The 71,575-nt window shown below is 39.7% G+C and overlaps 3 protein-coding genes across 3 annotated transcripts; all 3 read right to left on the reverse strand.

Moving 5' to 3' along the window:
• Positions 1–5,801: 5,801 nt before the first annotated feature.
• Positions 5,802–11,117, reverse strand: LOC129411373 (titin-like). The gene is made up of 3 exons (XM_055162164.1): positions 11,102–11,117; positions 10,957–11,036; positions 5,802–10,848 (listed from the first exon to the last, which is right to left on the reverse strand). Exons 2-3 carry the CDS (start codon positions 11,012–11,014, stop codon positions 6,014–6,016), a joined length of 4,893 nt encoding a protein of 1,630 aa, XP_055018139.1. The 5' UTR covers positions 11,015–11,036; positions 11,102–11,117; the 3' UTR covers positions 5,802–6,013.
• A 40-nt stretch (positions 11,118–11,157) lies between these two features.
• Positions 11,158–38,624, reverse strand: LOC129409443 (nesprin-2-like). The gene is made up of 22 exons (XM_055155523.1): positions 38,476–38,624; positions 38,170–38,282; positions 37,801–38,003; positions 37,334–37,441; positions 36,914–37,193; positions 35,449–35,796; positions 33,690–33,944; positions 31,976–32,296; positions 30,118–30,345; positions 27,575–27,691; positions 26,807–27,130; positions 25,081–25,425; positions 24,197–24,375; positions 23,330–23,546; positions 22,847–22,945; positions 22,512–22,676; positions 21,744–22,091; positions 20,229–20,365; positions 16,978–17,107; positions 15,701–15,874; positions 11,534–15,286; positions 11,158–11,208 (listed from the first exon to the last, which is right to left on the reverse strand). Exons 1-22 carry the CDS (start codon positions 38,528–38,530, stop codon positions 11,158–11,160), a joined length of 7,950 nt encoding a protein of 2,649 aa, XP_055011498.1. The 5' UTR covers positions 38,531–38,624.
• An 8-nt stretch (positions 38,625–38,632) lies between these two features.
• On the reverse strand, positions 38,633–43,503 carry LOC129409444 (nesprin-2-like). The gene is made up of 8 exons (XM_055155531.1): positions 43,451–43,503; positions 42,857–43,007; positions 41,646–41,804; positions 40,718–40,885; positions 39,504–39,605; positions 39,218–39,418; positions 38,818–38,825; positions 38,633–38,684 (listed from the first exon to the last, which is right to left on the reverse strand). Exons 1-8 carry the CDS (start codon positions 43,501–43,503, stop codon positions 38,633–38,635), a joined length of 894 nt encoding a protein of 297 aa, XP_055011506.1.
• Between the last annotated feature and the right edge of the window lie 28,072 nt (positions 43,504–71,575).

Raw genomic sequence — 71,575 nt, forward strand, 5'->3', positions numbered from 1 at the left:
GGGGCTCAATCTGAACACTGTCTTTGGGCATTTCTAGTGGAATTTCTTTGTCTTTTTTCAATTTCTTGGACCTGCTCTGTTGGGCACTGATACTGTTTTCTGGCTGAGGTGGAGTTATGAGGTCTTGTTCTTCCAGAGGGAACTAATTTTTCCTCTGTTTCTTTGATCACGCCTGTGGTTCAGTAGAATCAGGTTTTACTTCTTGGAAGTCAGAAGGCGCTTCCTCCTCCCCACGACCCTTGTCTTTGCTTGTCTTTTTGGGTTTCTTTGTCTTTTTCTTTTCTTTGGTTTTGGAGACTCCAGTCTCACTCAGTGTTTCAGTGGTCTTCATAAGACCCTCCTCTGAAGATAACTCACGCTCAGCTGTTGGCTACGTGGTTCATCAGACTCAGTAACATCCAAGACAGGGGTTTCTTCTGCTAGGGTAATGTCTAAACTTTCTTTTTTGATGGTAAATCACTATCAATTTCTGCATGAGGTTCTGTTGGCTGAATCTCAGAAACCACACCAGCAGTTGGCTCTTGGGGCTGAATCTGAACACTGTCTTTGGGCATTTCTAGTGGAATTTCTTTGTCTTTTTCAATTTCTTGGACCTGCTCTGTTGGCACTGATACTGTTTCTGGCTGAGGTGGAGTTATGAGGTCTTGTTCTTCAGAGGGAACTAATTTTTCCTCTGTTTCTTTGATCACGCCCTGTGGTTCAGTAGAATCAGGTTTTACTTCTTGGAAGTCAGAAGGCGCTTCCTCCTCCCCACGACCCTTGTCTTTGCTTGTCTTTTTGGGTTTCTTTGTCTTTTTCTTTTCTTTGGTTTTGGAGACTCCAGTCTCACTCAGTGTTTCAGTGGTCTTCATAAGACCCTCCTCTGAAGGTAACTCACGCTCAGCTGTTGGGCTACGTGGTTCATCAGACTCAGTAACGTCCAAGACAGGGGTTTCTTCTGCTAGGGTAATGTCTAAACTTTCTTTTGGTGATGGTAAATCGCTATCAATTTCTGCATGAGGTTCTGCTGGCTGAATCTCAGAAACCACACCAGCAGTTGGCTCTTGCAGCTCAATCTGATCACTGTCTTTGGGCATTTCTAGTGGAATTTCTTTGTCTTTTTCAATTTCTAGGACCTGCTCTGTTGGCACTGATACTGCTTCTGGCTGAGGTTGAGTTATGAGGTCTTGTTCTTCAGAGGGAACTAATTTTTCCTCTGTTTCTTTGATCACGCCCTGTGGTTCAGTAGAATCAGGTTTTACTTCTTGGAAGTCAGAAGGCGCTTCCTCCTCCCCACGACCCTTGTCTTTGCTTGTCTTTTTGGGTTTCTTTGTCTTTTTCTTTTCTTTGGTTTTGGAGACTCCAGTCTCACTCAGTGTTTCAGTGGTCTTCATTTGACCCTCCTCTGAAGATAACTCACGCTCAGCTGTTGGGCTACGTGGTTCATCAGACTCAGTAACATCCAAGACAGGGGTTTCTTCTGCTAGGGTAATGTCTAAACTTTCTTTTGGTGATGGTAAATCACTATCAATTTCTGCATGAGGTTCTGTTGGCTGAATCTCAGAAACCACACCAGCAGTTGGCTCTTGGGGCTGAATCTGAACACTGTCTTTGGGCATTTCTAGTGGAATTTCTTTGTCTTTTTCAATTTCTTGGACCTGCTCTGTTGGCACTGATACTGTTTCTGGCTGAGGTGGAGTTATGAGGTCTTGTTCTTCAGAGGGAACTAATTTTTCCTCTGTTTCTTTGATCACGCCCTGTGGTTCAGTAGAATCAGGTTTTACTTCTTGGAAGTCAGAAGGCGCTTCCTCCTCCCCACGACCCTTGTCTTTGCTTGTCTTTTTGGGTTTCTTTGTCTTTTTCTTTTCTTTGGTTTTGGAGACTCCAGTCTCACTCAGTGTTTCAGTGGTCTTCATTTGACCCTCCTCTGAAGATAACTCACGCTCAGCTGTTGGGCTACGTGGTTCATCAGACTCAGTAACATCCAAGACAGGGGTTTCTTTAACTGGAGTAATTTCTGAATCTTCTGGCAAGAGGTAAGAGTTTCTTTATTTTCGCATACCATAAATTTCTGTTCTTTCTGGTTTAATTTTAAGACTTGTTTCAATGTCTTTTGATGATGGTACATCACTATCATTGTTATTTCTGCTTGAGGTTTTTGTTGGTTGAATCTCACAAACCTCCAAAGTTGGCTGTTGTGGCTTCAATTTCATCAGAATCTTTCTTTGATTCCAGTGGGGTTTCTTTTTCCTCCTCAGCTGGTTGAACCACCTGCGGTGGTACTGTTACTGATTCCATCTCGGGCTGAATTTGAATTACATTTTGCGTTGATTCGTTTGTTAATTCTGTTTCTTTTGGTAGAGATTTTGACTGATCCGCGGAAACGGCTGTCTCTTCCTCATCCACCTTTTCAGTTTTGGAATAATCAGTGGTAAATATTGTTTCCACACCTTTTGTAATTTCCTGCGCTGCTACTTTCACAAGATCAACGAAAGATGACTGTGACTCAACATCTGTGGCCTTTAACTCAGCACTTGGATCCTTTTTGGAGACCTCAGGCTCACTCTCTTTCAACTCCTGTGGCTCAGCTTGAGCAGTTGTATCGATGTCTCTTGGTGATGGTAAATCACTATCAATTTCTGCATGAGGTTCTGTTGGCTGAATCTCAGAAACACACCAGCAGTTGGCTCTTGGGGCTGAAATCTGAACACTGTCTTTGGGCATTTCTAGTGGAATTTCTTTGTCTTTTTTCAATTTCTTGGACCTGCTCTGTTGGCACTGATACTGTTTCTGCTGAGGTGGAGTTTATGAGGTCTTGTTCTTCAGAGGGAACTAATTTTTCCTCTGTTTCTTTGATCACGCCCCGTGGTTCAGTAGAATCAGGTTTTACTTCTTGGAAGTCAGAAGGCGCTTCCTCCTCCCGCGACCTTGTCTTTGCTTGTCTTTTTGGGTTTCTTTGTCTTTTTCTTTTCTTTGGTTTTGGAGACTCCAGTCTCACTCAGTGTTTCAGTGGTCTTTATTTGACCCTCCTCTGAAAGGTAACTCACGCTCAGTTAGCTGTTGGGCTACGTGGTTCATCAGACTCAGTAACATCCAAGACAGGGGTTTCTTCTGCTAGGGTAATGTCTAAACTTTCTTTTGGTGATGGTAAATCACTATCAATTTCTGCATGAGGTTCTGCTGGCTGAATCTCAGAAACCACACCAGCAGTTGGCTCTTGGGGCTCAATCTGATCACTGTCTTTGGGCATTTCTAGTGGAATTTCATTGTCTTTTTCAATTTCTTGGACCTGCTCTGTTGGCACTGATACTGTTTCTGGCTGAGGTTGAGTTATGAGGTCTTGTTCTTCAGAGGGAACTAATTTTTCCTCTGTTTCTTTGATCACGCCCTGTGGTTCAGTAGAATCAGGTTTTACTTCTTGGAAGTCAGAAGGCGCTTCCTCCTCCCCACGACCCTTGTCTTTGCTTGTCTTTTTGGGTTTCTTTGTCTTTTTCTTTTCTTTGGTTTTGGAGACTCCAGTCTCACTCAGTGTTTCAGTGGTCTTCATTTGACCCTCCTCTGAAGGTAACTCACGCTCAGCTGTTGGGCTACGTGGTTCATCAGACTCAGTAACATCCAAGACAGGGGTTTCTTCTGCTAGGGTAATGTCTAAACTTTCTTTTGGTGATGGTAAATCACTATCAATTTCTGCATGAGGTTCTGTTGGCTGAATCTCAGAAACCACACCAGCAGTTGGCTCTTGGGGCTGAATCTGAACACTGTCTTTGGGCATTTCTAGTGGAATTTCTTTGTCTTTTTCAATTTCTTGGACCTGCTCTGTTGGCACTGATACTGTTTCTGGCTGAGGTGGAGTTATGAGGTCTTGTTCTTCAGAGGGAACTAATTTTTCCTCTGTTTCTTTGATCACGCCCTGTGGTTCAGTAGAATCAGGTTTTACTTCTTGGAAGTCAGAAGGCGCTTCCTCCTCCCCGCGATCCCTTGTCTTTGCTTGTCTTTTTGGGTTTCTTTGTCTTTTTCTTTTCTTTGGTTTTGGAGACTCCAGTCTCACTCAGTGTTTCAGTGGTCTTCATTTGACCCTCCTCTGAAGATAACTCACGCTCAGCTGTTGGGCTACGTGGTTCATCAGACTCAGTAACATCCAAGACAGGGGTTTCTTCTTTAACTGGGTAATTTCTGAATCTTCTGGCAGAGGTAGAGTTTCTTTATTTTCGCATACCAATCAATTTCTGTTCTTCTGGTTAATTTTAAGACTGTTTCAATGTCTTTTGATGATGGTACATCACTATCAATTGTTATTTCTGCTTGAGGTTTTTTGGTTGAATCTCACAAACCTCCAAAGTTGCTGTTGTGGCTCAATTTCATCAGAATCTTTTTTGATTCCATGGGGTTTCTTTTTCCTCCTCAGCTGGTTGAACCACCTGCGGTGTAGTTACTGATTCATCTGGGCTGAATTTGAATTACTTTTGCGTTGATTCGTTTGTTAATTCTGTTTCTTTTGGTAGAGATTTTGACTGATCCGCGGAAACGGCTTCTCTTCCTCATCACCTTTTCAGTTTTGGAATAATCAGTGGTAAATATTTGTTTCCACACCTTTGTAATTTCTGCGCTGCTACTTTCACAAGATCAACGAAAGATGACTGTGACTCAACATCTGTGGCCTTTAACTCAGCACTTGATCTTTTTGGAGACCTCAGGCTCATTCTTTCAACTCCTGTGGCTCAGCTTGAGCAGTTTGTATCGATGTCTCTTGTGATGGTAAATCACTATCAATTTCTGCATGAGGTTCTGCTGGCTGAATCTCAGAAACCACACCAGCAGTTGGCTCTTGGGGCTCAATCTGATCACTGTCTTTGGGCATTTCTAGTGGAATTTCATTGTCTTTTTCAATTTCTTGGACCTGCTCTGTTGGCACTGATACTGTTTCTGGCTGAGGTGGAGTTATGAGGTCTTGTTCTTCAGAGGGAACTAATTTTTCCTCTGTTTCTTTGATCACGCCCTGTGGTTCAGTAGAATCAGGTTTTACTTCTTGGAAGTCAGAAGGCGCTTCCTCCTCCCACGACCTTGTCTTTGCTTGTCTTTTTGGGTTTCTTTGTCTTTTTTTTCTTTCTTTGGTTTTGGAGACTCCAGTCTCACTCAGTGTTTCAGTGGTCTTCATTTGACCCTCCTCTGAAGATAACTCACGCTCAGCTGTTGGGCTACGTGGTTCATCAGACTCAGTAACATCCAAGACAGGGGTTTCTTCTGCTAGGGTAATGTCTAAACTTTCTTTTGGTGATGGTAAATCACTATCAATTTCTGCATGAGGTTCTGTTGGCTGAATCTCAGAAACCACACCAGCAGTTGGCTCTTGGGGCTGAATCTGAACACTGTCTTTGGGCATTTCTAGTGGAATTTCTTTGTCTTTTTCAATTTCTTGGACCTGCTCTGTTGGCACTGATACTGTTTCTGGCTGAGGTTGAGTTATGAGGTCTTGTTCTTCAGAGGGAACAAATTTTTCCTCTGTTTCTTTGATCACGCCCTGTGGTTCAGTAGAATCAGGTTTTACTTCTTGGAAGTCAGAAGGCGCTTCCTCCTCCCCACGACCCTTGTCTTTGCTTGTCTTTTTGGGTTTCTTTGTCTTTTTCTTTTCTTTGGTTTTGGAGACTCCAGTCTCACTCAGTGTTTCAGTGGTCTTCATAAGACCCTCCTCTGAAGGTAACTCACGCTCAGCTGTTGGGCTACGTGGTTCATCAGACTCAGTAACATCCAAGACAGGGGTTTCTTCTGCTAGGGTAATGTCTAAACTTTCTTTTGGTGATGGTAAATCACTATCAATTTCTGCATGAGGATCTGTTGGCTGAATCTCAGAAACCACACCAGCAGTTGGCTCTTGGGGCTTAATCTGAACACTGTCTTTGGGCATTTCTAGTGGAATTTCTTTGTCTTTTTCAATTTCTTGGACCTGCTCTGTTGGCACTGATACTGTTTCTGGCTGAGGTGGAGTTATGAGGTCTTGTTCTTCAGAGGGAACAAATTTTTCCTCTGTTTCTTTTGATCACACGCCCTGTGGTTCAGTAGAATCAGGTTTTACTTCTTGGAAGTCAGAAGGCGCTTCCTCCTCCCCACGACCCTTGTCTTTGCTTGTCTTTTTGGGTTTCTTTGTCTTTTTCTTTTCTTTGGTTTTGGAGACTCCAGTCTCACTCAGTGTTTCAGTGGTCTTCATTTGACCCTCCTCTGAAGGTAACTCACGCTCAGCTGTTGGACTTCGTGGTTCATCAGACTCAGTAACATCCACGACAGGGGTTTCTTCTGCTAGGGTAATTTCTAAACTTTCTTTTGGCGATGGCAAATTGCTATACATTTCTGCATGAGGTACTGCTGATTGAATCTCACAAACAACCAAAGTCGGCTCTTGGGGCTCAATTAGAACACTGTCTTTGGGTGTTTCCAGTGGTGTTTCTTTCTCTTTTTCGATTTGTTGAATCAATTTTGTCATTTCTTGGAAGTGAGAAGGCACCTCCTCCTCCTCATGACCCTTGTCTTTGCTTGTCCTTTTGGGTTTTCTTGTCTTTTTCTTTTGTTTGGTTTTAGAGGTTTCACTCTCATCCCATGGTTCAGTGGTCTTTATTATACCCTCATGCTCGACTGGTCGACTACGTGGTTCATCAGACTCAGCAACGTTATCGACAGGGATGTCTTCCACCTGGGTGAATTCACTGTCTTTGGAATTTTTTCGTGGAGTCTTCTCTCCCTGAGGTGGTTGGACCACTTGTGGTGCCATAGTCGTCATTTCACCTCCCTGCTGAGATTGAGATTTTTCGATTTTTTCCTCCAGAAACTTGATGTCATCAGCTTCCCATGTTTTTGCCTTTGGATTTTGTTGAATATCTATTGTAGGCTCTGGTTTAGGTAACACTGTTGTGTTGTCCTTTTCCTCTGACGTCACTAATTGTGCTACTGTTGATGCAACTGTCTTTAATATTAAGTTAACCTTGTGAGTCTCATCATTGGTCTCATTTTCAGGAAGTTCGGGTGAAACATTCAGACGAGTTTTGGACTTGGGCGAGAGTTTGTCTTTTCTGAATAATCTCTCAATTTTTGGCTCTCCTACTTCAGAAATAATATCTAATTCTTCTGACACATTCACTTTTCCTTCAGACTTTGGTCTTCTTTTGCTTTCGGTAATACGATCTTCTTTTTTCAACACCTCAAGCTCAAATTCAACTTGTGTTTTAACATCTATTGTTAACATTTCATTGAGATCTGGTGGATTAGGCTGGATGTTCACAGGCTCATTTTCTACACCAGAATCTTCCTTTTTACACTTTTTGCTTCTCTTCTTCTTTTTTGTTCTGGTGACTTTGCTGTCACTTAGACTATCCATCAATTCCTCCACATCTTCATCTGAAGACATCAATTCGTGATCTGGTTTATTGATGACATCATTAGTATTAATTTCTTCTTCTCGTTGGATTCCCCCCTCCACTCTCAATTTTAGCTCTACTGAATCATCTATAATAGGTTCTTTGTCACCTTTCTGTGACTCTGAAACCATTTTTGTAGTTATAACTGGTGGTTGCTCAAACTCCTCTAGATTTGGATTGGTTTGTGAAATTTCCAAAATTTCAATTTCTTCATCAATTTCTTCAACTTGTGGGGCATCGTTTTGATTGTCACTTTGCAGTTTTGCATCTGTTTCTTCAATGATCTCAGCCACAGTATCAGGCATTTCCAGTTTTGCAGTTTTGGAGAGATCTATGGAATCCTTACTACTTATATTTGTATCCATTTTGGTTTCTTCAGGCTTTCCACTATCAATTGTGGATATGCTTGTCTTCTGTTGTATATCTTTCACATCAATGCTGCCTGTTCGGGAAATACATGTGTCTTTTGGTTTGGGCATGTCTACACTCTTTGCTTTTTTCATGCTGGGTTTTGCCTTTCCTTCTTTGGCAGCAGCAGCTTTACTTCCGACCACAGACTTTTGAATCTCTTTTGGTTGTTCAACATTTGTTTCAGGTATTGAAGTTTCCTCAATGCCAACTTTTGGCTTTATTTCTAGAGTGATATCAGTAGGTGAAAGCTTGTATTTTTCTTCAGGGAGCTTAGATGATAGAGCAAAATCAGCAGAATCTGAGTCAGGTTTTTGAATTTGAGTTTTTTCTAATTCAGCTGAATTTTTTTTGTAATTTGTTGGTGAAAGTTCTGGAAGATCAGGATCAAATGCAGTTTCAGTATCAGAAATCAAGACAGTATCCTCTGAGGAATCTTTAATCTTGGAAGTTGATAATTTGGGAGTTTTTTCTTTGGTCTTTAGTGGTTTACCTGTTTCAACTTTGTCCTTTCTTCTTTTAATATCTTGCAAATCAATACTGGCTGCTCGGACAGGAAACATCTCTTTGGGTTTGTCAGTGTCAATGCTTTTTGCTTTTCTTAGAGATGGGGTGTGTTTTTCTTCAGGAATTTCCAGCTTAGATGTTTCTATGGCCACTGCATTTTTTGTTGAAGAAGGTGCAACTAATAATTGCTTCATATCAACTGCCTCACCCTTTTCTTCTTCCTGTTCCTCTTTCGGAAGTTCCAGAGAAATATCAGTACCAGATATCGAGGTAAAGTCCTGACTTTCTAGTTTTTCCAATTCAGTTACAGCATTGGGAGATTTTAGTTCACTTTCTTTGCCAAAATCAGCTAATTGTATTGTAGACTCTGAAGTTTTTTTTGCAATCTCCTTTGACTTTAATGAGGTTAATTTGGGAGCTTTTGGTTTGATTTTAGGTTGTGACACTTCTACTTTGGAATTAGGCCTTCTTAGTTGCATTTCTTTCACATCCAAGCTGCCTGATCTAGCAATACGTACTTCCTTAGGTTCAGAAATAGTAACGCTTTGTGCCTTCTTTAGTATTGGTTTGGCTTTTTCTTTCCCTGAAGCTTTTATAGTTTGTTTTGCATCTTCAGTAGTTGCAGGCGACTCCACAGATGACTCAATATGGTCTAATTCAGTTTTCAGTTCCTCGTCATCAAGTGTTGGAGAGACATCATCAGGCAAAACCTTTGGTTCAGTTACTGCTGATGAAGCTCTGATCATATCTCCATCAGGTGTTTTAGATGGTGGTGCAGTAGCCTCAGAAATCATGGCTACATTTTTGGTTGTCTCTTCAGATTTTGGAGATTTTAGACTTTTTGTTTTTGTTGTTGACTCTGGCACTTTATCACTTTCAACTCTGGGAAATGCCTTCCTCGGTTGTATTTCTTGCACATCAATGCTGCTTGCTCTAGCCATTTGTGTCTCCTTAGGTTTGGAAATATCAAAACTTTTTGTTTTTCTTAATGATGGCTGGGGTTTTACTTTTTCAGAAAGTTTAATCGCTTTGTTTTCTACAGACTTTTCTTCCTTCTCTTTTGTGTCTGAATCTTTGGTGACTGGTTCTGTACTACATGTCTCTTCTTTGGCAAGCTCATCTACTAAAATGTCTTGAGTTATACAATTTTCCTCCATAGACAAAGGCTCTTGACTTTCTGATATAAGCAATTTTGATTCATTTTCAACTGCTATTTTGTCACTTGTGTCATCAGGAGTCAGTTTTTCAGTCTTTGGTGCCGGAATCTCAATTTTAGATTTTGAAGATGGTAATTTGAGTCCTTTAGGCTTTGTTTTGGCCTGTGTTACTTTATCAATTTCAGCTTTTGATACAGTCTTTCTAGGTTCTTTCACATCCAGACTTCCAGCTCGAGTAAGAGAAATCTCCTTCTCTTTTGATCGGGAAATCTCCACACTTTTTATTCTCTTCAAAGTTGGTTTATCTTTTGTCTTTTCAGAAACACCAGTCTTTTCAGTATTTTGTGGTTCTGAACATGGCTCTTTACCCATGTTTTCTATTAAACTTGTTTCAGCATAAGTCTTGGAACCTACTTGACTCCAAGACGGTTTAGTCATTTTGTCATTTTCTGATTTTGTTACACTAGTTCTGTCTTCATCTCCGGGAAGCTCAGCTTTTTCTGGCATTTTGGTGTCAAGATCTTTGATAGGTGGCCTCATCTCAGTTTTGGTCTCTACTTGTTCTTCTTGGGGTGTTGAGGGTTCATTGGTGAAAACAGAAATGGCTGTTGCTACAACCTCAAAAGACAATGCAGGGTCCTCTGACTTGTCTAGTTCATCCACAAGTTCTTTATCTGGTAATGCTGTTTCTGCCTCTCTCTTATCTTTGCCATATTTAGTAGTTATTAAAACTTCCATCTCACTAGTAACTTGACCTGGCTCAGCTTCTACTGGTTTGACCACCTTTTGTTCTGATGGCTCTGATCTAGTCTCCTGTGGTTGATCCATCTCATCTTTGGGCATTTTTACAACTTCCGGTGTACTTGCTTCTTGACTTGTTTTTTCTATATCTTGCACTGTTGTTACGACCTCGAAGGATAATGTAGGCTCCTCTGACACCTTTGGGCCTTTTCTTGTTTCTTGTATAATTGTTGTGGTTTCAGGTTCATCTTGACTGGATTTACTTGTCTCCTGTTTCTGTGGTGTTGTGGTTATGTGAATATCATCTATTATGTCCTCTTTTTCCGGCATACTTACCAAATCTTTTTCTTTGAGTATTTCCACTGTTGCAACTGAACTTAGTGTGTCTTCTTTCTGATTGTCAGTTTGGTCAACTTCAGGAATCTCCAAATCAGATGTGTTATTACTTACCTGATCCTTTTCCTCTTTGCCTCCCTCTTGTGGTGTTTCCAAGCCTTCCATTTCAGATATTACTGTTTCTTCAACATGTATTGTATCTGTTGGTATGGTCTCACTTTTGGCATTCTCTTCAATGTATACTCCTTCTTCTTCCATTAAATTATTTTCAATTTTAGGTGTTGCTTCGCTAATCTTCCCCTCCGTGCCTTCCACAGCTGCAGAAATGGATTCCATATTTAGCTGTTTATTGTCACTAGGTAAGTCTGAATCTTTAGGCATCTTATCTGTTTGTACAGTGATATCTACTGTTGCCTTTTCCTTACCCAAGTCAGTTTGTCTTTCCTTTGGCTGTGTCTTTGTAATGTTTTCTACATCTATCATCTCTACATCTGCCTGAGAATCACTTTTAGCAGCATGCAAGTCAGAATCAATTTTTTGTGTGGAAGTTGGAATTTCAATAGTACTTACTGCGTCCCTGGGTTTATCTTGATCCGATGATACATTTTCATCATCTACATGCAAATCTACATGCATTTCTTCAACAACATGCGCGGCATCAGTGGACAATACCGTGTCTGAAATAGGCTGAGAAGATTCACTCATAGTATCTTTGTCAGCCTTTTCAGTGTCTGACGTGCAAACTTGCGTGATTTCACTTTCATGCACATCTAGCAATATGTATCTCTTTTCAGTATCAAGCGGTTCTTTGCAAATGTGATCTATGTAATCAGCCAAACTTGTGGACACTGCATTCTCGGCGGTCGATTTTGTACTTACATTTTGAGGCCGAACTTCGCTTGGATGAGCTATTTCTTCAATCTGGGGGCACAGCGTGGAAGCGGTCAACTCTATTTTAATTGTTTCTGGAACTTCTGTTTGTAAAATGCTACTACTACTTACTTCTGGAGTAATATCTGGCTTTTTAGCAGCCATTTTGTCTTCTTCACTATCTTCAACGATTGGCTTTCTGATTATGCTAATGTATTCTACTACAGTCTCCTCTGCCACAACTGATTCTTCTGAAGGTTGGCTTTCACTATCCTCCATATTAACAGTTTCAGATGTAATTTGGGGCTCAGCTAACAAATCTTGTTCTTTTTGCACCTTTGCTTTATCAGTGAAAACTACAGGTACTTTTTTTACATCTTGACCAGGTTTCATAGCAATGTCATCAACCTTCTGGGGCAATTTTGAATGATCACTATCTTTAACAATATCTTTGGTCTCATCAACTGAAGGCTGAATTTCTACTGTCTGCATAGGTTTCACTTCTTGGATAACCCCTTTGCCCTCCTTAATTTCACTAACTTCCTTAACATTTTGACCAGGTTGCGCAATAATTTCAGATGTTTCTAATGCAACTTCAATAGAATCAGCATCACCAAGCACAACTGTATCACTAACAGAACTAATGCCATTTTCTCTAGTATCTACTTCTTTGGGTAACACTACATCTTCGCTGGCCATCTGTGTAACTTGCTCTGGCTTTGAAACTTTTTCCATCACATCTATGGAGTCTTGCTGTTTGTCTGAAACAAGCCCTTTTTTATCTTCATTTCCAACTGAATCAGAAGCGTCATTTGTAGATTCGGGCTGCAAGTGGACTTCGTCAAAACTGTCAAACTTCTGCTGAATGGTTTCTGCATCTTCTACTTTGGTATCCTCAACAGCCGGGCCAGTCTCTTGGATGATAGTCTGAATTTCTGCTTCTTGAATGAGTGGTTCTTCTTGAGTTGCTGGTAGGTCGATTTCTTTAGACACTGGCATTGTAATGGTATATTTGTCTTGCATGGGCTCTACTTCACCAGTGGATTTCTTAGACAATGGAGTTATTTTAATGTCTTCTTTTTCTGTAACATCTGGTGTTGCAGAAATGTTCATCTTCTCTTCATTTCTTGGTGCTTGCTCTGGTTTTGTCTCCAGGTTTGTCTCTGTTTTTGGAACAGTTGAATCAGGCATTTCTAGAATTATTGTCGCCACTTTGCTCTCTTCAATCTTTGCCAAAGCATCAATTTGATCCTTGACTGCCTTACAAACTGAGATATCCTTTGCATCAGGTTTCATAGGTTGAATATCAATTTGCTTTGGTTCTTCTACAGCTAAATCTTCCATTGGCTTGCTTGTTTGTTCTTTAATAGGTTGATCTTCTGAATCTTTGTCAACAGATTTTGTTTCTGTTATGGGAAGTTCTTGAGGCATTTCCAAAACAAGTATGGCCACTTTCTTCTCTTCAGTTTCTGCAATAGGTAGGCTGACATCCATGCGTACTACTGGCTCACTAATTGTAACAATATTTGTCACAGTGTCATCTTCAGTACGCATTTTTGTTTCTTGCTGTTGCATTGGCACATCTTCAGGAACTTCTCGGAGATCTTTCGCTACCTCTGTTTCTACATTATCAGTTGTATCCATTGATTGAATAGTGTCTGGCTTGGTACTAACCTGAGGCTGGTCATCAGATTCTGGCATTTCCAAAACTATTGTAGCTACTTTCTTCTCTTCCATTTCCCCAGAGCTTACAAACTCAAGTGCAGCCTTTGTAGAAACTGGCCTCATGCTTTCAGTAGTAGTTTGAACTTCACCTTTTTGAGCTTTCTTGGCTTCCTTACTTGGAGTTTCAGATAATTCCACTACTCTTTCTGTAGGTGTATCTTGTTTTGGCTTGAAAATTGTTTCTTTGAAAATTGTTTGTGGAACAGTGCCGGGCATTTCCAAAACTATAGTAGCCAATTTCTTAAACTCATCCACTGGATCTGTTGGAACGTCTATTGGAGACTCTTCTGATGAATCTTGAGACTTAATTTTCTTCCCTTTAGACTTGCGCTTTGGTGGAGACACACTGGCAGTCGTTTCAACCACAGATGGAGCCTGAATTTTAGTTTCATCGACCTCCTTTTTGGACAGTTCTGAAGATATTTTAGATTTTTTGGACCTTCTTTTTGGTGGTGAGAGTCCACTGTCTTTAGAAAGTTCTAAAGCACTCATTTCTGTTGGAAATGTTTCAGTATTGGATTCTTCTTTGGTCTCTTCTTCTTCCTTTTTAGGAAGTTCTGGTGAAATTTTAGGTTTGCCCTTTGACTTTCTTTTGGTTGGTGACAAAGTGCCATTTTCATCCATAGATTTTTCAGTTGATATATCAGCAACTACAATTGGCATTTCAATAATAGCTTCAGTTGCAAATTGAGTTGTTTTTTGTGAATCTAAATCTTGAATGGAAGAAATGTTTTGACTGTCCAGCTCTGTGTCTTCTTTTGATAGACTACTTATTTCTAAAACAGTAGTTTCAGTTGGAGATCTTTCAGTCTTGGGTTCATCTTTGGTCTCGTCTACCTCCTTTTTAGGAAGTTCTGGTGAAAGTTTAGGTTTGCCCTTTGGCTTTCTTTTGGTTGGTGACAAAGTGCCTTTTTCTTCAATAGATTTTTCAGTTGATACCTCAGCAGCTGTAATAGGCTCAGTTGCAGGTTGAGTTGTTTTCCATGAATCTAAATCTTGATCTAAAGAAATGCTTTGACTGTCTAGCTCTGTGTCTTCTTTTGGCATGTCCTTCTTAACAATTGCAGGAGATGCTTTGGGACTTTTTGGCTTTCTTTTTGGTGGCGTTAATTTTCCATTTTCTGAAACCTCTGGAATATTTACAGACTCAGATGAAGCATAAATTTCTTGAGATGTTTTTTGTTGAAACTCTGCCATCTTGGTTTTTCTTCTTGGCACCACCAACTTGGGTTCCTCCACTGTTTCCTTATGCTCTTGATCTACTTTAGCTTCCTCCATTTCGAAAGGCTTGGTCTCCTCTATGGCTTCACTCATTTTCACTTCTTTAGGTGCAATTTCTGGTGAAGATTTTGACTTTTTAGACCGCTTTTTGGTTGGAGAAAGCTTAGCAGTTTCTTGGACACTTTCTTCTTTGGATCCCTCAATAAAAATTTCGGTTGGAGGTGTAGATTTTGATTTCTTTCTCACTGGTACCACCACAGCATCAGTTGTAACAGAACTTTTAGTTTCTTTTGGTTGAATTTTTGGACTTTTTGGTTTGCGTTTTGGTGGTACAGCATCTTCAAGAGTTGAAATGTCTTCTGGTCTGGTCTTAACTTGCTCTTCGGTAATTATGTCTTCCATTTTGCTTCCAGTTTCACTTGGAATTATGAATGACTGTGAATTGTCAAGAATAATTGTAGAAATCTTTTTAGTTTCCAAACTTTCTTGTTGAATTGGTTGCGGAATTTGAGTTTCAATTTTAATCTGTTTTGTCTCTGGTTCAGTAGTCACCATCTTGGATCTTCTTCTCAATGGCACAGGCGTTTCTTGACTTGCAGCTTGAGTAGTCGGCTCCTTAACCTCTTTAGTGTCTACAACCATTTTCTCAATTGGTAAAGAGGTTTCCATTTCAGTTCCTGAGTCTTCCTTTATTGTCTTAACTTTCTCCCAAATCATAGACTCTTCCATGCGTTGGGAAATGTCACATACAACAGACTCCACTTCCATTGGTTCGATTACATTAATCTGTTTCTCGTCCTCTTCTGCAGATTGGTTGATGGATTGCATGCTGGCTGCTGGGGTCATTTGAGAACGCTTCTTTCGCGGAGGTGCCACTAAAGACATTTCACTGGACATTTGAGCAACTGTAGGTTTAAATTTGGGTCTGGCATCAAGCTCCTAGAAAGAAATCAAAGAGAAAATGTATGAATGAAGTGTTCAAAATTACTAAATGATTTTTAGTTAGTACAGTTTTTATCACATGAAGAAATCATACTGCTGTGTACGCTTTCTAAACTTTGTATGAATTATCAAAGAGCTGGTAGCTGTTTCTAGCTTTTCTGTAACTTTCCACAGTATGGCATTAACCTTATCTGTCTCCATGGGGACAAAAAAGCACAGGCCAACTTACAGGTCAGATATGAGGATAGGCTTTCTGACTTATAGTAAGAATGCATGTTTCCAAGGCAATATGGAGCCATAAAAAGCCTAATTCTAGATATACACGTTTAATGCCATACTATGAAAGCTTGTTCACTAAAATAAGCTAAATTTAAGGAAAATAATGTGATAAAAAAAATAAAAATAAAATACCTCTTTCTTTTTGTTAAAATTGTTCTTCTGTATGTCAGCTTTGGCCAGAGTCTCTGAACTCTCCTGGTCCAATTTCCCAAAGACTAAAGGAGAGAGACAGTCAGAGAGGAACTGCCAGTGTGAGAGCGCCTCCTGTAGGTCCAATTTGTACTTTTCACCCTCCTCCAATGATTCCTAGGAGGAAAAACAGTCTCTTATAAATCGGTACAAAAACTTTGCGAAATTATAACACATTAAATAGAGGAATGTGTTTAAAATCACTGCTATTCTCATTGTAATAAACAGTAATTATAGAATGTGAAGCAGGAACTGTTGCACTGAACATCTAAACTGTAAAAACAAGACATGTATCTTCACTACACCATTTAAATATATTTTAAAATTGATTTATTGGTTAATATTGATGCCTGTAATTGTATTGTAATTTTAAATGTACTTTAAACAGGGCCTTTTGGGTTTGTAAAACACTTCAGAATTTCTTTGTTTACAAACTGACTTCTACAAATAAAATATCCTTGACTATCAAAAGGCGTGAAATAAAGAACACTACAGTAGCTATCTGACACAAAATACAGCTGCAACTTTAACATCTGGTTATCAGTGATAGTGTAGACCAGGGGTGTCAAACTCATTTTTGTCTGGGGGCCGTATCCAACCTACTTTAATCCCAAAGGGGCCGGATCAGAAAACTCATGTCATATAAACCCCAAAAATAACAATAAGTTCAAATATTTGTGCAGAGAAACACAAATCTATTACAGAAATCTTTTTTAATTGATGAACTCTTTCTTATTATAATATTATAATATTATGAACAACTTGAAACTTTAAGAAAAATGCAATTTCAACACAATGTTTTAACATGAACTTGTATGTAAATAAGAATAAGTCCATTTATCTTGGAAAACCCTGCACTCGGCTCCACTTTTCTCCTGTTGGACATTTTTCTGATGAGGGTGTCACGGTCAACAGTCAAAACGATCGTCCTTTAAGAGCGTTTGGAAAGAGACAAGTCTTCATTTGTGCTGCTCTGGTGGGAGGGGCCACGTACAGAGACGCTGGAGACGCTGCTATGCTAAGCACCGCAGAAAATTAACAATATTTTAATAGAAAATATAATTAAAATATTTTAGTAGAAAATCACCCAAGGGCCACATTAAAGGTCTTGGAGGGCCGGATCTGGCCCCTGGGCCTTATGTTTGACACCTGTGGTGTAGACAATAAATGGCAATTGCAAGTAGCAGTAACATGTACTCTGTTCTATGCTTTAAACTCACCTGTAGAGAATCACTGGACTCTGGGGTCTCTCTGCTGTTCCACTTTTGGAGGTTTTGGAGACAATCTTTGAAACAGCGATCTGCATTTGTGGAACAAGATGACTGATGGTCTGATAACCGTGATTTGAGACTGGAAAATAGAACAGAAACAGCAATAAACATTTTGTGAATATTGTCATGTGTTTACTATATATTTTTAATAGCTGGATTCTGTGTAAGGCGCTTTGAGCTGTTCTTGAAATATGTTACAAATAAAACTGAGTAAATAACATGAGAAAAGTAACATGACAAAAATATGATGAAGTTAACACATGAATATAGTAACTTGCAATACAGATAACAACACAAACATTCATTGTAAACAAGGTTAATTTTGTAGTTAAATTCACAAGGCACACAATGAACCTCAAGAGATAATTTAAGGTTATTCAGTTTTATTTCTTAACAGATTTCTATTTTTGATATTTGTATTAAATTGTGCAGATGGCGGATGGAACATATTGACCCACTGAGGCATGTCACTGGTATTTATTCATTACAACAAAAGTAAATTAAATGGGGAAAGATCCAGATGGGATTCAGAATGGAGTTGGTTATGTCAAAAAACGTGAACCAGCTGATAAAGTTACAGTACAAAATACAGAGGGAAGATTATTTTTAAGGGTTTTAAGATGTAATTCAAGCATAGCACAGTTTCTAAACTGGACACCAGATAAAATTGTATAGCCTTCAATAACAATAAAACTACCAATATTTATTACACTACACCAGTCAGGAACAATATACTAAAATAAGACCAATGGTGAGTCTGCCAAAAACAACCATTCATTCACACAACAGCAGATATGTGGATGTGAAGTTTTTAGACCTATGGAGTAATGCCGGGTGAACACTGTGCGATATTTTCGGCCGTGTCACTCTGCCCCAGCTTAAACTGTACTACCAAATCACAGGGTTTAAAAGTTCACAGCTCACGAATCATGTTCTCACACTTTACGAACCGATGCTCGAACGTGACCTGCCTGCGCACACTGTACGTTCACATAACGACCGGAGTTGTTGTTCCAGAAGTAGAAAACCACAGAATTAGAAAACCACAGTGCAGACACACAATGCTGATCCAGGCAAAAAACAGACGTGCTGCCTTGGTAATTTGTGTCATTCTCTGCGCAGACAAGCCCAAAAAGAAGAGGCGACGAATCTGGTCAAAGAAATGGCTGGGCAGACGTGGGCAGACGTGGGCAGACGTGGGCAGACGTGGGCAGACGTGGGCAGACGTGGGCAGACGTGGGCAGACGTGGGCAGTGCGGGTTGTCAGTTCTTCAGAAGGAACTGGAGGTAAGTAGCATCAAGTTTTTCACCAAGCTGGTGAAACTTCTGTTCTGTGTTGCTGGATTAGCTGCTCCTCCATGTCCTGTGTCCAAAACACTCGCCGGCGCCATCGTCCTCCACAACCTCATATCCTGCTTCTGCTTCTGTGTCCGCACATGCTCAGTCTGACAGATTCTGGCAAATCAGCTTGCGGAACTACTTCAACAGAGTGAAACCCTCACGAGAGGCGACTGGATTTCAAACAAGTTTGATTTTCTTGCAACCTACGAATGTCGATCGGAGCTGGTCGTGAGGTATTAATCGGTTCTTTACCCCATGTTTACTACATGAAGCACGACACACGATGAAGCCAAAACTCGGCATGATCCCCAAAATAGTCGCACGAGTGAAAAATCGGCTCAAAAAAGGTCATAAATCACACAGTGTACACCCGGCTTAATACTAGTTATTAACAATTAGTTAGTGTTAAGTGACATGGGGATGAACCATGATCTTTCCTTGAGTTACCTCTTAATGACATGTATAATGATTCTAACTGCATGAATTGTCATAAAGTCTGCATTGTGATCATTGTTGTAAAAATGTGATATGATTCCAGTATCGGTCTCATCAGATATTAAGGCAAATGCTTTGATATCGTTATTAGCTGATAACAATATTTGGCACCGATACATTAAACAGATATTTTTGTGTGCTGCCCCATTCTCTGTGTGCTCCTTTTTAATTATTCTAAATAAATAATTAAAACAGAGCATTATATTATATGGCTGTATGTTACACCAACATGTAACATAATAATTTTATACAATTGGTTATTATTTTTTATAAAAGTGAAGTTAATTTGTGACCGTTACTTTTACTTTACTTATACTTTTGAGTATTGCAAAATTGACTGTTGTGAGCTTTAAGCCATATTATAATGCTGTTACCTCCTCAAAAACAGACCTGGAGTTGTGTTTTGTTTCATTCACACATGTTTGAGTGAACACCTACAACATCCTCAAGGTTCAAAATGCTCTGTTCCACGTTGTGATATTATGAAGCAGTCATTTTCAGCTACCTTTTATTACTATTTTGTTCAGCAGAAATAGGCAATTCTAGAGCTGAAATCATCCAAATGATTCTAGTGAAGGTACCTTATTTTCCGCATTATTAGGTGCTCTGGATTATAAGGCACACTGTCATTAAATGGTCTATTTTCAAACTTTTTTCAAAAATAAACCGCACCGGGACTTTAAATGGAAACCCAACAGTGTGATGGGTGAGTGGTTTTGTTTGTTTGTTCGTTCACAGGTGACTCTGGGCTTTGTTCAGTTGTGGCGTGTAGGGAGGGTGTGTCTGGGACCAACGGATTGTCGGCGTGTTCGCAGTGACTCAGTTGTTCAGTCGTGTCTAGAAGTGGCACATTGCACTCGCTTTTTCGGTTCGTTCCTCCGTTCCGTTCCTCGTCGGTGTGGAGTGATGAGTGTGTCTGTGGGTGTGTTTGGCTGTGCGGTCGCTGTCTGCTCCGTGTGTGTTTGTGTGTTCTGCGGGTGGTGTGTGTTTGTAGTTTACTGAAGTCGTGCTGGGACACCTGAGTGGATTCATGTACAGGTCACTCTGGATTGCGGCGCACAGTCGTTTTTTGATGGGGTTAGAGGCTTAAGAGCGCGACTAATAGCCCGGAAAATACGGTACATAGAGTTTAAAAACACAGTGGAGCACTTCCTGTATTACCACATGACATTACAAGGTGGAAGAGTGTTTTTTCTGTTTGAGAGGAGAACTGATCCTAAATATGCAGGGTTTGTGTGAATGAAACAAGACACAACTTCAGGTCTGTTTGTGATGAGGAAACAACATTATAACATAGATCAGAAAATATCGTAATATGGACCCATAATGCATCAGTAAGGTTTGAGATTCATCACATGATTTACCTGTCGTGTTGCTGGGATAGAGACTTGACCAGTGTAGTCACGTCTGTGGGGAGCTCCTCTGTCTGTGGAGCTGAGGCCACCTCCTTGAGCAGCTCATCCAGCTTCACTCTCAAACCCTCCAGGGACTTCTCACAGTTCTGAAGGAAAACAAACTATTAGTCATCACAAACCTGTTAAAAGCGAGTGATTAAAGGGGAGTGTTTGGGTTTGTGTAATTCAATATTTTGGGGACTTTCTGTACTGTGTTGATTATGCTGGCTGCAACCATAGCCAGGTTTCTCTTGTAAAAGGTCCTTTATCTGATTTTCTTCCCCATGTATTTGAGCAAAATGTGTCTTGCCTCTGTACAAACATGTTGTATGAGCAGCTATTGAGCTCTTGGTGTCTGCATCCAATTAGAAAGCTTTTTATTGTTGTTGGCTTTACTGTTATGGCAAAACTCCACTGTGATCTGTTGTGAAAAGTGCTCATAAACTCATTCCAGTGTATAATTATGATGCTCTGAATGCATACGGTAAGTGAGGAAGAACTTGGGACACTTCCAAACTCTTTCAAATGAACAACAGTAGTTCTGTTTTTCAAGTTTTAACACAGTAAAAATCGAGTACAGCAAGTGAAAAAGTAAACGTATAGTATAAAAATGTAAGTACAATGCTGCCCAAAAAAAACCTTTAAGACTAGAATAAAAGCTTATTTGCATGTAAAGGTTAAGTTAAGTTTTGAAGGCATGGCTAGGGGGTAGTATTTCCAAATAATATATTTTTTAAAAATCTCAATGTATTTAGTAAACCACCAATCAAGTTTGGACTCACCCTCCCATTCAATGTTTTTTTTTTTCTGTTTACAACTTTCTACATTTGATATACATAAAGCAGAAATCAAATATATGAAGTAAGAAACAAATCCTCAGAATTAGTACTGTATGTGGTCATAACGGCTTGTCAAAGCCTGATCCCGTCAAATCTCAGAAGCTCAGCAGGGCCGGGTCTGGTTAGTACTTGGATGGGAGACACTGGGAAAAATCAGGTGCCACAGGGAGGTGCCAGTCGTAAAAAAAAACTGTTGTTGTGTCCTTAGGCAAGGCACTTCACCCTCATTGCCTAGTATGAAAGTGGTGTGTGTGTGAGTGATGGTGGTGGTCGGAGGGCCCGATGGCACCGATTGGCAGCCTCGCTTCTGTCAGTCTGTCCCAGGGCAGCTGTGGCTACAGTCGTAGTTTACCACCACCGGGTCTGGAGTGAATGAATAATGCTCTGTAAAGCGTCTTTGAGTGTCCAAAAAAGTGCAATATAAAACTGATGCATCATCATCAAATTAGCCAAGCTTTGCTTTGTAATTTAGTAGAGCTTTTTTCTTTACAAAATGATTCCATATATCTGGCTTCATAAATCTGATATCTTCCATATGTATATATAAAAATATGTATATGTATATATAAAATGTTGAAAGTGGTAAGAAAAAAGAAAAAAAAACATTGATTGAGATTATATGTCCATAAGTGAAGTAAGTTGTAACCTTGAGGCTGTTCCAGTGCTGCTGGAGCTGGCTGATGTTGTTTTGTGGTTGGCTGTAGCTCAGAGCCTGGTCCAGAGACCGGAGCTCCCACTGCAGAGCGGAGGTCCTCTCCTTCAGCCCTTCCGCCCTCTGCTCCACCTGCCGCTCCAGCTCCTCCACACGCGCCTCGCAGGAAGTCAGGTGCTGCTTCACTTCCTGTTCGGAGGTCGCGCAGAGGTCGTGAAGATGGCTGACGTCCAGATTGAGAGCGTCTTGTCCTCCAGGAGTGCACAGGTTTAACAGTCTGTCTCTTGCCTGGTCCAACTCCAACATCTCCCTCTGCTCCCTGTGCACCGTTTGCAGCAGGGCCTGGAATAACAAACAAACAAACAAATAAATAAATAAAAAATAAATAGCTCATACTGTATATTCTTATAAATCAATGTGGCAATTGAAACATATGTATAGAAGTAAACAAATCTGTAACTTCCTTCTTTAAACTAGATTTGTTTAAGCTTTGGTTAATGATTTTAAAGCCAAAAATGTTCTTTAAAGGAGCACTGTGTAACTTTCTGGTGTAAGGTTGGCCACATGCTTGTCTCCATTCCAGGCAAAGCAACACCATCTCCACAAAGTTATTTAATAACTACTTAATTAAGGTCTTAAGGTCAGAAGCTGGGTATTAATTACAAAGCCTGAATCATTCCTAATAAACTATTTGTTCATATAAATGAAGTCTTTGCTCATGCTATGTGTAATTATGGAGTAGTATATACAGCGTTTCTTTACCTTGAGAGTGTTGATGGCGCTGTGAAGTCCTTGTTTATCTTGAGGGGCCGGTCCCAGAGCTTTGACCTGTTCTCGGAGCCAGTCCTGTGCTGCCTCGTGCTGCTCCATCAGCTGAGTGCACTGACGCTCTGCTAAGATGCCCTCCTCCAGAGAACTCAGGGACTCCTAACACACACAGAGGTTTATTCTATTAGTCCTGAGTCGTGGTTATGAGTCTAACAAAATAAAAACACTTCAACCAAGTTTACTAGGTAAGTATGTAACTCCATCATCTCTTTGTCTCCATAAAGATGTTCCTGTAGGAGTCATGTGTACTATGCCTTATTGGAACTCACCGTGAGCTTCTTGAGCAGGTCAGGGATGCACTGCTCCATCTCATCCCAGTTTGAGGAGGTCCAGCTCGGGTCCTGGGTCAACTCTGCCAGCTCTGCAGCCTGAAAAAACCAAGCAACTATGATGAATGAACTGTTACAGTGTTTGCAAACAAAAGCCTGCGTAAAGACCATGCATTCTCCAAAGCATTTGTAAAAACGGGTTTTGGCAACTTGACCACACAAGCGTAACATCAGAGCCTTGCGAGAAAACATGACATAAGTAGAAGTGTTACTGTAGTTTATTGAATTAGCAATTAGCACCAAAATGACCATAATTGCTGACAACTACAACAACATTACGCTGGACAAATCCCACCAAAAATGTTTTATTTCATCAAGCATTACAAATCCTACTTAAATAACTGAACTCTATAAATAAGACACAGATTTTTATTTATAGGTATTTGAACTGTCTTTAGCCCGACTGACCTGATCTGTGTTTACCTGTGTGCGTGTGTCTCTGAGCAGTGGAGCTAGTGCACTGATCTGGTCAATCATGTTCCTGGTTTGGTCGGCAGTCTGTCTCCTCTCTCCGAGTCCGGGCCAGGGGAAAACCCGAGGGAGGTCTGAGGTTTGAGTCTGCAGCTCCGAGAGACGAGACGAGAGCTGAGAACGCTGCTTCTGACAGGAGACCAGACGCTCCAGAACCCCCTGCAGAGAACTGGAGAGAGGAACATAAGAGAGAGAATAAAAAAATTAAAAAATAAATAAATGGGTAATATAGTTACGTTTCATCTTCTTCACTGAACAGAATGAAATATTAGACAGTTAGAATACATATTATGCAAATTCTATTTATGCCACAAATTCTATTTATGAATATAGAAAAATTTAAATGTGGCTGTTTGCTGAAGGTGTTCCAATCAGTGAGAACAGGTAGAGGGCGCTCTTGGAAATCAAAACTTTAAACAAAACAAAAGCCAAAGAGCAAAAGTCGCACAAAGAAAAGTATAATAAAAAGGCTTTTATTTAAATGGCCAAAGCCAACATGTTTCGACAATGACTGGTTTTCATTAGAATTATTATTAAGCCCTGATGAAGACCAGTAGCAATTTAAATAAAGGTTTTCAAACTATAGTTTTCCTCATGTAACTTTGACTTTTCCGGAGTGCCTGGATTTCATTTCTTTTATTTATCAATGCTTATATCCCAAACTAAACTGTAGTTATATTTCATTCACTCTCACACACTTGCTGAGCTGACAATCTCACTAGTTCACACAACTAGTTACTATATCAGACAACAAATTCATTTAAAGGATACAGGCAGGTATCCTTTATCAGACACAGGTAAACCTGATTGTGTTTATACCTTTGGTTTTGCTCTGCTGTCTGTAGCACCTGCCTCCACGTCTCCTCTGTGTCTCTCACTCTCCTCTGGATCTCATCTCTCTGCTCCTGGTCCAGATCTGGGTTTTCGCTCAGACTCTGAACTCGTGTCTTCAGCTCCACCATCTGACTGTCCCCGTTCAGTCTGCAGCCCAACACCATCTGAGGAGAAACAAGTTGATCAAGGTATTACTTACATCACTCAACATTTAGATGAACCAAAATAAAATATTAGTTATAGTTTTATTAGAACCAGATGAAACTAGAAAAGCACTCAGAGAGCGCAGACCTCCGCCAAGGACTACCCCCATTTTTTATCTAAATTGCGATAAAATCAGTCTTCTGGATCAGATCCGGATCAGCCTTTGGAATATGAAAGAGGATCCCATTGTCCATCCCTGAGTCAAATTTCATGGGGTTTGGTCAATAATTAACCGAGATATTGAGAAACAAAATTTTTGGCCCCATTTACCACAATGTTAGCTAAAATTTCAAAGTGATCCAGAATCCAGGGTTTCTTCCGGATCACCCCCAAAATGAAATCAGTTCTTCCTTTTCACATTTCCAACAAATCCTGAAAATTTCATCAAAATCGGTCCATAACTTTTTGAGTTATGTTGCTAACAGACAAACAAACAAACAAACAAACAAACAGACAAACAAACAAACAAACAAACAAACAAACAAACAGACAAACAAACAAACAAACAGACAAACGCCGGCAAAATTTAATTAATTTAATTATGTAAAAATGGTACCCGCTGTAGTTTAGGTCTTTATATTCATCTTTTATAAATACATAGTGAACTTAATCTTGTTTTTCTTAATTAATTGAAAGTGAATTAAAATAACAGATATTCTACACACCTGTGCAGTGTTGAGTCTCTGTTCTATCTCCGCCTGTGTGCCTGTAGCTCCAGTTCCCTTCTCCTCCTGTTGCCGTCGTAGATCTTGTACCCAGGATTCGGTGCTTGTGGCCTGGGCTCTGAAGGCGTCCATCTCCCTGTGGACGGTGTACTGGTCTTGGGCTCTCTTCAGCATCTCCTCCGCCTTCTGTAAGACGTCCCTCCACTGGTACTCTGCCTCTGTCAGCACCCGGTCCGCCTGGTGTCTCGTGTCCTCGTCCACATCGTCACGGTCCAACAGGCTCTGGGTTTGTCTCCTCAGATCTGAGAGTTTAGAGTCACCTTCAGGTTTGGAGCTCAGGATCATCTAAAAACAAAAATACAACTTTAATATTTGAGTAATCGATCTCTCCCTTATGGTTGGCAGAACAAGACTCAACCCACAACTAGTGCTGTCAAGAGACAAAAAAAATTGAGAGATTAATTATTTATGATCTGTAATTAATTAATCTAATTAATCTCTTTTTTAATCTCACCTAAAAATTGCTGAGAAAAGTTTCAACTTGAGGTATTTTCATTTAAATTCATTATTACATTATTGTGGCAGATCAAAAGACTGATATAGAACAAAAAAAGTGACTTTATAAAGTCATTTATTGTTTAACAAACTTTAAACTTTTATCATCATTATTATTACTATTACTAATCTGCATTAATAAACTCAACTTTACAACATATAAACCATAATCACTCTAGAGCCACATCAGCCCGTTTCACATTAGAATGTGTTTAATGCAGATTTGCACAAGTCTCACAGAAACCAAACTTAAAACCACATGACTCATTTGCATAAACTAAGCAGAGAAAAAAAAAAAAAACGCTCGTGTCAATGATGCAGTTCAGCTTCTGTCGGACTAAAGGACACGACTCAGTGGAATATGAGTGTTGTTTCTGTGACAGAGGGATGTTCTGATGAAGGTGAGTCTGTTCTGTTTGTGTCATGATGTTTTCAGAGATCAGACATGTGCAGGTTTATCACAGATGCGGCGAGAACGGGAATGAAAATTACAATTCTTTGCGGGAGTGATGTGTCCCAACAACACATAAAAACTGATTTTATAATAAGGCAACTCGCACACAAAAACAGAAAAAGTTAGAGATTAAAAATGTATTAATTAATTAATTTATTTATTTATTTGAGACAGGGACAGCGCACAATTTTTGCATTTACCTTAACAGGAGAGATGCATTGTAAATCAGGTTGTAGCATCAGTGCTAATTTCCACCTGTCGTCCCTGGGCAGATTCATTGATTGATTGTGTTTAACTGACCTTGACTATCAAATTAGAGTAACGCGATTAAAAAACATAACGCGCTAAATATGACTGTAATTAATTAATCGCAATTAACACGATAATTTGACACCCCTAAACACAAGCCTACGTCACCAGCCATTTTTCAAAATATACAAGCACAGGATATGAAACAATACACTACAACTTCACAAACTTGATGTGAAGTGCAGTAGTTTCATTAGTGAAATGCAAGCTGATTGTTTTATGAAGGGGGGGTGACTTAGTGCAGGAGCAAGGGAAGGGGAACTGAAACCGTCAAAAGCACTGCAACTAAACACACTTTCAAAACAATAAATGTGATCTAAATATGTTATGTGCTAACGATTAAAAGCCCATAGAAGTGAGTGTGATGTATGTAAGAAAACAGGGCTCATTGTCGTCTGTGTTCCCCACCTGTGCAGTGTTGATGGTCTGCTCTGGCTCTGTGTTCACGCCCACACTCTTCACTCGATCCTCTTTCTCCTGGACCCAGGCAGTGGTCTTCTCTTTGGTTTGGTTGTACTCCTTCATCAGGTTCTCCAGAGCACACTGCCGCTCAGACTGACCCAGGATCTGCCTCACGTCCTGCAGCAGCTCTGTCCACTGCCCCTCCATCTCCTCCACCGTCCTGGACGCGTCTGATCTGGTTTGCTCGTCTAAGTCTGGGCGTAAACTCTGGCCTCTCCTCCTCAGCTCCTGGAGTTTGGAGTCTCCTTCTGCTTTGGAGCTTAGAATGGCCTGGAAAAGTCAAATGGTTCATATAAACTTGGGTTATATGTCTTCAACTACAGTATTATTCTGCAAACAGGTGACTTATTAACTATTGATCTGTTTTTCTATTAATAAAGAAGCATTTTATGGAGATAAATTAGTCCCTGATTGTGGGAAAGAAGGACTGGCATGGATAGAGTTGTGTTTTAATTTGAGTTTTTCCTTGAGTGATGCAGAAAAGAGGAAACTACTGTGTGTGTGAATCTTCATGTATGTTAGTATGCACTGTAAAATAGAAAGTAACAAATGAAATGCTTTATAAGGATAGTTTATTTTTCAATTTTTAATACAATAAAGTCAGAATCTTTCAATGACTACATGGCTCAACCAGTTCATGAACAATATACAATTTATATAATAGTTGTTCTTCAATTGTATGCAGCATCAAGAGTGTAAACATGATCTTTTTACCTGAGCCGTGTGCAGTCTGTCCTCTGCTGTGGGCTGCTCCTTCACAGACGACAGTTTCTGCTGAAGATCTCTGAGGAACAAACGGGTTTCCTCTTTCTGGGAGACAAACTCTTTCAGCTACAAAACCATAAATAATATGCAACATTAATAAACACCTTCTATTCAGCTCAGTAGCAATATTTGATTTTTACTGAACCAAGAAAACAAGACCTGCTTTTCTCACTCTTCACCCATTTCATCTTGTTCACCCCTCTCTACCTCCTCTCACTTACTTCCTCCTACTCTCCTCCTCTTCCTCCCTCTCTCTCCCTCCTCCTCTCACCTGTTTCCTCTTGCTCTCCTCCTCCTCTTGACATACTCCTTTGCTGTGCTTTCACTTCTCTTCTCCTCCTCTCCTTCTTCCTCTCTCTCTCCTCCTCATCTGTTTCCTCCTCCTCCTCTCCTCCTTCTTCTTACCTGTATTCTCCTCTCATCATTCTTACCTGTTTTTTCTTGTTCTCTCTCTTCTCTCCCCTCCCCCTTTTCTTCTTACCTGTCTCCTCCTCTCCTCCTCTCCTTCCTCACATGTTTCCTCTTGCTCTCCTCCTCCTCTTGAACCTACTCCTTTGCTTTGCTCTCTCTTCAATCCTCTTCTCCTCCTCGTCTCCTTCCTCCTTTCTCTCTCCTCCTCATCTGTTTCCTCCTCCTCCTTTCCTCCTTCTTTTCACCTGTATTCTCACGCTCTCCTTCTCCTCCTTCTCACCCATTTTCTCCTCCTCTCGTCCTTCTGTTTTTTGTTCTGTTTTGTCTTGTTCACTCTCTTCTCTCCCCTCCCCCTTTTCTTCACACCTGTCTCCTCCTCTCCTCTTCCTCTCCTTCCTCACCTGTTTCCTCTTGCTCTCCCCCTCCTCTCCTTCCTCCTCTCTATCTTCTCCTCATCTGTTTCCTCCTTCTCTCCTCCTACCTCTCACCTGTTTCCTCTTGCTCTCCCCCTCCTCCTTCTCCCCCTTTTCTCTTGCTCTCCTCCTCCTCTCCTTCCTCACCTGTTTCCTCTTGCTCTCCTCCTCCTCTCCTCCTCCTTTTCACCTGTTTCCTCTTGCTCTCCTCCTCTTCCTCCTCAACTGTTTCTCTTGCTCTCTCTCTCCTCCCTTCCTCACCTGTTTCCCTCTCTGCTCTCCTCCTCCTCTCTCCTCTCACCTGTTTCTCTTGCTCTCCCTCTCTCCCTCCTCACTGCCTCTTGCTCTCCTCCTTCTCTCTCTGCTCTCCTCCTCCTCTCCTTCCTCACTGTTTCCTCTTGCTCTCCTCCTCCTTTCCTCCTTCCTCACCTGTTCCTCTTGCTCTCCTCCTCCTCTCCCTCCTCTCACCTGTTTCCTCTTGCTCTCCTCCTTCTCTCCTCCTGTTCCTCACCTGTTTCCTCTTGCTCTCCTCCTCTCTCCTTCCTCACTTTTCTCTTGCCTCTCTCTCCTCTCTTCTCACCTGTTTCCTCTGCTCTCTTCCTCTCCTTCTCACCTCCTCTCTCTCTCCTCCTCCTCCTCTCCTCCTCCTCACCTTCTTCCTCCTCTCTCTCCTGTTCTCTCTCCTCACCTGTTTCCTCTTGCTCTCCTCTCTCTCCTCCTCACCTGTTTCCTCTTGCTCTCTCCTCTCCTCCTCACCTGTTTCCTCTTGCTCTCCTCTTCCTCCTTCTCCCTCCTCTCCCCCTCCTCCTTCTCTGCTCTCCTCCTCTCTCCTTCTCACCTGTTTCCTCTTGCTCTCCTCACCTCTCCTCCTCCTCTCACCTCTCCCTCCTCACTGTTTCCTCTTGCTCTCCTCCTCCTCTCCTTCTCACTGTTTCCTCTCTCTCCTCCTCCTCTCCTCCTCACCTGTTTCCTCTTGCTCTCCCTCCTCCCTTCCTCACTGCTGTTTCCTCTTGCTCTCCTCTCCTTCCTCACTGTTTCCTCTTGCTCTCTCCTCCTCTCCTCCTCACCTGTTTCCTCTTGCTCTCCTCTCCTCTTCTCCCTTCCTCACCTGTTTCCCTCTTGCTCTTCTCCCTCCTCTCTCTCCTCTGCCTCTCCTCCTCCTTTCACCTGTTTCCTCTTGCTCTCCTCTCCTGTTTCCTCTTGTCTCCTCCTTCTCTCCTTCCTCACTGTTTCCTCTTGCTCTCCTCCTCTCTCCTCCTTCCTCACCTGTTTCCTCTTGCTCTCCTCCTCCTCTCCTTCCTCACCTGTTCCTCTTGCTCTCTCTCCTCCTCCTCCTCACTGTTTCTCACCTGTTTCCTCTCTCTCCTCCTCTCACCTGTTTCCTCTTGCTCTCCCCTCTCCTCCTCACCTGTTCTCTTCTCCCTCCTCTCCTTCCTCACCTGTTTCCTCTTGCTCTCCTCCTCTCCTCCTCCTCACCTGTTTCCTCTTGCTCTCCTCCTCCTCTCCTTCCTCACCTGTTTCCTCTTGCTCTCCTCCTCCTCTCCTCCTCTCACCTGTTTCCTCTTGCTCTCCTCCTCCTCTCCTCCTCCTCACCTGTTTCCTCTTGCTCTCCTCCTCCTCTCCTCCTCTCACCTGTTTCCTCTTGCTCTCCTCCTCCTCTCCTCTCACCTGTTTCCTCTTGCTCTCCTCCTCCTCTCGGGCCTGCTCCTCTGCTGTGCTCTGGACTTGTTTAGCGTTCTGGAGCAGGTTCCTCCACTGCTCCTCTGTGTCTTTGACCGTCTGCTGGAGCTGCTGTCTGCGACTGTCACTCAGGTCTCTGTGGTCACTCAGATTCTGCCCTCTTCTCCTCAAGTTATTCACTTTACAGTCGCCATCGGGTTTGGTGTTCAGCACAGCCTAAAAATACACAAGATTATGATTAGAGATGTAACAAAATGTAAAAGAAGCAGCAATTTAAAAGATATCACATCAAAATACTAACTAAAATGATAAAAGATCAATATTTGTCTGTCCTTACTTTTGACCAGACAAAAGTTTGGACACACCTTCTCAGTCAATGTTTTCTTTATTTTTTACTACTTTCTACATTTTTGGTACAGACAAAAGACATAAATATAGGAAGCAAGATATAGGGGATGGAATTATGTAGTAAAGAACAATACAACTAAATATTTTTATATTTTATTTTCAGATCCTCAAAGTGTCCACCCTTTGCTTTGTCGACAGGGCTGCAAATTCTTGGCCTTCTCCTCAATGAGCTTCATGATTAAGACTACATCTACACTGAAATGAATCACCGTTTCACCATATCAGAATCATATCGTTTCTGTGTCCACAAGTCTTCTCTGTCCACACAGCTTTGAACATATTTGTGGTGGTGTGGTGAGTCTGTTCTGTGCTTCTGTCGCGTTGGAGATGGTTCATGTTAAACTTTTCAGAGATTATCCGTCTGCAGGTCGTACACACAGACACACGTTTATATGAATGGACAGATATTCTAGCCTCTTAGCGTTTTGGTGGTGAATTACTTCACGGTTCATAGACCTACATCAGAGTATCAGTGTGCGTTCACACAGTGCTGGATCAGATCTGTACTCAGATGAAGTCGTGGGAGCTGGAGGCACCAGATCATTCCGTCTCTGGAGCTGTTTTCAATCGGATTAGTGTGAACGAACACTGCATCCACAACCAAAATGACTCAAATACAAACTAGTGTGGACGGGGCCTAAGTCTCCTGATATGGTTTTGTCTTCACTTCACCGGTGCACCATGTCTCTGGGTCAAGGAAGGCCACTTGTCAAAAGCAGTGATCAAAACAAATGGTGACTAAAAAAACTACAGTTGAGTTATTTTTTCTGTTTTCTACATTCCATATATGTCAGTCATAGTGTTGACACCTTCATTGAGAATCTACAGTGTAAATAAAAAATATGAATGAAACAGTGTGTCCAAACCTGACTCGTAGTATATACTGTATTTTCCGGGCTATTAGTTGCGCTCTTAAGCCTCTAACCCCATCAAAAAATGACCATGCACCCCGCAATCAGAGCACCCTATACATGAATCCACTCAGGTGTCCCAGCACGACTTCAGTAAACTATAAAGATGGTCCACCCACAGAACACACAAACACACATGGAGCAGACAGCGACCGCACAGCGACAAACACCCACAGACACACTCATCACTCCACGCCGACGAGGAACGGAACGGAGGAACGAACCGAAAAAGTGAGTGCAATGTGCCACTTCTAGACACAACTGAACAACTGAGTCACTGCGAACACGCCGACAATCCGTTGGTCCCAGACACACCCTCCCTACACGCCACAACTGAACAAAGCCCAGAGTCACCGTGAACGAACAAACAAACAAAACCACTCACCCATCACACTGTTGGGTTTCGTTTATAGTTCGGTGCAGTTTATTTGTGAAAAAAGTTCAAAAATAGACCATTTAATGACAGTTCGTCTTATAATTCAGAGCGCCTAATAGCCCGGAAAATACAATACTGTATATTTTCAAACCTCTTTCTTCATACCTGTGCAGGTGTCTATCCTCTGGTGGGGCGGGGCCTGTGCTCCCACACTGTGCAGTAGCTGTTGTCTCTCTCTGATCCAGCTCTGGGTGCTCTGACTCTGGTTTTCGAAGTCGTCGGACAGACTCTTGAGTTCAGCCTGAGTGGCCGTCTGCAGCACTGTCCTCCACTGCTGCTCCGTGTCCAGGACCATCCTCTCCACCTCGGCCCTCAGAGGCAGGTCCAGGTCTGGGCTCTGGACCAGACTCTGGGCCTGTCTGCTCAGATCACGGAGCTTTGAGTCACCTTCAGGTCTGGAGTTCAGAACAGACTGGAGACATAGATAACGTACAGTTTCAGTACAGTACAGTATCAAATAAACAGTCTTAAATAACCTTAACTTGTATACAATGCTTGAACTTACTGTCAAGTCACTGGGGCTACATAGGGATTATTTTAATAATTGACCGATCAGAAATAATGATTGATTAGTCAAACAATTATTTTTGTTGTAAATTTGAACTATTTGAAGATATTTTAATAAAATATGGAAACTGAATGCTTCAAGATAGAAATAATTATCAAATAAGTTTAGTGTTTTTAGGTTTCTGTCTAGTTTGGACCCTTTTATTAAATTTTTTACACTTTTTCGTCCAGTTTTAGTCATAATTGTGTTCGCTTGATTCATTCCTAACAACATATATATGAATTTTGATTAGGAATAACAAAAACATTTCACCCAAAGCTTTGGGGGCAGGAGTGCTACTTGGATATACAAAAATTGTGCAGAATTGTCCTTTTGGTGTCTTCAGTGTAGGAACCAGTTTCAAATACAAAGTAGGAAAAAACTGAGGCACTCAAAAAGTACAAAATAATTAAAAGCCTTTAATACCACATGGCAGATAAAGTTAAAATCACACCAACGCCTTTCGACCCTTCGGCTTCATCAGGGCAAACTCGAGGTGGATATCACAGTAAAGTAATAGGTATAGGGGCATAGGTCACATGTTCACAGTGGGCTGGCCCACAGTCCCCATGCATTACAAAGAAGCCAAACATGGCAGCTGTAAAAGCCTAAAAATCTGTGCAATTGAACATATTAAAGAAACAATAAGAGGAGGAGACAGACTGAAAAAACTCTTACAGAGAGAGTCCTGCTGGATCTACACTCTCAAGGCCACCCAGTTTCCAGGACTCAATGGAGTTAGATTTCTCCCCCTTCCTTTAAAACTACAAGCTTGAAATGTGCAATTTGTTCCTATTTTTAACACTTTGATCTCCATGAAACTGTTTAAGACTAACCCTTTAATATATTATACAAATTATAGTTATATCTGTAGCACTTTTGAATTTTTGCACTATATATATTCTTAAACTATGTATCTTTTTATACTATGTATTTTTATACTATGTATCTTTCTATGTATTGGTTGTTGGGATTTGTACTATTTATATCTTGTGTTATATTTAAACTTGAATAGTTTGTAACTAAAATATGTTAAGCCTACATGTCCCATCATGCATCAGTGGACTGTGGGCCAGTCACTGTGAACATGTGACCTACACCTAGAACTTTAAACCTGCACTGTGATATCCATCTCCAGTTTGGGCCAAAACGTGTTGGAGTGATTTGAACTTCATCTACCATGTGATATTAAAGACTTTTCATTATTTTGTACTTTTTGAGTGCCTCCGTTTTTTCCTACTGTATATTTCACCCATACCTGAGCGAGCTGCAGCCTCTCCTCAAACGTCCCCAGTGCTGGTATGGACATGATCTTCTGTTTCTGCTCTCTGATCCAGGTCTGTAGTTTTTCCCATTGGTCCCTGAACGCCTCAAAGTCCCTCTGAACTGCAGCCTCGCCTTGTGCTACGTTCAGGGCCTTTTCTGCAGCTCGGGAAACTCCGCTCCACTGCTCCTCTGTCTCTTTCACTGCGTCTTCTACGGCACGTCTTTGGGAATCGTCCAACGTCTGGTTCTGGGACAGATTTTGGTACAAACGCTTCAGATCCTGGACCAAAGAGTCGCCTTTGGGTTTGGAGTTCACACAGGACTAAAGAGAGAAAGGAAGGACAGAAGGAGGGAGGAAAGGAGACAAGGGAGCAAGGAAGCATAAATGGAAGGAAAATATAGCAGATAGAAAAGCTGCAAGAATAACCGCAATCCAATCTAAACTTTGATTTGAACAAACATAATTAACAAATCGAAAAGGCTGTAGTTTTTGAAGTACTATTTTTTTTTTCCTAAACAACAAAATCTCTTAACTTATTCTGAATAAAAACTACTAACCCTGTAGTTTAGATTTGTACAAACATGTTCTGAAATGTGATCCTTGTATTAGTTTGTCAGTTCATATTTCAGTCTTTTTGTCAATTCTTCTGGATGCACGTGAAATTTGACAAGAAACTTATTATTAAAACATAAATCGTAAAAGTCAGAAAATTTTAATCAGATATTTTTACCAAATCTTTCAGCCCTAGCGGGTATAGCAGGAGGATGAGGGGGTTTTCAGTATTCAGTCTACAGATTTAGTGCTACAGTTATTTAGTATAATTGATACAATAGTACAGGAATTATTAAAGTGTGGGTGGAAATCACTATGGAATTTGAAAACCCCTCATATTCAGAAGTAACAGAAAAAAAACCCCAGAGAAGATAAGCAAAGTTGAAACCAAAGTATAGCCAGGAAAAAAAGCTTAGGGTAAACATTTCAGAAATAGTTTAAAGTTCAGCACACATAAGTTTAAATGAAGCTTCAGTAATAAGAATTGTTCATTAATTAAAAGTTTTCAGTACATAATGTTAAGTTTTACAAGATTTTTACAAACAAATATAATTGTATTAAAAGGCTATAATCACATGATAGAATTGTGTGACCATTTAGATTCATATTACCAACCCTCCACCTAAATACACAGCAAAAAGTGGAGTGTTAAAATTGACTCTTACAGAATAAATTTGAACATTTTCTCAGGGTTTATCTGAGTCCAGTCTGTTCTAGAGTTAATTTAACATTTTTGGAAATGTTAATTAAATAACACTGGACCAAAATTCCTGTTAAACCCCAAAATCCAGAGTTATATTCACGTTTTGAGAGTAAACAGATAACACTTTGTAGTGTTATCCTGATTTTGATAAACAACACACAGAGGCGTTTTATTTTATTTTTACTTTATTTTAGTTCATTTAAGATGAAATTATGTACAAAACTGGTTCAAATGGTCTTCCTCTCACAAGAGTTTGAAGTGGTGAATGGGAGGAGCCAAATTAACTCTAAGAGAAGTTGAATTAACCTCAACCACATCAACTTTGGCAAATAACCCAAACTCAAACCCCCATTTAACTTTCAAATAGTTAAAATAACACTTTTTGGTCTTTAAAACAACTCTGAAATATTTTACCCTAAAATTTTAACCCTCCAGTTTTTGCTGTGTATTAACCTACAGGATCTTTATAATGTAATGGAACCAAATGTCTCTTACCTGAGCGACTTGGACCCTCTCTGTCACCGGCAGCAGCCTCAGACTTTGCAGCTGATCCTCCTGCTCTGAGATCCAGGTCTGGACTGCGTCGGTCTGGTCCCTGAACTCGCCCAGGTCTCGGTCTAACTGGGCTCTGGTCTGGGTTTTGGTCTGGACTCTGGTGTCTGCGGTCTTCAGGGCGTCTTCAGTCCGGTCCAGAGCAGACCTCCAGGACTCCTCTGTGTCTCTGATGCACTGTTGGATCTCCAGTCTCTGCTTCTGGTCCAGATCCTGGTCCAGAAGAGTCTGGCTTTGGAGTCTCAGATCCTCCAGTTTAGAGTCTCCTTCAGGTTTGGACTTCAGCATTGTCTACAGAAAACAAAAGATATATCAGTATCCTCACTAAAGAATTACAATATCTGATTTTCATTCATAATGCACTTTATATGTGAATATTCTTTATCTAGAACTACTAAAATCCCTCAGTCACAATAGTTTAACCTTTATTTGGTTAAAAATCTCAATGGACAATCTTTTAATTAATCAACTTATTGAAAAAATAATTACTGACTAGTTGAACACAGAAATGATCATTGGGTAACTACAGGTACTAAATTCAGAAAATATATATGGGTCCTCACACCTGATATTTATTTTATTTGGGCGCCAATATTAGAATATTGAGTACAGGTTCACAGGTCATATTCTAGACCAGGGGTGTCAAACATACGGCCCGGGGGCTGGATCCGGCCCTCCGAGACCTTTAATCTGGCCCTCGGCTGATTTTCTACTAAAATATTTTAATTATATTTTTTATTAAAATATTGTTATTAAGCAGCATCTCCAGCGTCTCTGTACGTGGCCCCTCCCACCAGAGCAGCACAAATGAAGATTTGTTTCTTTCCAAACGCTCTTAAAGGACGATCGTTTTGACTGTTGACCGTGACACCCTCATCAGAAAAATGTCCAACATGAGAAAAGTGGAGCCGAGTGCAGGATTTTACAACTTATTCCTATTTGCAAACAAGTTCATGTTAAAACATTGTGTTGAAATTGCATTTTTCTTAAAGTTTCAGGTTGTTCATAATATTATAATATTTTGTAAAAGAAAGAGTTCATCAATTAAAAAAGATTTCTGGAATAGATTTGTGTTTCTCTGCACAAATATTTGAACTTATTGTTATTTTTGGGGTTTGTATGACATGAGTTTTCTGATTCGGCCCTTTGGGATCAAAGTAGGTTGGATACGGCCCCCGGACCAAAATTAGTTGACACCTCTGTTCTAGACTTTCCTTAGTCCAGAAATATTGTGTTTTTATATTCCTTACAAGACCATATACAATGAATCGCAGTGTTATGATGGACAAGCTTCCAACCAAAAAAGTTTAACACTAAAAGCAGAAAAAGGGTAAAAGGAAAAGGAACCAGGAGATTTGTGGTAAGAATTCTAAAAACGGTAATGATTATATTTGTGTTAAAATCTCACCTGTGCCCTGCGTTTCACCTCCTCTGGCTCACTCTCTGTTTGCTCGAAGCTGATTGGCTCCAGCAGCTCTTTGATCCACTTCCTGGTTTCGTCAGTCTTGGATTTAAACCGGTTTAGATTCTCCTGGATCTGGTCCTGGGTCTGGACTTGGTCTTGGACTCGGGTCTCCAGGTTTTTGAATCTCTGGAGCAGGTTATCAGTGTCCTTCAGCAGACTGTCTCCTCTCACTCCCTGTCTGCGCACCGAGGACAAGAGGTCGGACAGAGCAGAGACTCGGGCACTGAGGAGCAAAAGGAGATTCATGTTATTCACTTTATTTTCATCTAAAGCAAAAGTCACACACAATGTACATGAAATTTAAAGTGTTACCCAAAGCCAGAGCCCATTAATTAAATATTTCAGTTCTAGAAAACATCTCACTTTGCATCTTGAAGTTCTTTGAGCAGGTTTCTGAGTCTTTCTGGATCCAGAGCCTGTTTCTCCTTCATCTGCAGCCACTCACTGAAGCTGTTGTGTTGCTTCTGCAGACTGAATAAAACATTTAAAAATATGTTACTTACTGCTTACAAATAGAGAGATGACTAGAAAGAGAAAAATATAAAGACTGACATCACTGGCATCTGTTAATACATGAAGGGCACCACAGAATAAGCAGCTTCAGCGCTGTCATTCAAATTTAAAAAATTGGAGTCTTGATACATGGGTCACTAAGAGAGCATTAAACTTGCACAATCACCACATTAAACATGACACTAAACCAAGACTTGATCAGGACTACACCAGGACTAGAACAGGACCAAACCAAACATACATTAGAACTTAAACTGGGTCCAAACCAGGTGCAAATGTCTCCTCATACAATTCCCAGGAGGATGATGCAGCCTCACCTGTGCAGTAGACCGAGCAGCTCCTCCATCTGCAGCAGTCTGTTCTGACAGTGAGTCCTGAAGGTGTCCACCTCCTCCTGCTGTTCCCTGATGAAGTCCGAGATCTCGACCAGGTTTTGGTCTGGGATCTGTTTCTGTCCTCGGTTCACCTGGTCTCTGAGCTGGTCCAGACGCCGCTCCGGGTCTGTGGACTTCAGGAAACCCTAAAAACAAGGACAAAAACATGACATATAAAACACAAAAGTCAAACTAAATCTTTAAAAGAGGTTTTTAAGACTTTTATGTTGCTCTGAGGCCTGCAGGGGGCGCTAAACCACTGGCATAAATTTGTGTTAACAATAATGCAGAAACAGTGTTGTACAGACTCACAGTGAGTCTCTGGATGGTCGTCTCCACGTTGGCTGTACTCTCTGGATTCTCAAAGCACTCGTTCACTGAAAGCTGCTGATCCTGGAACCACTCCTCAAACGACTGCTTCTCATCTGAAGAAAAAAACAAAAAAACTGTTTATTTAAAATGTGTCATTATTTTCTTAACTGATAAAAACTAGTCCTAATCATAAGGATAAATCATCAAAACAGAACTGTTTTCTGTTTATATTACCTTGTATTTTGGGCATATTGGTAGTGTATATCACCTTGCAGTACCTATCAGACAAACTGTGGTGTTTTGTACCTTGCAGTACTTTGAGCAGCCCTTTGTCCCTCTCCTCTCTCTTCAGGTGGATCATCTCTCTGGTTCTGCTGAGGGCCTCTCGGAGTCCTGGTGCAGTCCACAGACAGAGCCTCCAGAGCCTGAGGACTGGCCACACTGGAGACCAGAGACACCTCCTTCAGCACCGACTCAGCCTGCAGCTCCTGAGAGTCCAGCTCCTCACACAGGTCCTGAAAGACAAAAGAGAAATGTGGGTTTAGCTTCTAAGACTAAATGAAACTGGAACACAGTGATGGATAATTTAGAGAATTCCATTGCTAAAAGTGTCATGTAAGGATGAGTAACAGAAAAAAATTGAAGTACCCATGAACCTAAAGCATTTCAGACAGATTTAGAGGTCAGTGATCAATTCCCCCTCTGACCGGTGTGTCCTTGTGTCCTCGGGCAAAGCACTTTGCCCATCTTGTCTAAGTATGAATATTTTAGAGTCCAAAAATGCGCTTTATAAATGTAATCCATTATTATTACTATGTATTTGTATTATTATATTAATCCTGATGAACAATACTGCTTGTGCTGAACTCCTCAAATCCAGATCAACTTAATCTGTTGTACGGGATTTTTTATTTTTCTGAAATCTTAAGCTATCTTGAAAGTACACAGGTGCTAGTCTGTCATTTAGTTACTATGCTATTTTGTCTTCCAAGATACAAATGTTGACAAATGCTCTCCATGTCTCTCACTACATGAGTTACACTCTCACCTGTATCTGAGTCTCTGCGTCTGGTTTGGTCACGTCACATTTGGTGATTTGGCTCTGCAGGTTCTCCACTGCACTTTGACTCTCCTCGACCTTCTCTGTCAGATGTTTCTTCACGGCCATCAGCTCCTCAAACACGTCCGTGCAGTCTGTGAACAGCTCCTTCACCTGCTCCATGCGCTTACGAAGCGCTGTCTCTATCACCTGACACCAGATTAACACATGTCAGTAAAATATTTCCCCAAATTACAATTATTAATATAATTCTACCTGAAGAGTTCTGACTCACCTGTAGTTCTAGAGGCGATTCTCGGCTCTGAAGCATCTCCTGGATTTCCACAGACTTCCTGTGGAAATGTTCGATGTTCTCTTCATTCTTGTTGATCTCATCCTAATAAAAAAGAATAAATAATTTTTATTTGTGTATTAATTATGTCAACTTCCATGAGATGAATAACTTGAGAACTATGGATAAGCAAATCCTGCAAACCTCAAAGCCTGTCCTAATGGTTAACTACTATTGAATATTATTATATAATATATTGTAATCAGGTGTTCCCTAAAGTTATACAAGAGCTACAGTTAATCAGAATAATCATTACTGGTTAACTACTAGTTTTCATAATGGACTACAACTGAACTATACAGATTCTAAAACACATGCCAAAAGACCTTTTATAATTAAGACAGTGGTTTTATTCATTCAAAATTCCAGAAAAAAAAGATAAACACTAACAGACCCCCAAACTGATGGAGAGCTGGATCAGGGAGCTCCTACTACATCTATGACATACAGTTGGGTTTTATATTAAATTGGGCCTAGTGTCGTGTACAAACAGCTACTCTGTTATTGTACATTCAATCCTAGGGAGTATTCCATCCAAGTCACTTAACAAGTCCAGGCTTATCCTGAAATCCTGAGCTGAAACTCACTCCATCTCCAGTTTAAACCTCAAGTCGTTTCATGACAGAAGTAAGTCTGACCAAAACTACTTCAGGCCTGGAGTTCAAGCTGCACCGAAAACCAGTTCATCCTCATCCTTCAAAAATTAAGAAATATATATTTTAAAAAGTCTAATCAACTAAAGATTTTGCAACCTCCCTGTGGTACCTCAGCGACCCCCCTGTGGGTCACAAACCTCCACCCATACAGTGTGTTACAGTGTATTAAAATATGATCTATGTAGAAGCCTTCAGTCAGCATATTTCAACTTTTTATTTGGTCAAAAAATGTATTAAGAATCTCAATATGCAATAGAAATAATTGTTTGACAAGTCAAATTGAGAACAACTGTTGACAGTCAACAATCATTTTTAAGAGTAGCCGTCAATCATAAACTAATGATGAACAATGAACATTTTCTCATGTTTTCTTCTTTTTTGTCTCTGGGTATATTGAGGGGGGAATGTTTATTTGTTACCTGGGATAAATGATTCAATAAATAAACCCAAGCAAAAAGTATGAAATGTAATACAATTAATAACCATCTGTATATTTCTTACTCTCATGGCAAAGACTTGTTGTTCGTTGTGGAAGGGGTGACTGGCTGCAAACAGAGCCAGTTTAGCTCCGGCCCAACTGTCCACCTCTGACCCCAACATCAGCTGTTTGTCCCACAGCTCCAGCGCCACCTTCAGGTTATCCATGTACGAGTCCGTCTTCTCTGTCAACTGGAAAATAAAGACACATGTTCATATATAAAACTATAAACATTGTGTCAGATGCCCTCCCATGCGCCTATATCTCTGTAGTGTTTAACTCAGATGGGGGCAAATAAAATGTCTGTGTTTATAAGTCAGGTCTGTGGAGATGCAAGCCCGCTTTACTAGCAAATAAAGCAAATAAAAACAAGCAATAAAAACAACCTGCAAGTAAATAAATGCAAGTTAAACTACAGTGTGGAAAATATTTACCAGAAATCCAGAGTCTTTAAACTGTGGATTTTGTTGTTTGGTTTGATAATTACTAGTATAGCAGGATAACTTGGAACTTTTGATCAGGTTGAACATTTGTGGATTTCCTTTTTTGGATAGTTCCACAAAAACAGTGTAAAATTGAGACATGAATTCTGGATGTCACTGTGACCTACAGCTGGCTCCAGTTTTGGACCGTGGCAAATATTAGAGGAGTCTTTGCAAATATACGCTCACATTTAAGAATTTAAAATAGAAGTCCTGACCTTACACATATTATGCTTAAAAGTTACTGATAAAATAGTATCTTTTTATACCAACACATTGCTTTGCTTTGTAACTTCGCCAATGTGACAACTGTGTTTAAAAAAGGGGGTATTACACTTCTATGAGGCATTAACTGTTAACACATAATATTTAGATCACCATGTTAACTCTTATTGTTTTGAAAGGTTGTGGTTTAATAAATGCAATAGCACTAAGTTTATTTATGAGCTTATTTGTCCAATGATCTTACATCGAGCCAGGTGTCCACGATTGAGTCGGCCTCAGACTCAAATGAAGTCTGGTTACAGTCCGGGATCTTCTTCAGACTGGTCTGAATCTGTTTGCATGTGGCTTTCAGCTCCTCCATGGGAACAGTCAGACCGGCCAGCTCCTGTTTAATCTCCCCCACCTGCAAAAAAAAAACACAAGATGAAACAAAGTTACTGTTGAAGTTTTTAGGTCTTATGTTTAGACTCTCCTTTACCAACAGAAAATGTAGTTACCATAAAGAACTATGTTGTTTTAACCTATGTCACTCTGCACTAAGTTATCATGATCAATCTGGGACAGTTCTCACTGAAAACATACGACGTCATAATGATTATTTGAATCTGATTGGTCAAAGTGTCACAACAGTGGAACAAACAAACTCAAAAATCAAATATATGTTAAATCCAGCTGAGAGAAAAGCACAGACATCTTGTCTGTCCACAAACACACAAACTGTTGATATTCTGTATGTTTTTCACAAACTAAATAGTTCTGTTGTATTGACTCTAAAACAGACTGAAGTGAGTGTGTCGGCGTCGCCACGTTTGGTTTCTGCACAAACCTCAACGCTGCTCTGTGATTGGTCTGCTCGATTATCATCACAGCGCGAGTGTCTTAAGATGGATTCTCATGAGTTTGTGAACTCACAAATATCACATGAATCCATCTTACTGTCCAAGGTTAATGTTTTAAGATTTAAGATTTTTTTTTTTTTTTACCAAGCTTTTGAATTCAAGACAGTTAACAATTATTGTTAAATGGTTAGGGATTCATAAATGTACTGCCAGAAGCAGGTCTCCTAGTTTTAACGACAAAAAACACAATAATGTAAGCAGTGGATGTAAAAGTCTGTCATGTCTCATTTTTGGTACATTCATATTGAAGCAGCTTTCAACCAGGACAAGAGCTCACACAAAGAACAAGTCTGCCCTCTAGTGCTTCTACTGGTAAAAGCTGCTTTCAGTTCACACTTTGAAAAGATAAAATAGGTGAAGGAATATTAACCATATTTTTTAAATAACTTGTAAACTATGAGTTAAAAATATGAGGAATTACTGCATTAGATACAAGGTGCAATTGATAGTGAATAACTTGAATCACTTTTTACTTTATAGTTTTGGGTTACTAGTCATTAGTTTGATTCAGAGTTATTTACAAACTGCATAATTAAAGACACAAAATATTGTGTACTTTAGTGATGGCCTTGTGCAGGTTGTCTTTGCCCATGTACGAGGCCTGTTCACTGATGGTCTGCTCGGCTCTCTGCAGAGTGGAGGTCAGGACGCCTCTGCAGCTCGGGAACTTCTTCAGTGAATCCATCAGACCAGTGTACAGCTGCCTCCTGAAACAGGAAACAGAATGAAGGACTCTAAATTAATAAACTAAACAAAGTTAAGAAAACTTTGAAAAGGTAAGAGTGACTTCTACATGATAGATTATCAAAGTATATTTGAGAATTTGACAATACAACATATTCTATATGTTGTATAAGCAGCTCTTAAGGTTAAAATAAATCTGCTGTGTACGATCTGAATCTATTTATAAAACATTTTATAGTCCAATAATCAGATAAAGAAAGTGCTTATAAACTCATCATGTTGAATAATTTGAATGCTCCAAATGCAAAAGGTAAGTGAGAAATAAGTTTGGAAAACTGCAAACTGTTTAAAATCTATTTCTATTTTTCCACATTTGTAAAATAGTAAAAATCAGGTACAGAGCCTTTCATCTTTCTGCAAAGGGTCTTCCTCATAAATAAATAAAAAATGTAAAAATGTTTATAACCTGGAGGCCAGCGCTGTCCTGGTGTCGTCCCACTGCTGCTGCACCTCGTCCATCAGAGCCTCGCCCAGAGTCCCCTGAGAGTCCTGCAGCTCCGTCAGACTCTGGAACTCAGGGAGGAGCGTCTGCAGCTGAGAGTCCAGGTCTGACAGAGCACGAAGCCTGACACAGAAAAGAATCAATAATGTTCATAATACAGACAATATAATGCAATCACCAAATGTTTAGATGCATCCATAACTTTACAATCAAATCCACTTTATTTATTAAGCTATTTTTAAAGGTTCTATATTAGGCAAAATTGACTCTTGTGAGCTTTAAGTCATGTTAGAATGTTGTTACCTCCTCAAAAACAGACCTGCATGGAGTTTAAAAACACAGTGGAGCACTTCCTATATTACCACATGACATCACAAGGTGGTCTGCAAGGTTCTATTTCTGTTTGAGAGAAGAACTCAGCCTAAATATGCAGGGTTTGTGTGTTAAACATATGTGAATGAAACAAAACTCCAGATAGTTTTTTAATGAGGAAACAACATTATATCATAGCTCAGAAAGTATGGGTCTTTTATTAGATGTGCTCTATAAGTGAACGTGATGTGACAGTGTGTGGTTCAGACTGTCTCACCTCTGCTGTAGTGCAGGCAGAGTGGGCTCCCTCAGTGCCTGCGCCTCCACTGTGTCCTGTAATTTCCGCAGCTCACTCAACAGCGCCCTCTTTCTGAGACCTGCAGACTTGCTCTGGTTTTCCTTCTGGTTCTGCTGCTGCTGACTGGACAGAGAACCATCCACCTCCTCCATCTTCCGGAGCAGTGCAGAGACCATGTCCAGGCAGGAGGCAGGCACTCCGTCCTGGGTCACAGTGAGCCGAGCTCCCTGGAGCAAAAGGTCCAGCTGTGGAGCTTTGTCTTTGAGGCTGTCAATGCTCTGACGGATCAGGGACAGTTTAGAACGGCCCTCCTAGAAAAGGAATAATTATTATGCTATGAAGCAAAAGAAGAAGAAGAAATCTAGAAAATAATAAGAATAAAATCATTATGTGTATCAAATGCTTAGGTCTAACTAGGGCAGAGTGAAGTTGTTACATATAAGAGAAATGTGTGATAATTATATAATTCAGGGTAATTAAAAGGGCATTATGTCATCTTTCTGCTGGAGGTGTCTTTTATAATATTTGTACTTCATACTATCTTTTTCTGCATAAAAATGGCTAATTCTGTAGTTTAAATCTGTACACATGTTTTGAAATACATGTGATTCTTGTAATTGTTTGTCAGGTCATATTTAGTCTGGACACATTTTAAATGTGAACTTTAAACAGAATGCTGTTCTTAAAACATGGATTACAAGTTTTATCACAGTTGCAGAGCTTGTCAGAAAAAATTCAATTACATATTTTTCCCAGATTATTCAGCCCCACCCAACAGGTGAAAACAGTGTTGCAGTACCGTGGGGTCGGTGAAGAGGGCGTTTTGAACCCCTGTGATGTCCTCGTCCACTGTCCTCAGGGACATGAGGAACCTGTCCAAGGCTCTGGCTGCGGCTTCGCTCTTCTGCACCTGCTGACGGAACTGGTCCAGACTGGTCCTGTGAGCCTCCACCTCTCGGCTCAGAGGGAAACTGTCTCTGGGGTCGAGACCACTCGACTCTGGGTCCAAACGGGACAGCTGCTCCAACTCACTCTGGATGTTACCGTCCAAGTCCTGTTTAACAAGGACAAGAGGACATTTCTGTTAACACTGAATGACAAACACAACTCCATAGTCTGTTTTTGAGGAGGTAACAACATTATAATATGTCTTAAAGTTCACAAGAATCAAATGTATGTAATAAAGGATTGTTAAATACTATATGTTTTTTTGTGGTGTTTGTCAGTACCAGTGTCTTTTAGTGGAAAACCAGCCTTGCAACATGACTTTGACCCAGAGAGCATTTTGAAAGTCTCCCAGTGTATTCTCATAAGGGAGCTGCAGGGGGAGCTCTGTCACTAAAGTTACTTGTTCTGCTAGTTCTGCTTTAGTATAAAAAGTAGGAGTAGGAGGAGGATAATACCTTGATGTCCTTGAGGATGTTGGTGTTGGCCAGAGTGAAGCCGCTGATGTCTTTGGGTTGCCGTAGGAACCGGTCCAAACGGTCGGTGAAGTCGACCATGTGATTCTCTGTGGAGTCGATCTGCCTCAGTGCTGCCCCCAGAGAGCTGCCGCGGGACTGCAGGCTCTGCTGCTGCTGCCGCCACTGCTCCTGAAGCTCCGCCCTCTCCTGCTCCACGCCCGGCGACGGGGGAAGCAAGGCACTCTGGGAAACAAAGTCCGACCACAATGCCTCTGTCTCCTGACGCAAGAACTGGCAAGGAAAACGGAAATTTATTAACTTAATTATGTTAATGATGTCACATTGAAATGGGGTAAATGTGTGTTGTGTGGATTATTAATACATTGTTTCATATATTATATATATATATATATATATATATATATATATATATATATATATATATATATATATATATATATATATATATATATATATATATATATATATATATATATATATATATATATATAAGCTTAAAAAATAAAACTTAATAAAAAGTAAAAAAAAATTATTATATTTAACATTTAAGTAAATCTTATTTGATCATTTTTGAAAGTTTATCATTTTAAAATTTTTATACTGGCAGGTCAGAAGTAATTACATAATAGATAATGGTTACCAAGCAACTAAAATGTTAACAAAGGCCAAAACTTGAATAAATGAGACAATAACTATGATTAGAGTAAAAAAATAAAATAAATAACAACACCTTTATTTTGTTAAATGAAGCTTCTAATGGTCAGAAAAATGCCTTCTTTGTGCGTAAATTGTCTCTGTATTGGATGGAATTTTCAGCGTTGGTGACATAGGTACAGGGATTCCATTTTAGAACTGCTCACTGTTAATTTCTGTATTTTTGTACTTCTACTTCACTTAAGTCATGTCAAACTATGATCAATATTTAGCACAGGTATTATCGCACCAAACTCAGATTAGGTCAGATTAAGAAAACCATGAAACCCTGTCAGATGCACTTTAACCTCCTGAGCTGCACCTGTATCTCCTGCAGTCTCGTGTGGAGTCCTTTCAGAGACACTGAGTCCGATGGGACGTCCTTAAAGCTCTGCTCGATTTTGGCCAGTTGGTTCTGAAGCAGCCTCTTACTGTTCTCATATCTGAAAATACAAAATATTGTTATTATTTATTTGTTACGTATCATTGTAAATCAAATCCTTTCTTACTTCTCCAAAGCTTCTTTTTTGGACACGTCCTCCTCCACAGACACTTGTTTCTCCACCTCTCTCTTCTCCACTGGTGCTGCCTTCAAAGACACCTGACAAATCACAAAGTCTAGTTTGTATACTAAGTTGAACACAATATTTAAAGTCATAGTATGTAACTTTCTGGGGCATGTCAACTGCATGATTCTTTGGAAATGTAAGAGTTAAAAATGTAGAAGTAAAAAAAGTTAAAACAATACTATGGAACAGTCTTCATGGAGATAGAAAGTTTTACACGACACTGTGGAATATTAAAGCCCAAGGAACAACATTTCCATGAAGAAAAGTAGAATAAGGTCCCTCCTCCAGGCCAATTAAGAGTCAGGTTTGTGGAGATGCAAGCCCGCTCAGAGTAACAACCCACATTTTGGTTTTTTGCTTGTTTCAGTGTAATATACATGAAAAAAGTTACATAAAGTGGTAACATAATAACAGAAAATAAATAAATAACAGAACGTCCATATTATTTTTAGTTTTAGTTATGTTTAGTTTGTAAATCTGAGGAAAGTACAAATGCAACAAAAGCTTTATTTTATTAAAGTGAACCCCAGTGAACCACTCTGTTTTTTGTTGTTGTCTTTGTGGGATAAATTAATTCTATTTGTGTAAACTGAGTTCATGTCTGTGAGTCATGCGTACCTCTGGAGACGGCTGAGGTTTCTCACTGGGTTTGGGCAGATCTTTTGGTGCGGTCACGTCTTCACTGAACGCTACAGGAATCCTGGCACAAAAATCAGAAAGAAATTAGTGCGGTTTAAAAAGTGTAAAAAAGCACAACCAGTGTCAACAAGCAGAGATCAAATAAATCATTTATGTCCCTTCAGGCCAAAAGAATGATTCTGTAAATACTTCTAATTATTCATATTTCAAAGGCTGATTTATACATTTCAATTATGTTTTGTGCCATTACACATAACTGAAAAGTCAATTAAAAAAAAGCTGTTACTGACCTCAGATAGTCTTCAAATTGTCTCCTGAGCATTCCAGCTATTTTGAAGGAATCTACAATTTTTTTTTAGCTTTAAGCAAACTTTTATTTTTCAATTCACCAGCAGATGCAGTGCTGGCGCCCTCTTCTGGCACCTTGTTAAGATCATTTTATGCCAACTAAGATTTTAAAAGGCTGGTACGTTCATTTAAAGGAGACACATTATTGACCTTTAAGAGGTGTTATGGTTTTCACAAATAAGCTGATATATTTGGATCGATCCATACGTGTTTGAGTTATTACGTGTTATTAAGGTTGACCAGGTTTTGTATTCACCCTGTGTGTGTGTGTCTGTTCACCCGCGATAATTCCGCCATTTATGGACCAATTGTCACCAAATTTGGTAAGTGGATCAAGGCCCCTGTGCCCGATGCCGTAAAAAAAGATTGGTGACGATCTGAGGTAATTTGAGGTCACACGGGCCAATTGAAAGGTCATTCCATTATAAAGGATCGTCAATTTCGTCAATTTCTGAACCATTTGTGGCGTAAAATATTCACCCAATCATCACACAAGTTGGCACACACATAACCGGGGTACACTGGATGTTACAGGTTGAAACCGGTCAAGGTCACTTGGAGGTCAAGGTAACCAGGGTCAAATATGTGTTTTTGGTCATAACTCCACGAAGGATCGAGCTCGAGAAACGGGAGTGTCTCAAAATCTCAGAAAAATTATTAACTATTTATAATTCTATGCATTTGTACAGTCAAATATGAACAGTTTTCCAGATAATCACTAATTCTAACAGTTTCTTTCTCTTTCAGTGTAGCCGTTAAAATTCTAATTGGAACAAAAATCATTTCCATTTCTTGTTTTTCTGGTGATACACGACACACTGATCTACAGTCACACAACTAACACACACACAACTCATGAAGAATGACATTTTGGTTCCACACTAGTAAACACAGACATTCTCATGTGTGACCAACATCACACACATGTTCATGGGTCTGTACACATACACACATTACACTGTGGATATAATGATCATTAATGATCATGTGATATGGACTGGACTCCTCATAAACTGCTTCTGTGCTGATGAACTGACCCACCGACGCCTCATGGGGACCAGGTTGATATCTCTGATTGAGCTTGTTCTGTACTGAAGTTTGAAAGCTCTGAAAACCTCTGCTCTCCCCCTGCCCCCTATCCCCGCCCACAACCATGTTATTATACCAAGAGTATTCAAAACAAATGTGTGCTTCTTAAATGAATAGTGTAAAATTGTGGGGTTTGTAGTAATACAGTGAGATCACTAATAGAAAGGATCAAGTTCAACCTTTGTGTATTGATTTTTGGGATATTTTGGACATGACATTACCATATCATCAACAGGGAAATCTGGCTTTTGCTCTTCATCTGGGAGTATGACATTATCACATCCTAGAACATGAAAACTACCAATAGTGATACTCTGGAGTGACATCACCGTGGGGGGGGCTACCACATGTATGTCTATGGAGAAATGTTGCACAAATACCACACAATGCACACATTAGCCAACACTGCCAAATATGATACTGAAAACTTATGAAAAAAAAATATAAAACGGATTTCAACAACACATTTTCAGGAGCCTGTGATGTATTTAATTTGGAACAAAAATGTGAGACAGAATAACTGGAAAACTGTTGGCTAATGTTAACTATCTTGTGACTTTAATGTTATTTGGGGGAGATTTGTGTAACAGCATAAATCAAATCACAAGTTCTTTGAGGCTAGATTGAGTTAAAATAAAGCTCAGAATAAAATCTAACTTGAGTAACAGAGCTTTAGACAGAGCAGTGCCTCCTGTTAGCCTCACACCACCACGGAAAAGCGATGATCAGCTGTAAAGTATGATATCTGCTGTAATGACGCTGTGTCTGAGTCTGACCTGGTCTCCTGTAGATTGGCGTCCTGCTCTCCGCTGTACTGCCGTTGAATCGCGGCCAGTCTGGTCTCACACTCCCTGAGCTGCGTCTGGGCCAGTCTGTGGGCGTCTTCTGGACTCAGAGTCTCACAGAGGGACTTCAGGGCCGACAGGTGCAACCCTGCCTGCGCAAAGCTCCCCTCCGCTGAGAAGCACAACTGATGGAGACACGATAATATAAGGTTTAATATTCCTGTAGTAGTTTTAGGCAGAAGATATAGTTGTAAGTAAAGGTGGGAGTAAGTGCTGTTACATTTACTTGAGTAATTATAAAGAAATTGTGTAGTTTCTTAAATCTATTTTACTCCTACGTGTATAATTAAGGATGCACCGATCGGATGTTTGCATATAAACTCATGCAATAATAGTAGTGGTCATAGTTGGGCTAGAGCAGGGGTCTCCAACCTTTGTTACGAACTGGCTCAGGGTTCGAACAAGAGGGAGTCCACACATGTTTAAAAACAGTACAAAAATAGATATTTATTTAAAAGCAAGGTGCAAACAAAGTCGTGGCCACATGGTGGAGAGGAGAGCATCTGACGTGCACCCAGAGCGAGGGAGGGCATCTGACGTACATCCAGAGCGAGGGAGGGCATCTGACGTACACCAGAGCGAGGGAGGGCATCTGACGTGCACCCAGAGCGAGGGAGGGCATCTGACGTACATCCAGAGCGAGGGAGGGCATCTGACGCGCACCCAGAGCGAGGGAGGGCATCTGACGTGCACCCAGAGCAAAGGAGTGCAACTCACGTACATCCAGAGCGAGGGAGGGCATCTGACGTACACCCAGAGCGAGGGAGGGCATCTGACGTACATCCAGAGCGAGGGAGGGCATCTGACGTACATCCAGAGCGAGGGAGGGCATCTGACGCGCACCCAGAGCGAGGGAGCTACCAGTATCTCTCTCCACTCTCTTCCAAGTCGCTCACCAAGGGATTTCTGAATTATACATATTGTGCTGAATAACTAAACTCTGATTATTTACCATTGTAGTTCTGCACTAATGACTGGATAATGGTTCATGTTCTATAAGCTTCTCACTGTACGACATCGAAGACTCGCCACGACTCTTACACTTTCTCAATTTCTAAAGAGAGCTACTAAAATTAGTAGCTCTCCAGTATTTTTGTTTTGTAAAGGCATAAGAAAAAGGCTGGAGACCCCCGGCCTACAGAGTCTCAGTGTTTGAAGTTTTGATTATACAAAGCTGTTCTCCAGGTACATGAGTGATAAATAACAACTACATAACACATCAGGAGCAATTTTGTCTTATTTTATTTTTTGGTTTGTTTTAAGTCTCTGCACTGGTATCGGTTGATATCGGTTAGAGGCAGATACAGTATCATAATCTGTATCAGAATGGAAAAACCTGGCTCGGTGCATCCCTGCGTCTAATATTTTTATTGAAGTAACAGTACTCTATCAATTCCCACTGTGAGTAAGTCTGCACATTATTTTTTTCAAGCCCAAATTTGAAGATGTAATTTCTGAATGCAACTCATCTGGATTTTAGTGTTCATGCAGTGTAAAAAAAAAAAAAACAATTAAAGTCTTACCAGTTATGCAGATTAACATAATAAAATGAAACTGCTGTTTGTACGAGCACTCAGCAATGTTTTATCGTTTGCAGTTGCGCAAGGTTTTTCTGTTTTAAAGTTCCTTGTTCTCCCTGTGTAGCTTGGTACTACTGACTTACTTGATCTTAAACTGTCCCTGTATTTTCAATGGAGTTTTGTGTATTGATTATATACATTGAGCGATTCATTTTTCGAACTCATATCTACTTCCTGTATTTTTTTCAATATTTCCCCAACTTTTTTTCCCCCAAAACAAAACTACAATAAATATTTACCACAACTATTCCCCAATTAAAGGGACAGTCCAGAATTTTGGACATAGGAGCTCATTTCCTCGTGGTCCAGAGTGTTGGAGACGTGTGGAGACACTTTTTGAAATCTTCCCTCCAGTCCTTGTATTTGCAGAGGTCACTGGTGTTAGACTAGTGCATGTCAATGGTCATAGTTTATCCTGCCACTAAAAACATTCTTACCCACTCCACAAAACACCCCAAACAAATCTATTATTACACCAGACTGTCCATGTCAACGTCTGTGTTGATAGAATAATGTTTGAAATAAAACTAACCTTGCATTGCATGAATCGTCACATGTTGAGGGACTATATTCTCAGCAGCAGCGGAATTTTACTTTGCTGGTCAGACAGGTGCTAGGTGATACCAGTCCACCACTGCCAAGCTTTCTATCAGGAAGTAGAGGCAGAATTTTTCCCACCCGAGCCTGCAAAGAACTATAATTTTGAGGCCCACTCCCGCCCGTATTTGCGATATTTTGTCCCGCAGCCTCCTGCCAATCCCGCAGGATGGGGACGTTTGCTTTCTTAAGCTCATCAACATGGAGAAGCAGAAAGAAATTGTCTAAAATGTGTGAGAGACACATCCACATTCACAAGTTTAGTCTCCTTAAAATGTTTTTTACTGATGTCAAATAAAATATCCAGCACAGATTATGTATGATTGACAAACATGAATCATTTGTATTTTTATTTTTATTTTTTTTTAACTAAGCCCTGATGAAGACCAGGTTGGCTGAAACATGTTGGCTTTGGCCATTTAAATAAAGGCATTTTAACTGTATTTTTCCTTGTGTGATTTTTACTTCTTTGGAGTGTCTGGAGTCTGTTATGTTTTAGTTTTGATCCTTTTTCCAAGAGCGCCCTCTACCTGCTCCCACTGTTTTCGAACACCTGCAGCAAACAGACACATTTTTGTTCTTTCTGTATGAATCATTTGTATATTTTACTTTACACTCATATTTAGTTTGCAGGACTGCAGTTTATTATCCCACCTGCCCGCTCCCACAAAGACAATTAAAATGTGTCCCACACTATTTCGCGTCGGGTCCCGCGGTGCAGGGCTCTATCAGGAAGTACAACTCACTACTGCTGCTCAGACATTAATCCTTCAAATACAAGGTTGGTTTTACTTCTAAAATGATTCTATCAACACAGACATTCACATGGACAGTCTGGTGTAATAATAGATTTTCCCTCGGGTGTTTGTGGAGTGGGTAAAACTGTTTTTAGTAGGGTTGTCCCGATCCTGATCACGTGATCGGAAATCGGCGCCAATCACATGACTGCAGACTGGATCCGGACTCGGCTGTTATGGTCCGATCAGGTATCAGATAAATAATATATGTATATAACACACAGGACACACAGCACACAACAATTTTGTTTTGTTTTTTAACTGAGGTGCAGGATTCGCTCAGGGACGTCCAGTTAGAGCGACTCTGTTTCTGTTTCTCCAAGGTGGATCTGTGGATGTGGTGGCGGGTGGGGCTTCTGTCATCTCGTTTTTATTTGGTAAGATTTTGTATTATTTGGATATCATAGACAAGCCAAAATGTTTTAAATGTAATGCACATGCTTCCATATCAAATATAATATCTATAATACCAAATATACAAAGTGTAGATTGTGCAGAGTCGAGTCTCAGGTCTGATCTGATTCTGGTCTGGTTCCTGTTTTGTCCAGTTCATTAAGTTTACTAAGTTACACATTCCAAGACCAGACTGTGATAAAAGTCAAGATTTTCAACAATGATGGTTCATGGTTAGAAAAGTTAATAAAATAAAAGTTTTGGACATTTGATTTTTCACAAGTTCAGCACAAATACGACACATGAAATCATCACAATCTGATCCTCCCACACATCCCAGATCTTATTTTTGCTCTTAGTTCATTTCATATTTTTTATCAAAGTATCGGATCGGGACTCAATACTCAAAATCAAATGACTCGGACTCAAATGTGATCGGGACATCCCTAGATTTTAGTGACAGGATAAACTATGACCATTGACCTGCACTAGTCTAACACCAGTGACCTCTGCAAATACAACGACTGGATGGAAGATTTTAAAAACTGTTTCCACACATCTCCAACACTCTGGCTCACGAGGAAACGAGGTCCTGTGTCCAAAATTCCAGACTGTCCCTTTAAAGAAAGTAATAAAAACATGAAAACTTGTCATATGGACTTTACGCAGTGGCTGGAGTTTGAGTGCAAATGTACATAATCGATTTTACTTCCTACAGGGACCATAAAGTCTTCAAAAATCTCTTATTTTCTTATGAAACAAGTCAAAGGTTAAATTCGTTTAAGCATGATTTAATAGAGTGAACTCTAACACAATATAAAACCAAACTGGCAACATTGATAAGTAGGTCAATTGCAAAACTTCCATAACAGAAGAGTTTTTTTTATACTTCAAGGAAACCGCAACTCAATAGAAAATGGGCTGGTATTTTGTTCACACATGATTCAATTGACGTCTGTGGCGCGATGACTGACAGGTAGGTGCTCTTTGCCAATAAAAGGTAATGAAAGTATTCGGGCCTCTCCCTGCGTCTCGGTTTCTTGGTGCAGAGTAACAAACAGCAGTGTCAGAACAATTAGAATATAAACATGTTTCCATTGGAGCGTGTTCCTCAGAGGCACAGGAGGAGACAGAGACAGTGTTAGTCAAAGGAAGACATTTTGGTAAAGCGGCATGCACCAAAACAGTCCAAATCAAACCCTTTAAAACTCCTCAAAACATAAACAAAACCTGCCCACTTACCTGTGTCGGTCGAGATACTACTTTTGAACAAAATATCAAAATAAATGATAACACTGAAACTAAATTATGCCCCTGATTCAATAACTCTACAGATTTGTTTTTGTCTATAATTTATTTAAATGATCCATATGACGCTATTTTCTGATCTACATTATGTTTCCTCATCACAAACAGACCTGGAGTTGTGTTTTGTTTCATTCACACGTTTAACACACAAAACCCTGCAGATTTAGGCTCAGTTCTTTCAAACAGAAAACACTCTCTTCCACCTTGTGATGTCATGTGGTAATACAGGAAGTGCTCCAGTGTGTTTTTTAAACTCCAAATTCCACCTTCACTTAATCATTTGGATAATTTCAGCCCTGGAATTGTGAATCTCTAAAAAAGGTAAAAGGTAGTTGTTAACTAAAACTACCACTTCATGACATCACAAGGTGGAGCAGAGCCTTTTGTGCTTTGGAGATGTATAATAAAGAGTTAAATGAAACAAACACAACTCCAGATCTGTTTTTGATGAGGCTAACATGGCGTACAAGAGTCAATTTTGTGTAATATAAAATCTCATATAGGAAATATAGAAAAAAAAGAGAAAAAAATACTTAAAGGTGTATTGTGTAACTTTTGGTGGAGGGTTTATCAAATGCTTTTCTTCATGGAGATCTTATTGCTTTGTTTGGAATGTTTCACAGTATGGCATTAAATAGGGTTGGGTATCAATAAGAAGTTGCCGATGCGATACATACCTCGATATATAGGCCATGTTACGATACATATCTTGATATAGTGCACTTTTGATTCGATACGATATATTTCAAATCGACTCAATACGGTTCAATAAAAAATAAAGGCTAAATCATGACTGTGATACTAAACCTGTTTGTTAAACCACTTCTTGTGCAAAGTTCATATGAAACACAAACATTTTAATCATCAAAACAGTGAAAATGTCAAATGTGACGCATAAACGAGTTTCCTTCCACTAAACAAACAACAAAACTGTAGCTGGAACAAAATAATTCAGTAAAATAAACCAAAAAATACTCTTGGCGATATATATCGATACAGCAGCCCACGATATCGATACTGTATCATCACATTAAACGATACGATATATCGACATTTTAATATTTCAATATTTTTGCACATCCCTAGTATTAAACCAAGTTACAGGTCAGATCTGTGAAGAGGCGACCACGCTCACAGTCAGAATGCCTGTATTTCTAGGTATTTTTGAGCTATAAAACCACCTGTAATAGAATAAATTTCAGGCAGAGCAATGACATCTCCATAGAAACAAGCAGGTGGCGGACCCGAAGCCAAAAAGTTACATAGTGCAGCTTTAAAATGGTTATAGAATAAGTTTTGCAGATTATGTGGACGACTGATTGGGATTGATTGGCTCAGATGTACAGATAATAAAGAATGGAAAGACTAGATTCTGAAATAGTCCCATCACCCCAAGGCAACACCTCTTAATGTAGATTTAGGATTCTTCTTTGTGTACCTGGGGCTGGTCTGAGCTTAAGAGCCTCTCACACTCAGAGATGGCTGCGTTAAACACTTTTCTCATGACACCGAAACGCAATTGTTGTAAAAAGGCGGAGATGTCAGCGATCAAAGCCTGTGGTTCAACGGACAAACACCACAACACAACACAATAAACACACAGGGTAACACATGCAACAGGGATGGGATTAAAGCAACATTATGTAACTTTTCATTTGGATAACTTTAGGGGTTCAACTGGTGACAATGAGTGAAGATAAATATAACAGTTTAGTAAATATGGATGTTAGATAATGTAGAGAAGGTTGCAACTGGGGTCATTTGGACACTGTTGTTCCAATCATGATGCTTCTGCTCCCGTTCCAGAAGGCTTTTTTTTTTTGTTTTTTTAATGCTTTATTGGTTTCAGTTTTATACAATTACAAATAAAACATTAAAACAGTGGGGGTGAAAATTGAAACCTCACTGTAATCAAAAACAGGCAAAAATCTGGCCTAATTGCTGGTATAAATGGACCTGGTCAAGCAGAAGTAAACAGCAAGGCCACAAATTCAAGTTAATGCATCTGATATAAAAATGTATTGAACAGATACATATGTACTCTAGTTTATGAAACTGTTGACCTTTTTTCTGTACCATTTTTGGTTCTAAAGTTCCATATGTTTTAAACAGACCATGTATGAAACATGGAACAAAAATTATTTCCCAAATTTCAAAGACCTGCAAATCATGTCAATAAATGGATGTATTTCATCATATCTTGTGTTATTCCATCTTTGAACTGTTGATGAAGGTACATGATTTAAAAAAAAAAAAAAGTATTTAAAATGATATAAATTTGCTTGGAAGGACTGACATATTTTATAGAAATAGTTTCCTTTCATTTTGAAGTAATATTAAAGTATTCAGAAGAAAAAAGCTGACAAATGATGTAAAATCCTGCACCTTCTACTTGTTTGCACAATTTTCCCTCCGTTACTTTTCCCTCCGTTACCATGACCTTTCTTAATAAAAAAATCTCATGAGTCAAAAAGTAAGAGGTTTTTCAACCTAATCTTGTACCATATGGTAGAAAACTATATGAAGCAAATATTCAAACCAGTTTGTTAAGGATATGGAAGTGAGAACCAAGAGTTATCACTGTTTGGATTTATTGTCCAAAAAAAGTGCTGCATATTTCATTCCCTCTGTTACTGACATGAGTTTTTAAATTTTTTTGTCAACAACTTGAAAGAATATCACAGGTTTAACTTGACCCTGTTGGAGTGTAACTCTTTCCTACATTCTGATACTTTACTTATTTCAATAGTCCCTCTAGTTTCTGAATAAGAGACATTTGAATGTCAAAAATCTTCCCCTGTTTCCCTCCGTTACCGCTTGACCGGACCCAAATATCAAACATTTCTGACAATTTTCTTCAAAAACATCCCCCTTAATGCTTATTCTTTCCATTGTAAAGATCTTATGTATTATGTCAATCCACTCATTTATAGTGGGAATTTCAGGAGCCATTTTCAACTCCACATATTGTCTGTTTTTGATGATGTAACATAACATGACTTAAAGCTCTGTCAAGTTTATAATGTTTCTTCCTTCTAACCACACCATAAACAAGGGCCAAAGCTAATCTAATGTAAAAGCAGTGTTGAGGAGTAACAGATTACATGTACCAGAGTTACGTAATCAGAGTACAAATGATGAGTAACTGTATTCAGTTACAGTTACTGTTTCAATGAGTGGTAATTGGATTACAGTTACTTTGTTCAAATAAATGGATTACATGGTGGTATGTTCCTGTTTTCACATTTTGGGATAAACCAGGACTAAACCAGGACCAGGTCTAAACCAGGACTAAACCAGGTCTAAACCAGGACTAAACCAGGACTAAAACCAGGAAACTAAAAACCAGGACTAAACCAGGACTAAACCAAAACAATATGACACTAACAGTCGGTGGACATAATTGAAGGCAGCAGTGATTTCATATATAAATCATTTCTCTATCAATAATATTTTGAATTTGGTTAAGTAAAGTCTGGGCTTTTTATGGTCTTTTAGCAGATAAAACTTCTTATGTTAAAATATCTTCGTCTCTACAGTAAACAAAAGTCTGTTCATGGAGACTTGGACTCAACAGACAATCTGAAGAGAACAAACATGAATTTGCAGGATGTGGTTGATACATTCATGTCGTTTTAAAAAGCACGACAATATCAAGTAATCCAAAGTATTCAGATTACGTTACTCACCTTAAGTAACTTAATGGATTCCGTTACAAAGTACATTTTGGGGTATGTAATCTGTAATCTGTAGGGGAATACATTTTAAAACTAACCTTTCCAACACTGTTTAATAGTTAGTATGTCAAAGAAATCTGTAATTTACAACACCTTTAATTTGGCAAATTCATGTGTCCAGACGACCACCACTGAAACCTTCTCTACTCTGAACCGCTCCCGGACGAGTGAGGGATTACACTGTTATGTTAGATAATGTTGCTTTCACATGTGGGCACTAAAATGGCATGCACAAAACTGTGGAAGTACACACAGCCCAACATAAATATAACAATATGACAAAGTGTTATCATGGACAAACATTTGTATAAAATATTATGTTCCAATGATAGTAAGTCTAACACAATATTCATATCAAGCATTTTAATATTATGGTATTCTTTAAAACTGGTTATGGTCCCATCCCTATAATCGCATGATATGTCTGCCTCAGGACAACTGTTACAGAGGGTGCTAACTGTCTGTGTGTGTGTGTTTGTGTTAAATCAGGTGAGGCGACTCTGAATGTGTAGAAAAGCACTTAACACGATCAAATTCAGGCGCTGTTATAAGCTATTCTTTACTATAACTTTTGCATGTATTCACAAATCTTAAGTGTAATCTTTTCAGTAGGTCACTAAACCCATTAACTTGCGACATTATAGGTGAGTTTTAGCTGACGTCATTGTTATTAAAAGCCCGCGTTGCATGCTGGGAAATATTTTGGTCGGAGGCAAGAAACAGGATAGTGGTCAAACACAGTGTGTAACCTCGTGTATTTCTCCCCAAATAATGGTAAATTCCTGCTGCATTATCGGATGCACAAATAGAAGCACGGAAGAAGGAAAATGTCTTTTTCGTATTCTGAGTGAAAAGAACCACTAACGGTGAATTAAACGACTTTCAAACATCCACAGAGCAAACGTAGAAGATCCTAACAAACCGTGGACTCCAACAAGTTCAACAACACATCGAGACTCTTGGAGGTTTTCATCTTTTCTGCTGTGAATGGCCCAGGAGTTTCCACCAAGTCATTGTGGATATCACCAAAGTGAATATTTTGTCGGGGTTGAAAAGGGTGATTTGTCGTCCGTCGATGTTTATGACCAATTTCTGGTCAAATGGTCTTGGGTCCTCTGCCGTTAGAGTGAATTATTAACCGGGATCAATACCCTTTACGTGCTTTCTCGCTCCGTCCGTCATGTTGAATTTGTGTTTCTTGCCGCCGACCAAAATAATTCCCAGCATGCAACGCGCGCTTTTGTCAACAATGAAACTCACCTATAACAAAACCTACATTTTAACTGTATTGATTTTAGCTGACCCCCATCTGTATTAAATATTACTGGCCTATAGAATGCTGTGATGTCATTTGAAATAGACCCCAGTTCTCCTGATGCGTCTCACCTCCCACTGGGCGCGCACAGACTGAGTGAACAGCTCCATGTCTGTGAGCTGAGCTGGAGTACAGAAGGCCTCCATCCCTTTGGCCGCTCTGAGGAACTCCTCCAACAACTCCGGCTCCAGAGTCCGCAACATCTCCTGATAGATCGAAAGAAAACATGTACTATTTTTGCTTGTTTTGTGAGAAACAGTCACCAGTCGTTGCTGTTGGACACTTATCTAGAATTTATTATTACCATTTATATATTTTCTTTGTTATTATATTATGTTGTGATCTGTGAGCTACTGTGCCCAAGTATTTTCCCTTTTGGATCAAAAAAGTTTGCCTAAGTCCAAGTCTAAATATCTAGGTAAAAGAAACTGCTCACATAATTATACGAAAAATGTATTAAGTGAAAGATGATTTATGTTATGTTTTTCATACAAAATTAGGGCATTTTATGTATAAAAATGTCCCAAATTTGCCATAGATGGAGTCAGGTTTAAATTTTTTACTTCATTTTGTTCTTATTACATAAAAAATACACAAAGGGGATTTGAGTAAAGTTAAATCTCACTTGCCTAATTTGTCTACAAATTTTAATTTCGCTTCATTTTTTTGCAGTTCAAACTTTCATAAATCAGACTTGGTATTAGATGTCAAAAATCCTTGTGTACATTTTCTCTTTGTACGTGAAAGATTGTTAAGTTTGGTGTGTGTAAATAAATGTTAAATGATAAATGTTAAAATATATTTCAGTGCAGAGTGGATAAAATTTAGTTTTTTCTACAAAATTTGTATGCTGAGAGACCAAACAGATCAAAAAAATAAATAAAAAATTGCCTGTAGTGTCTCCTCTAAACAACAGGCAGTGTTCCTATTAATAGTGGGCTATGGTGGTCCCTATTCATCTAATTTTCTATCTTATGAACTAAAAAGTAAAATGATATTAAATATATATTGCTTATTGCATTATTATTATGGGTCTGAAGTGACATCACACATTCATTGGTACTTCCATCTTGAGGACTATCTGGTATTTTTCCTTTTGGATCAAAAAAGTTTGCCTAAGTCTAAGTCTAAATATCTAGGTAGAAGAAACTGAGCAATCATTTCTGTCTGACTAACTAACAAAGGAGCAGGACGCGATTAACCAAAATGCTCTCTGTATCTCTGTATCTGTATCTTCTTACCTCTTTCGCTGTCATTTGCTCAGCGGACACATGCTTATCCTCAAACACATTTATCGCCTCCATGATGTGCTCCTGGAGACAGTGTTTTGCTTCTTCAAACCCATTCCTCGCCAGAGCTTGAGCTTTGAGGTAGGCTTCTGTGTAGGCCTGAGGAGGAGCCTGGGCCAGAACTGGAGGAAGATCACAGCTTTCTGGAGAATCTACGTCGTGCTGAGTTATGATATTCACCCGTGTTTGACTTGTTTGCGGCTTAGCTTGCACTGGAGACATGGGAAAAGATGGAACACCGGTTTTCGCTTGTGGAGATGTTGGGGATTCAGATTGGATTTGCGATCTTGGTTGGGTTGTTGTAGATTCAGGTTTGGTTGGCGTGAGAGTAATTGTATGTGGTTTAACTTGGTACATTGGTTTTTGTTGTGATTCTATCTTAATGGGAAGCACTGGACTTGCTGTTTCTCCTTCACCTTTCTTCTGAGACACTGATTCAGGCTTGGGTATTGCTTTCTCATCAGCTCTCACTGGCAACTCCATCTCAACTTTTGGTAAGAAATCAGGCTTGGCTGGTGCCTTAATACCTGGCTGTATCACTTCTTTTTGCAGTTCCACTCTAACTGGCACTTGAGGACTAGGCTGCACTGTTAATTCTGTCTTAACTTTTGGTTGCATCCCTGTTCCTTGTGTCGGTCTCGTATCGACTCTTTGCGGTTGCTCAAACAATCTCGGTTGAGTCGACTCTGGCTTAGCTGGCTGCACCATCAGTTCACTTCTAATTTTAGTTCCAGCTTGGACATTAACCTGTGGCGGCTGCTGATATTGCGTAACATTTTGCTGCCCTGGCATTGGTTGTTGTTGTTGTTGGGGATACATTAGTGGCAGAGGTGGTAATGGTGCTTGATATAGCGGATACTGCTGCGATTGTGAATAGGGAGGAGGAGGAGCTTGCATGGCTGGTTGCTGAACCCAACTTTGCTGCGACGGTTGAACATTGAAACCATAAGGCATTGGACTGGCTGGTCTCATCTGCTCCTGCCCCCATTGCTGGTTATACCCCATGTTATAACCTTGCTGTCCGCCCCACTGCTGGTAATTTTGCGGAGCTGGTTGAGGAAACTGTTGAGGCATCGGTGGTCTTGGTGGTTGCATAGCTTGCTGTTCTGAGTCCATTGTTGTGGATAAGTACTTGGAAAAGGTGGAGTGGCTTGGGGAGGTGGAACAGGTCCCGGTGACTGACCTCTGTACTGCATCCACCCTTGCACTTGCGAACTTTGCACCATTGGTTGTTGAACTGGCTTCTGAACTGGCTGCTGGGGTTGGATTGGCTGTGGAGGGAGCTGCTGCTGTCCAAACTGTTGAGGTGGTTGTCCCATACTAAGATTTTGCGGAACTTGTGGAAGAACCTGAGTATCTTGGACCATCCTCCCTTGCATCGGCCCTCTATCTGGCGATGTACCACGAATTGGGGGTCCCATGGTTTGAACACGAGGTTGTGGGACTGGCTGCGGTTGGCTGGGCATCTGCGGTTGCATAACTGGTCGAGTTTGCACATTTTGGGAATACATTTGCGGATCTTGGACAACCCTACCTTGCATCGTCGACCTATCTGGACTTAGAGCCCTAATCTGAGCTTGCTGAGGCATTGCTGGAGGTTGGCTTGGCATAGCTGGCATTGCACCTCTCTCTGGGCTTGCACCTTGAATTCGTGGCTGATTTTGTGTTAATATTTTCGGGGAAGGTGGTCGGACCGGTCCCCATGTTTGCGGATGACTTCTCAGCTGCACATGTTGCGGAGACGGTGATCTTACTGGACTAGAGGGACTTGCTTGCCCCCAGATCCCTTGCACCTCTGCTCCCTGCGCCACAATCTGCGAGCTATGAGCTAGAGGATGCACTTGAGTCTCGATATGTCCCACTTGGCTCACCGTACTTTGCTTTATCTGCCCTTGTACATTTTGCGATTGAACTGATGCTTGTGACTGTGGTTCAGGCTGAGAAACATTTTGCGCTGGTCTGACTGGATGAGGTGGCTTCTGATGCTCTTTAGGCATTTGTTCTGGCTGCAAATCCTGACTTGGAACTTGAGATTTTTGCCCATCTGACAATGTTTTCTGAAGCCATGGTCTGTTCCTCATTGCTTGGGCCTTTCTTGCTTTAAGCTCTTGAGCAGTCATCGTCTTTTTCACTGCTACCTGCTCCACCAAGCCTTTTTCATGAACATCAACATTTTCATCTCTTGCAAAATCTTGAACTTGGCGCGTCTCTGTCATTTCTTTTTGCCTTGGGTCGACCTGAATCACTTCTTGAAATGGTTTAGTTTTAGTTGGAAGTTCTTGTGCTTCCATTTCCTCAAGTTGTGGTTCAATTTTTTGCTCTTGGCCTGAAAACTGCGTGACCATTTCAGTTTGAACATCTATCGTAACATCCATTGGTGATTTTGTCCCGGTGACAGATTGCACAAAGGAGAACGGGACAGGAGGAGAGGTTTTCTTCTCCATGGGGACCTCTTCCACCACTATCTTAGGCGTGAAGGTTTCTTGCGTTCGTGTAGTTTGAGTCATTCTACTTTCGCTTTGACTATCATCTTCTGAATCATTTTTAGACTGGATAAAGACTTTAGGAGGAGGGGGGCCGTACGAGGGGCTTCGCTCACGTCTCAGACCAAGGCTGCTCAACATTCCCACTGCCTCCTGAAAATACAAATATAGTTTTATTAGTAAGTTATTAAAAGTATCATTACTAAACGTGTAAAACAAAACAAAAAAGTATAAAAGGTCACATTTTACTCTTTTTTCCTATTAATCTACAATGTCTCTGTGATCTTAAATTTAGAGAAATCAATTTGAAACTTCTGTTGTAGATTAATCATATAATTATACGAAAAATGTATTAAGTGAAAGATGAATTAAATTATTCATAATGTTATGTTTTCCATACAAAATTTTATGTATAAAATCATTCCAAATGTGCCATAGATGGAGTCAGGTTTAAATTGTTTACTTCATTTTGTTGTCTTATTACATAAAAAATACACAAAGTGGATTTGAGTAAAGTTAATCTCACTTGCCTAATTTGTCTAAAAATTTAAATTTCGCTTCATTTATTTGTAGTTCAAACTTTCATAAATCAGACTTTGAAATTAGATGTTAAAAATCCTTGTGTACATTTTCTCTTCGTACGTGAAAGATTGTAAAGATCAGTGTTTGTAAATGTTAAATGTTGAAATATATTTCAGTGCAGACTGGATGAAATTTTAGTTAAAATTTAAGTTTTTATGTGAAAAAAGATAAAAAATAAATAAATAAATAAATAAAACTGCCAGTCAGTGGTCCTTAAAATAGTGGACAATAGTGGTCCCTATTATTAGTCTAATTTTCTACCCTATGGACTAAAAAGTAAATAGATTAAATATATTGCTTGTTGCATTATCAAAATCATACAGCAATAACTGCAATGTTGTAAAAAAAAAAAATAAATAAATAAAAAAAACAGTTTGAAGAGAAATGGAAGCAGTACATGACATTTTGACTCCATATAATCGATGGGTCTGACGTGACATCACACATTCATTGGTACTGCCATCTTAATGACCGTCTGGTTGCTGTCAGTACTCGTGATTCCTGGTTACTGGGTAATGGTTTTCCTACTGGGTTAGACTGAAGGTTAATCATTTTCCCATGAAGTAAAGTGGAATGACAGAGGTGTGATGTTTTTCAGAGTAATGACCACAGTGTAATTATCATGACACTTTAATTAAGATCATATTTTCACTCTATTTCTTTGCTATGTTGTGGTCAGGTCTGTGGTACTGACTGAGCAAATACAAAACTGAAGATGCTATTATTATTAAGATCAAACTTGAACAGGTAATTGTTTTAGAAGAGAAACAATCTGAATATTTATTTCACATCATTTCACTTCTTAGAAACCGTCTGACCTCACAGTGTTAGAATTTGTTCGCTCGACAGTAGGCGGGTACTTTTTATCATTTAACTCAGGCATGTCCAAACTATGGCCCATGGGCCAAATGTGGCCCTCAAACAAATTTTTTTTTTGGCCCTCAGGCTTCCAGGTAAATTGGCCCAAATTATCTTACATCAATTAAAAATTAACTTCTTACTGCAATTTTTTTGAAAATCTTCCTTGATAAAGCTAATATTTAATATTTAGTGTGTGGTTTTAAGAATCTTAACATGAATAAAGACTGATGGCTCATTTTAACATGTTCAACATGCACATATTTCAATTATTCAATGTACTGAGCACCAGTCTATGGCCCTCAATCGGCCCTCTGCTTCATCTGTGTTTAGATATGAGGCTTTTGATGAAAAAAGTTTGGACACCGCTGATTTAACCAATCGCTGCTTTGGTCGTGATGTATGCAATGCTTCGTTAACGGGGTTAACTGGTATATTAAGCTTTTTCCAAATCCTGTAGGAAGAAGGACAATAACGTCTTTCCCCTTGATACATTTCACCAAACAGTCTCTTTGTTCCGGCTTTAAATCCTTGATCTCGGGAATCTCAATCTTTGGCTCTTCTCTGATTGGAAGTAACCGAACTTGCACTTCTGGAGTTTTTGCGAATCATCTAGTGTATTTTGATTCCTGACTGGCTGAGTGTTGAGCTGCAGTGAAATGCCTGTGACAGGTTAGACGACTCATTTGATTAAAGCTTTTCCAGCCTGGCCATTCTAAGGTTGTTAATTAGTCACTGTTAATTAGCAACCATATAGTAAACTGGGCTAAAACTCCTCTAATATATATAGAAATTATTATTTCACAAAAAATAAAATAAAAGGAAAACACTTTCATTTTGATTAAAGTATCAGAAAAAAGTGTTTCTTGCGTAAATTGTGCCAAAAGTTTGAACAGAACTGTCATCAGTGTGGGACTTTCTAAACTGAAACTCTTTACTTCCTGTAATTTTCGACATATTTTTCAACTTTTCTTCACAAACTGCTTCTTGATCTGTGTAAAACTATAATTTATATTTAGATACTGTCCTACCAAATTAAGTCAAAAATTTAGAAACATCAAACATCAGGGAAATACAATGTTCTGTTCGCAGTATAAAACATGTTTACTATAACATAAGCAGTGTTGGGGAGTAACAGATTACATGTACCGGAGTTACATAATCAGAGTACAAATTATAATAGACACTTTGTAAAAAAAAAAAAACTTTCCCCCTGCTGTATGCAGTCAGTAGTGCATGCACGAAAATGAGACACAGCTGTACACAGGCCCAAGGAGTGATTAAACTGGAGCATGCAACCTAGTTAAGGCTGTGAGGTACAGGCATCTTTAGGTACTGATTTTTAAAATGACCCCCGTTTTAGAAATACTATACAGTTACTGTTTCAGTGAGTGGTAATTGGATTACATTTACTTTGTTGAAATAAATGGATTACAGGGCGGTATTTTCCTGTTTTCACATTTTGGGCTAAATCCTTTTTTTTTCTTCTTTTCATTAATTCCACTCATTGCCAGACACTAAACCAGGTCTAAACCAGGTCTAAACCAGGTCTAAACCAGGACTAAACCCAGGTCCAAACCAGGTCTAAACCAGATCTAAACCAGGTCTAAACCAGGTTCAAACCAGGTCTAAACCAGGACTAAACCAGGTCTAAACCAGGACTAAACCAGGTCTAAACCAGGACTAAATCCTGCTGCGTGGATCGTGTCTCCTCCTCTTCTATCAATAATATTTTTAATTTGGTTCAGTAAAGTCTGGGCTTTTTATTTTCTTTTAGCAGACAAAACATCTTATGTTACAATATCCTCGTCTTTGCTTCTCTACAGAAAATCAAGTAATCCATAGTATTCAGATTACATTACTCAGTTTAAGTAATTTAATGGATTCAGTTACAAAGTACATTTTGGGGTATGTAATCTGTATTCTGTAAGCGAATACATTTTAAAAGTCACCTTCCCAACACTGAACATAAGGCATACATCTTCAGCTGACCGACCTGTGAAATCTGGACCACGGCCTTGACTCGGTCCTGCAGAGCCGAGGCGTGGAGAAACTGCAGAGGAGAGTTCTTCTGATGGGTCATGACCATGAGCTGAAGGTCCTGCTCCTCTGTGACCACCTGCCCCTCCAGCTGCAGCCCCCGAGAGATCAGAATCTACACAAAAAAACAGGGAAAAGGGAATTATACTTTGGTTCAATGGAGGAAACCCACCCACACACAGGGGGAAACATGTAAAGTCTGCACAGAATCAGGGACCCTCTTGTTGTGAGGTGAGAGCTATAATCATTTATAAGCAATGGCAAACCACATCAATTAATAGAGTCACAAAAATAAATTATTATTGGCTACAAGCATTTAAAGATAAGATAAGATAAGATATGCATTTATTAGTCCCACAGTGGGGAAATTCCAATGTTGCAACGCACAATTCAAGAACAGCAGGAAAATGGTAACATGCAATAAAACAAGATAATAGATAATAGCTTAATAATAATTTAAAAATAGACTTAAAAATAGACTCTAATGTAACACACTGTTTTGGTGGAGTAAAAATATAAAATACCAAAAAAACTATTATGTACAATAAAAGTAACAGTGCAGTATATGAACAGAACACATTTTACAATTTTAAAGTTATTTTCTTTTCTTTTTTTTCTTATATTTTTTATAATAATGTATTTTAAATGTATTTTTTTTTTGTATATTATCTATAAGGACAAATCATAACACACAACCAGATTTTCCGTGTTCATACGTCCACACACTTCATCAAAATAATGACAAAACTTAACCTGGACTAGACTATGACTAAACCAGGATTAGAAGTGAAGACAAAACTAAGCAGTAGGAAACATAAATCATAATCAAACCACACCAAAGAGTCAAAGTAATGCATATTTTTCATAACTAACTGATGAATGTATAGTGTTTTTACCCTTGCTCTTGGGTCCTGCCCTCGGGCCGGTCTCTCCTGGTTCTTCAGGAGTTTGTACAGGTCTCTGGCTTCTGTTTCCCAGTGAAGGACTTCAGGCCAAACGAGTGTCCAGACCTGAGACACTGTGCTGCAGCTCAGTACAGACCTGCTCCGCCTCACACAGGGTCTGGAGAACCTGAGAAGAGGAGAGACAACGTTCATTTAAACTCTAAAGGATTTTTACCGTCTAAAAGTGCTTTGTGTAACTTTTCTGGTGGAGGGTCTGTCATCAGCTTTTCTCTGTGTAGATGTTATTTCTTTGTCTGGAATGTTTCACACTATGGCATTAAATCTTTTTAGCATCATGGAGACCAACAAGACCAAGTTACAGGTCAGTTCTGTGGAGAAGCGACCCCACTCAGAGTCAGTTTGTAGGTATTCTTAAGCAATAAAAACACCCATAATTAAATACATTTAAGGTTTAATGTCATATTGTGGAATATTTAAAGCCAAAGACTTATCCTTACAAACAAGCAGGTGATGGAGCCCTAACAGAAAAGTTACATAATGCACCTTTTGAAAAACAGGCCTAGTTTATTTTGTAGTGGTCCAAAAGTGTCCCTCTCTTAGCTTATGCATTCAGAACATCCTGATTATTCATGTGATGCAAGAACTGCTTCTACAATATATCTGGACTGGCACAGATGGACACATTTTATTCAATTAAATGGGACAAATCAGGTACAGGGCCTTTAAATAAAACAATTTAAAGGTGCACAACATACATGGGCTATGTACCTAAACACCAACAATCTGGTCATTATCTGATTTCTGGAGTTGTCAGATTATGAAATGTCATGTAAACAGTTCCATCTGATGTGAGTTTTCTGATTTCTTTCTGATTGTTCACATCAGTCCAGGTCAACTACGCAAAATAGCAAACTTATATGTCAAAGAGAAACATGAAAGAGTTTTAAAAGATGTTAAAAGTCACTGTGTTCATTTTGTTTTCCATATCACCATATGTTTCCTGCTCAGATTTCTCTTGTGCTATAAGGACACTAGGGCTGAGAATCACAGGGTCCTTCAAGATTTGATATGATACACAATACATGGCTCATGATACGATATTATCATGATAAGGCAAAACATATTTCTTTGTTAAACTACCATTTGTATTTCATATTAACTTTGCACATCTATTTTAATCATCAAACAGTGATATGTCAAGTGTATTGTGTAACAAATACCAAAAAAGAATCTTGGTTTTATATATCGATACAACAGCACACAATATGGATTCTGTATCAATAAATTAAGTTATTATCACGATATATCAATGTTTCAATATTTGTGCACACCCCTAAAACACACACAGAAATCTCATCTAATCACTGGATTATCTGATTATCCTACATATCTGAGTTTTTATTGGCCATGTAACTGTGCCCATAGTAACAATAACAGCAACCACTGTAAACCAAATGTACAGGTAGCTATGGAGCGAATAAACAAAGACTACAGTGTGGCCCTCACAATAAAAACGCAAGAAAAATGTATGATGTAATGTCTGATGTTTGTTGTTGGAGCCAAGAGGAGTTAGTGTGCCATAAACTCAAATCATAATGATCCAATGTAATTTAATCAGCTTGTGGAGTGAAGTATGTGAATAAGACTCAAATTATGCATGACAGGTGAGGTATGGCAGGTGAGGTATGGCAGGTGAGGTATGGCAGGTGAGGTATGGCAGGTGAGGTATGGCAGGCGAGGTATGGCAGGTGAGGTATGGCAGGTGGCAGGTGAGGTATGGCAGGCGAGGTATGGCAGGTGAGGTAGGTATGGCAGGTGGCAGGTGAGGTATGGCAGGTGAACGTGGACTGAGTGGACCCAGCTCAGTGGCACGTGTCGTGAGGTTAGGTACATCAGGTGGCTGTACTGCCCACTGACCTGGTGCAGTAATTCTCTTTTACCACAAGAGGGCGTCAGGAGCGTGGCCTCCCGTTAAGACCATGTGATGTTTTTAAGACAACTGAAGAATTTTGAGCTAGGAAAAAATTTATGATCTGAAAAGAGGCTAAAATCTCCAGAAAAGCCGAGCATTGTGAAAGCTGTAGGTCCTGGTCAGGAGACTTCTCCTGTTTGTTTGTGTTTACATTGCTTTCTATGGGTATGTTGTATGTAGGCTTTTTCAGGATAAAAGTATCTCTCTCTCTCTCTCTCTCATATTATATATATATATATATATATATATATATATATATATATATATATATATATATATATATATATATATATATATATATATCATATGTCTCTCTATCTATCTCTCTATTTCTCTACCTACCTATCTATCTATCTCTCACTCTCTATCTCTCTCTCTCTCTATCTCTATCTGTCTATATCTCTCTATCTCTCTATTTCTCTCTCTCTCTCTATCTCTCTCTATCCATTTATCTATCTATCTATCTATCTATCTATCTATCTCTCTATCTCTCTATCTCTCTCTCTCTCTCTCTATCTATCTATCTATCTATCTCTCTATCTATCTAGGATTTGTTTCTGTGCAGTACCAGTAGATGATCACTAGTCCAAACTCACGACATGTCTGAGGTTTAACAGGATCTGATCTGTATTTTGTCTTACTTCAGGGACGGCCAGTTGGAGTTTGTGCAGCTGCTCGGCGGGGCACTCTGGAGAAGGGCTGAGGGAGTCCACGTCCACTTCCTTAATCTTTGTCATGATGAACTGTGAGAGAGAAACCATTACAGACAATAAGAACAGGGCAGACTGGTTCAGCTGTGAGGAGCAATGAACACATGCCAAGTTAAGAAAATAAAAACAACTTATGACACACATATTGAGAGAATAAGTTCATCTACAGAGTCGTCTTTCTAACTAAGGTTTTTAAATCTACAGTATACAACGGACACAAGTTTATGTTAAGATGCAGTAGAATTCACAAACTAAAATGATTCAAAGTGTGTTTCTCCTGCGTAAACATACAGACATATTTTCAGATGATTGCTCTCTATTTGTTACTCATGATTAGACCTGGTGTAATCCTGGTTTAGTCCTGGTTTAGACCTGGTTTAGACCTCAGTTCAGTCCTGGTTCAGTCCTGGTTTAGTCCTGGTTCAGTCTATATACGGTGCAAAAGTTCAGCATCTTCGCTCAGTTATTTTGGTGAGAGTAACTTAAAAGTAATGCAATAATAATGTAATCCCTTACATTTTAAATGCAGTAATATTGTAATGTAACAAATGACTTTGAAATGACAGTAATGAGTAATAAATAATGCATTACAGTTTTAAAGTAACTTGCCCAACAGTGATCTGATCTAATACAAGAAGCCCATGCTCATGCACAGAACAGTTTGTAGAAATCTAAATTAGAGGTACAACAGGATTTCTCTTTTTAAATTATTCTGTTCTCTGTCTATTATGTAAATAATTGGAGCCTTTGTGATTTGATAATTGCACCAACTCAAATTGTGATTACGTTTTTGTTTTGTTTTATTGTTCTGCCCTACCTGTAGTCTCTTCCTGTAGGTGCGCAGAGGAGCAGCCAGAGTCTCCAGAGGTTCCTTCAGGACCAGAGTTGCCTCTCGGATCAGAGCCTGGAGCTCCTGAGGCCGGGGCTGTAGCCCTGGACCAGACTCTGCTGATCCCGCCTGAAGAAACACACAGAAATACAGGGAAAAGTTGATGATGTGATGTTCATGAATGAGGCGGCTCTTTTGGTTTGTTTTGTTCCTTAAAGGTGCACTATGCAACTTTTCAGTTGGGGGTCCGCCAGTTTCTTGTTTCTATGGAAATGTCACTGCTCTGCTTTGAATGTTCCACAGCATTGTTTACATTAAACATCTACCTTTACATGGAGTCAATTACAGCTCAAAAATACTGAGAAAAACAAACATTCTGACTGCGAGTGAGGTCGCCTCTCCACAGATCTGACCTGTAACTTCATCTGATTTGGTCACCATGATGATTAAAAGGTTTAATGGCATATGGTGAAACAT

The sequence above is a fragment of the Boleophthalmus pectinirostris genome, unplaced genomic scaffold (genome assembly GCF_026225935.1).
Source record: "Boleophthalmus pectinirostris isolate CB_2022bp ecotype Guang Dong unplaced genomic scaffold, ASM2622593v1 HiC_scaffold_10, whole genome shotgun sequence".
Lineage (NCBI taxonomy): Eukaryota > Metazoa > Chordata > Actinopteri > Gobiiformes > Gobiidae > Boleophthalmus > Boleophthalmus pectinirostris.

Coding starts and splice junctions, on each gene's coding strand:
- LOC129411373 (XM_055162164.1), bottom strand. CDS start 11,014: ATGATAGATGTAGAAAACATTACAAAGACACAGCCAAAGGAAAGACAA. Junction 10,849..10,956: donor GGAAAGACAAACTGACTTGG/GTAAGGAAAAGG, acceptor CCATTTCTGCAG/CTGTGGAAGGCACGGAGGGG.
- LOC129409443 (XM_055155523.1), bottom strand. CDS start 38,530: ATGATCCACCTGAAGAGAGAGGAGAGGGACAAAGGGCTGCTCAAAGTA. Junction 37,194..37,333: donor AAAGAACTTCAAGATGCAAA/GTGAGATGTTTT, acceptor TTTGCTCCTCAG/TGCCCGAGTCTCTGCTCTGT. Junction 15,287..15,700: donor ATTTTAACAAAAAGAAAGAG/GTATTTTATTTT, acceptor ATTTCTTTCTAG/GAGCTTGATGCCAGACCCAA.
- LOC129409444 (XM_055155531.1), bottom strand. CDS start 43,503: ATGGACGAGGTGCAGCAGCAGTGGGACGACACCAGGACAGCGCTGGCC. Junction 43,008..43,450: donor AGGACAGCGCTGGCCTCCAG/GTTATAAACATT, acceptor TTCCTGTTTCAG/GAGGCAGCTGTACACTGGTC. Junction 41,805..42,856: donor TGCACAAGGCCATCACTAAA/GTACACAATATT, acceptor TTTTTTTTGCAG/GTGGGGGAGATTAAACAGGA.